This window comes from Aegilops tauschii, chromosome 2 (assembly GCF_002575655.3).
Source record: "Aegilops tauschii subsp. strangulata cultivar AL8/78 chromosome 2, Aet v6.0, whole genome shotgun sequence".
NCBI classification, from domain to species: Eukaryota; Viridiplantae; Streptophyta; class Magnoliopsida; order Poales; family Poaceae; genus Aegilops; species Aegilops tauschii.
This window is the reverse complement of record NC_053036.3, coordinates 500,578,414-500,649,972: the sequence shown is the minus strand read 5'-3', so window position 1 is coordinate 500,649,972 and position 71,559 is coordinate 500,578,414. Positions and strand designations below refer to the sequence as shown.

Genomic DNA, 71,559 nt, shown 5'->3' with positions numbered 1-71,559 from the left:
CCGCCTCTTTGTTTGCCTCGCGCTCCAACAACTCGATGGCGAGTCGGGGCGCCTTGGCATTCTTGCGGCAGAGGCGTCGCGCATCTGTCTCCGCCGTCGTGAGAGAGCGATGGAGGACCAACGCGATGAGTGCGTCCTCGGAATCGACCGGCACGCTCGCGCGTGACCTGCGCGCGGTCAGCACTTCCCCCGCCGTGGCCCTCTCTCGCTCGCTGTCACTCGTGTCGGGCTGCTCTTGCCTCGGACTCGGGCGTCCTCATGCGTGCCGGCGCCGGCACGGGCACGAGGACCCAACGGTGGCCGGGTAGGTGGTGGGCGGTGTACCTGAAGGAGCGGCTGGGGCGGCATCGCCTAGCGACGTCGTCGGCGCTGCGTCGACGGGTACTGGGCGCTGACGAAGTTGGCCCGTCGAATCTTCCTTGGCCGAGCCGCGACCGCCTTAACGCGATTCGGAGGGCAACCTCCTCCACATCGTCGGGTTCGGCTTCATGCAGCGGGCTCGCCCAGTCGTCGTCGGAGCCGCCGAATTCCCCACCACTGGCCACCAGAGCCAGCGTTGCTTCGGGCACCGGCAATCGAATGGAATCGGAGGGGATCAGAAGTTGAGTGGACGGAGTAGGGAGTGAAGTGGAGTTCAGATTGACTGCGGTCTAGGGTTTTCCGAGATGAAGATATTTATGGGGCACGGGTGGGCCAGGCTGGGCCAAACCAATTTGACGGACGCGTCCGGACCGCTCCATATAAAATCCTGTGCACCGATTCTTAGTTGTTGTTTTTTTTAGAATTGCCAACACTTTATTGATGAATGTGGATGTCCATGGGAATACAAGAAGGATCATGCGAAGAAATTAGCCACAAGTGGTGACCCTGATCAAGCAAAGAAGTGTGTTTGGCAAGTGAACAAGCCTCATAGTTCGAAACTTTATTTTCAAAGGTAACAAAGCAACTATCTAACTTACTAGCCCTAGTATCGAATTCCCTAACAATAGCCTCATACCTGCCTCTTTTTCCCTCCAAGATGTCATTCACCATTATCTTGGAGTCACATGCAATAACAATCTTAGGCCTTGTACAATGGAAAGTGCTTAGAGAGATGCTTAGAAAAATAAACCGGGTTTTCTGAAGCACCGGTGCTTATTTCTACATGAGAGATGTTTAGTTAAGCGTCTATCTTGTACAAATAAGCATTGGTGTTTAAGAAAAGCCTGGTTTATTTCTCTAAACACCTTCCCTAAACACCCTCCCATTGTACAAGGCCTTAGAGATAGTAAAGAGATCTTCAGATAACGATAAAGCTTCGCGGCATGCTAGGATTTGCAGTGTTGTCGTGTCAATGGTGCCATGCATAACAATAGAAGAAGATCCCGAGTATCTGCCATCTCTACTCCTGCATATTGCAGCCGACGCACCGGCCTTGCCATCCGCGGAAAGGTCTCCCGCTACATGAATTTTACAGAACCCTTCTTCCGATTGCGGTTCGTGCAGCAGTACAAGGAGAGCACCCCGTCGCTGCTCTAGTCGTGATAGTACTGATGGAGTCAAGCTCACCGGTGAATCGTTGAACAAATAAATGAGTAGACATCGGACTTTGGAATATTTGTTCATAAATAGCCTTTCTTCGAGCGGTCCAAATCACCCACAAAAGTCACAACCGACTTGACAAACTGGGCACGCGGTAGTGAATCCCGGAGCTCAAACAACCATCTCTTCGCGCTCGGATTGTCAGTTGTTGCTCCGCTGCCTCAGACTACCGGATCATCATCGAGGAGAGCTGCTTCGCATAGCCTGGGACTGATCCTACCGGTGAACGCAACGCAACTGATGAGGAGCGACGCCAGATTCTCGTCCCCAACACCAACTGATTCCCTAAATGATGCATTGATGCTGTAGGTAGTGTCGGGCGATGTCTTTCTGTCGTTGCTCCCTTAGGTTGGGTTTGCTGGGATGAACTAGCAATAAGCTTTGTGGCTGAACCATGTTTGAATTCGTCTGGTCAGTCACTTAGACTGCTCCCGAGATCCTTCTTGACCATGCTTACTGTGGTTTCATTCAATAAAATGGGTGGAACCGGGGAAACCACTTTCTTTCTTTCTTTTAAAAAAGCTACTGTAGATGAACCTTTCCTTAACACGTGTAATCATAAATGTTACTACAAGCGCTTCTTACCGTCTACGGTCGATAATACACATGAGAAGCTCATCTAGTCGAAAGGGAAACATCAACAAGCAACTTTAAAAAGACAAATGTATCTCCTCGGTGCAGCGGAATGGCAAGTTAAGAGTAGCTTGAAGAGGATGTGGTCTGCGTTGATCATTTTGTGTTCCCGTATTATTTCATTTCATTTCACAATGTTACACCAGCATAACGGAAATGATCCTACAGTTGGACTTAACTGAGGCCGGTGCAGATGAGGTAGAGTGGTGTGTGTGAATCAATAGACCTTCTCTCTGGACCCATATATTCACTACATCATCGAGAGAGCCATGACATTGAAGTTGAGTGACTCAGAATACTCCACAATCCTCGCTTTTATGACTCTTGCAGCATCCTGCAATTGCATACAGCCAAGGAATAATAGGGTTCAGAAAATCACAAGTGTTCAGCATTTACATTTGTCACTGAACCTTCCTTCATGAGAGGTGATATAGCGGACCGGATTTTTCCAATCGAGTGCGCGTATTTAGTAAAAAAAAATAGGCCCGGCTTTATTTTTTGCCGATTTTGTGTTGGGCTGAACTGCTTCCATTTTTTTTCTTTTGCAAAATGGTTGTGCGGTCGTGAGACCACCCTGACTGCTTAATGGGCCTGCACACGAAAGCAGCAAAGCAGCTACTAATATCTTACTATGAAAATAAGAATTGACTAAGCATTACGACATAATTTAGTATAATGAAGAGATACTAAGCAATACAGTCACAACCAAAACCCTTATGTTGAAGTTATAAACAGGCAACACTATCTTCCATACAATACGCTGTTCACAGAATGAGAGATGCGGACAGCTGAACAATTTACCTGCAACAAGCTATCAGGAGAGGAAGGGCCGTGATGTATCGGCTGCGGATTTCCTCCATCAAGCTCGTAAAGTTCACCTGGATGGAAAAGGGAAGGAAAAACAGAGTGAACAACAGATAAAGAGACGGTGACTTGTGACAGAAAAAAAAAATCAATTATGGCCCTCCGGTAACGGATGGATACTTGTGCAATACATACCATCAACACATGAAAAACAAACGTAATGTTCAATTACCCCATCCTTGGCCTGCACAATAAAATATAGATATCTCAGAATGCAATCGTAGATTAAATCACATTCAAACTAAGGATATATTATATAAACACATATCTTCCATGAGAGCATTCAAATTATTGTGGTTGACAGTTCTATAATAACATGCTCCTTGTGGAAGTTCTAAACTAATGAACAATGCCCAATACCCATTCACAAATGACACATGAGCAACAACGTTCACCCCAGATCGCAAGCTATTCAAACTGACAAACAAGAACCAACATAAGGCAGAGAAGCAGGTAAACTGGCTAACAGTCAGGTCTCAAAATTCCGACAGGATCCAATCGCCTTGACCAGTTCCCAGTAACAGATCAGAAGTTGGTCTTAGAAAGGTCGCGATCGCGACTCTCAGGAATGACAGACCACAATTATAAACATTCCATTCACAAAACATTAACGTAATATTATCTGGTCATCGGGTGCAAATATCGTATGCTAGGCATAATTGAAGAAATTTACTGCAGTGCTGACCTCCGTATCACCACCAGCAGCAGCAACAGAATGAGCATCCTCCATTTCTTGGTCCTCCTCAAGAAAAGCAGCACGCTGATACCATCAAGTACTTTATAATTAGGACAACATAGAAGTCAATCCATAATAATAGTCTTTAACAAGAAAAGAAGTATGCGTACATGGACTGCTAACCTGGATAGGATCCATATCAGCAGTTTGTATATAAAATCTATGAAAATAGGATCCATCAACTGCAAACAAAAAAAATACTAATCAAATCTCGTAACAAGTCAAAAATAGCGGGCATTAAAAGGTAAGATACTCAACATAACATTTTGTTGAAGTAGTCTTGGAAGTTGGAACTAGGTAAATTAAACTCACAAGTCTAAATAATTCATATTTATGTCATTATGTATGACCAAAAGCATGCATTAGTATTGCAAATACTACCTCCATCCTGGTTTATTGGTCCCTATTGTATTTTGTGCCAAAGTTTGACCATAAATTTAACTAACAAAATGTTCATGCATGTCATAAAAAATTATATCATTGAAAACTAGGTTCAAATATGAATCCAAAAATATGAATCCAACGATATAATTTTTGTTGACATGCATTAATATTTTATTAGTTAAATCGTTGGTCAAAATTTGACACAAATTATAAAGGGGACTAATAAACCAGGACGGAGGTAGTATATAACAGAAAAGAAGAGTATGCATATCCAAGTTCTTGGGAAGTAGATATAATTGTGAAGTCGGGATTCCGGAAATCAGGGATGAAGCTAGAAAAAAAAATTGATGGGGTCATGTATATGGCAGTGGGTTCATCGTTCTATAATGTTAATGATTAGTACTAAATTAATGAAGGATTTTCAAATTCCATTGGGGTCAACTGACTCCAATGTCTATAAGGCAGCTCCGTCCCTGCCGGAAATACATTATTCATATGATAGCAAGTCAAGAAATGACTATCCATTACCACCTATTCTCTTAAGAAACAGATGGCAAGGGATGAAGGAGTTCTTAAGGATCATGGAAATGACCTTAGTGAATTATTGGGTGGTCACACCCTCACACTGATAGAATTGCATGAAACAATGACTATGCTTAGACTGCAAGACCAAATAAAAGCTCACATAATAGAGTGTTGTCTTGATGCGTGTAGGCAATAATATTCTGTACATCAATAGGAAGTTAAAACTCAAAACTGCTTTAAATACCTAGCTTGATTTTGGACACAGCATTCCCTATTGCATGAATAATACCAATTGTTCCGCAAGCATTGCCAACAGTCTGTTTTGTAAAATATACTTTCTTGTTGGGTTCCTGCATCATGATTTTTTTGTATTATCAAGAAATAACCATATAGAAACTTTGCATAGGTTCCTTAACAATCTTTAATAAATTACAGTACTGTCCCTCTAGCTGTTTGGGAACCAGGAACCCAATATGTATACAACCTATAACATTACGCATATGGAAGAAATAATAGAAGCCTAATAAGCTGCTAACCATTGTGGACACAATTCCTTATACTGAGTTGATACACAAGTTGGAATTTAGGGAAACAAGTACGATATGTCGAGTGTGCAGTGCAAAAATAAGTCAGCAGTAGAAATCAACTTAATGCATTAAACTTCTTGGTTAGCAAGCATGATAGCATTCAAACAATTTAACCATTGAAGTGCAGTTTGTTTACTTGTTTAAAGGAGTATCCAAGGAAATACACAATAACTAGGGGCACCATGAAAATGGGCAAATGGCTAAAGACCTACCGTTGAAGTAACATGTAGAGTTTGAAGAATCGGCTAAAACCTTAACCACTGGCTGCTACCCTTCCTGCTAAACTATTATGGCAATGCCCTGATGTCATTGGGTGAGCAATTAAGCAGATACATCATGATAATGCCCTGATGTCCTATGATTAATTATGCTGAAGTATTATGGCAATATTTCGCCAAAGTTCAGTACTAGGAACACAATGTTTTGTTTTTTTTTTGCGGGTGCTAGGAACACAATGTTTCACACAAAATTCCTAGAAGCAGGTGAACGAACCAAATTATTTACCAGGTTTTAATGTGAAATCGAGTGAGTTTGGTCAGGAATTGTGCTGAGCATACTTACAACCAAACTAACCATACAGTTCAGTCTCACCTTGGTCTCCACTGTCGAAGTGGTCGAAGCATCGGATTCCTTCTTCCGATCCTGCTTACCAAAACGCAGGTGGAAAACAAATCAGCTCCTCTCACACCATCCACCGGCACAAGCAACCCAAACAAAATCCCACAACCAGTTAGGCGCCAGGACTCAGGAATCACCTGCGGGTAGAGCAGGAGGACGGCGAGGACCGGCTGGGGCACCATGGCGAGCATCTCGTCGTCGAGCCCGTACACGTCGCAGAACCCCACGTCCTCCGGGACCCCCAGCCCCCACATGAACTGCAGCCGGCCGTGGCGCGAGGGCCCGTGAGCGAGGAAGAGGGGAGGCCGAGGCGAAGCCCTGCCGGAGGTGCAGAGGAGGCGTGGGGTACCTGGTTCATGACGTCGGGGTTAGCCTCCAGGGGGAGCCACCGCTTCACCATGGCGGCCGACGTTGCCGGGGGAGGAGGGGATGGTGAGTAGTGGCGGCGGGAGGCGGCTCAGCGAGGTCGCGTTTTCTCTTGTTCGGCCAATCGAGCACGCCGGCGGGGTTGGTGTTCAGGGTTTGCTTCCCTGCTTCCCGGCGGCGGGTGTTTAGATTCAACAGTTAGTATAAACTCCCTCAATATGGACGGCTAAGATCAGTTAGTTTCAGGCAACTTTTTTTTTCTTAGGCGAGTTTCAGTCAACTTTATACCAGTAGTACGTAATAAACTGCGCCTTTTTTACCAAACATCAAACGGGGAATCTGCAGTTCTTCGGATAATCCACTCAAACAGGTTCTCGAGCTTAACCAATTTCATCAACACCTGAATATAACCAGCTAGAGCAAATAAACACATAATCAGCTATTCCAAAGTCTATAGATCACTCGCTGCATCTCTTTTTCCTTTGTCAAAGGGAAAACTCACTAAAATAAACATACTAAAGGAGCGACCAATCAACACTAAAATACATTTACCAGCTACAATTATATTCTTTAAATCCAGTCAGAATGCCCGATTCGCCGAGTGATGGCGCAAAACCCCGAAGACGCCACTCTTCAGAGTGTTTCTGCAATGCAAAATCTGTAGCACGCAAAACATGTTCAGAAACAGAGACAGGCTATTCCCATCAGGTGATGCAGATCAAACACACCTAGCTAATTTCGGCCAGTTCAGATGCAAGAAATTTGTAACAGCGGTGACTGACATAAACAGCACCGTGAAAATCACAACACCACACTGACCCAACAACACCAACAGTATGCAAACAACAAGCTCCGCCGCTAAGGCGCAAACTCTAAAAGAACTCAAAGTCAAGGTACTTCCCGCTGGACTTGGCGTCCGCGCCGACCACCCTCTTGTTGGTGCTCGCGACCGCCTCCGACACCCCGTACTTCACGGGCAGCTCAGCCTCGACGGGCCTCGGGACCTCGGGGGGCGTGCTGCACCGGATGAGGGCCCAGTTCACGCCCTCGAAGAACGGGTGCTGCTTGATCTCCGTCGCGCCCCTCTTCACGCCGAGGCGCTGCTGCGGCTCCTTGGCCAGGAGCCCCCTGATGAGATCCCTGCCGGCGTAGCTCGTCGACGGCGACTCGGGGAACTTCAGCTGCTGACCGACCACGTTGAACAGCGTGGCACGGTTGCCTGACCCCTTGAATGGTGTCTTGCCGTATAGAAGCTCGTGCAAGAAGATACCAAAGGTCCACCAGTCGACCGCACTTCCATGGCCTTCGCCTTTGATGATTTCTGGGGCCAAGTACTCGTGAGTCCCAACAAATGACATGGATCGAGCTGACGTTGGTTCTGCGAGGAGCTCGGGCAGGTTGATGGCACTCTGTCCTAGCTCAGACCTTGTCTTTCTGGTCTTTTTCTTGCTCTTCTGACCGAACAATTTGGGTATGAAACAAGCTGGCTGAATACAGGCCGAAGTAGGCTCCATGCAAGTAGGTTGCACACAGAATGAACCACCCGCCCTTCTGGGGTCAGAATCAAAGGCCGATGTCCTGATTAATGTAGGTGACACTGCACATCTCAGGGAGAGGTCGAAATCTGAAAGCATTATGTGGCCATCATCACGCACCAGAACATTTTCTGGCTTCAGGTCCCTGTAAACAACTCCCAGCATGTGCAGATATTCAATAGCTAGAAGAACTTCTGCAGCATAAAACCTGCTCAAATTCAGAGAGCGCAAAGTCAGCGCTTTTAGTTGCAACTAGCCAACTAGGTAAAAGATAAGCTACTGAATACGAAAGATCTAATATTGAAGGGTAAGATGCTAAAGCAAAAGCTAATTGGAGCACGGTTTATAATATCTCAAAATCATTTCAACATGCTGCCTACATTTCAGTCTATAAATTTATGCACCATTTACGAGCACACCTGCAGAGTACATTCGAACAAATCACATTTCTCTGCACACCATCTCACAACAGTCATAAGACCGCATTCAGAAATTTTGCCTGAGTAACCGGGCAGCACTACACTGGCTGCTTCCTGAAGCCCCAAAAGATAACGTCCTATCAAACTTTATAGGTATACAGAATTTTTTTTCCCTTGCGGAAACCATCTTTGCACAGTTCGGAAATTATGCTTCAGGCTCAACTGCTTCTCTAATATTATAAAGCAGAAATAGTAATAACTCTAACCTACATTAAATTGGTAGCAAATGGAATCAATACTAAACTTGATAAAAACAAAATACTGAATGTGAATACAATATGAAAATTCAAGTTGTATTTTTCGAAGGAACTGGCTCATGATTAATATACCTTGCTGCATACTCGGAGAAATATTTTCCTGGCTGTTTCTGTCGCAGAGTGTGCAAGTCGCCACCCGGACAAAATTCCATGACCAGACAAGAGAACCTATCAGTCTCAAAATGTGTATACAGAGTTGGTAGGAATGGATGATCCAGAAGCTGTAGGATCTCCCTCTCAGTTTGAGCCCTATTCAACTTCTTCCTGCTGGCCAAGGATGCCTTGTCCATCACTTTCATTGCAAAGTAGCACCTAGTCCCACTTAACTCCGAGAGGTATACACTGCCAATGTCACCACAGCCTAGACGCTTGAGCAGTCTAAAGTGGCTCATCCCAAGCACGCCATCTCGAATCCGCACAGCATGAATCGCCTTTCCTCTAGGGTCGTTCCCCTTGTGAGGCTTGCTGGTACCTCCAGTGATATGGCTCCAGCTGCTATCATCGCTAACACCACTGCTGTCACTTGCTCGGCTCATGCTTGTTTTTGCACTTTCTAAAGAGTCACCTCGAACACTACTCTTTACACTTCCAAAGTTCCTCTCGACAGTAAGCATGGTTCCGCTAGCTATGGCTTCACTTTTATATGTGTTACTGCGGTTGCTCGCGATGCTCATGGCAGTGACCACTCCCATGCTATCAATACTACTGTGAGGGCTGACATTGCCGCTGGGAGGGAGCGATGCATCCCACACGCAGTCCTTCTCCTCCGAATCCGGAGGCAAGGACACAGTTTCAGTAGCCTGTGACGAGCGTGCCGTGGCCAGCGACGCCACTGCAGCACCAGACACCTTCCTCTCTTCAGCCAAGCCTTCACCACTGCTTGCACAGACCACTGCATTTGCCTTCAGGCCTGTGACACGGAGCGAGAGGTCATCCATGAACGGCCCTTTGGCTGATAGCCCTCGCACCAGACACACCGGCCGCTCAGGCTTCTCCTCATCAATGGCGACATAGACCGTCTTCATAAGGTCCATATCAATTGGCTCCAGGGGGTGACTGGCCCCGGAGAAAGAACTCCGGCCACCCTCATCTGAGGAATCCACGCTCTGGAAGCTCTCCTCCCCATCATCTGGCAGATCCTTCTCATCCTGCTGCTGGGAGGTCTTCCCTTTCCATGAGGCCTTTATCGGAATCGGCAGTGGCGGCTCCAGGCTCTGCACCTTCCGAGCGGTGACCACCAGAGGGTCTTCAGGCTCCGCAATCTTATCTACTAGCTCCATTCAGACCTTAGCATAACAAGTGCAAAACCACCAAGCAAGAGCCGAACAAGACAAGGCAAATCCCAAGCGATTCTCTCCTCAACAAGGCACCAACGACGGCAGGACTTCTGCACCGGGATGGCAAATTTCAGCACAGACAGCACTTCACCTGCAACAGTCACGCACAGATTGATTAAGGAGACGAGGAGAACAAAGTTTCTCTCCAGCCCAACACGGGTTCGAAGAATCAAACCTGCTCCTGGGCAAATTATCGGAAAACCCAGCGAAAGCAGACCCCCGGGAGTAGGAACAGGTCCAATCCTCCACCCTGCAGAACAGAATCACAAACCAACCCACCGGATTAGACGCGTGCTTCCGCGAGAATGAGAAAACAACAACCCACCAAATCACGCCAGGTTTTCCTCAAACCCCGAGGCACCCGCCAAAACCGCAGCAGAATCCCCGCGGCCTATAGACACAGAATGCACCCACCCCGCGCCGCATTCAGATCTTCCCCGCCGGCGAACACGGCGACGAGCGACCAGGACCAGCCGCCGGTTCCCCAACCGAAGCAAACAAGGACACAAATCGAAGGAAAATAATCAATCACCTCGAACGGGGGAAAGCGGAGATCCCCAGAGTCCAGAGATGACGGGCGCCTCGGCCTCGGTGACGACGCGCCGCACTCTTGGCCGGCTCCTCCTCGCCACCACCGCTCACCAGTGCCGCCGCCGCTGCTGCTAGCGCCAGTCCCAGCCAGAGTGACTCCGCACCCAGACGCTCTCTCTCTCTCTCTCTGCGCTTGTGAGGAGGACTGATGAGGGAGGCGGAGCGCGCCGGGGGGGGGGGGGGGGGGGGAGCGAAAGGCGTGGGAGTGGTGGGGCTGTGGATTTGTTCCCGTTCTGTTTCGGGAAGAAAACAAATGAAAAATAAAGCGGAAAGCGGCGAAAAGGTTGCGCGTGGGCTGCTGCTAAGCACCGTTTTCCCGCGGCTAATCACTCTCGCGCTTTATCCGCTTTCCCTAACCACACAGCTTTACTCGCTCGCTCGCTCGCTCTAGCCCGTCCCTTTCATCCTCGTTACCCATCCAACCCTACACTACACTGATGTTTTCTCTCGTCCTCGTTACCCTTCCCTTCTTTTTTTTGTTATAAAAAAAGAGAGAAGCAAAGGGAATTTATTGTTGTACTGGGATATCTTCTTCTTGATAGCGGAATTAATGCTTTCTTCTTCTTCTGAGCCGAAGTAATTGCCGCGTTGATACGGGTCGGAGCTTTGGGGCATGCCTGGGCCGACGTGTGGGGCCATGGTGTAGCTTCTTTGCGCTACAGCGGGACCACCAGTCACCATCACTTGGGGAGTGCGGCCGGAATGAGGACGGACGCATACGTGACTCGTTCAATGATGCCGTTTTGGAGGACCTGTTCACCCGCTCATCACGCTCGTCGGTGTCGAGTAATTTGAGCAAGCCGGCTACTGTAGTAGTAGGTTTTTTACCGTCTCTCCTGAGCTTTACATGGGACGAAAAGTTTACGTGCACAGTTACGAGATATTGTCAACCTTAGAGCATCTCCTGCCGTGCCCCAACACGCCCTCCCCAAGCGATTTCTTAGCGTCGGCGGATGAAAATTGGCCCAGCCGCGTCCCTAGGAGTCCGTTTTTTCGTCGGGTTGGGCCGAAAGAACAGCCGGCGCACCCGAGCCGAACCCGGCGCGCTGGGGGCACCTGGGGCGCCAGCACAGGCGACAAGGGGCGTGGGGCCGCTCCGTCGGCGAGAGGAGGGCCTTTTCCCGCCGATTCTTCCCGCTTCCCCCCTCCCCCGGCTTCCCTCCCATTCTCTCCATTCCTCCCGCCAATCTCCTCCTCCTCCCCTCCCAGTCGGCCGCCATGCCGCCGAAGAAGTACATGGTCCCCTGCGCCGCCGCCACGGGTGCCACCGCCGTCGTCGCCCAGCCGAAGCAGAGGAAACCGAGGGCGCCACCGTCCAAGCCCCCGGGCATGTCCAACGCCGACTTGAGGGCGGAAGTCCAGCGCCGGGAGGCTGTCACCGCCGACCAGCAGAACAGGGCGAACGCCAAGAAGGCCCGGGACAGCGCGGCGATCGCGGCTGCGGCGGCGGCGAAGCGCTCGGCCGAACAAGCCGAGGCGGCTCGCGTGGGGATGATGAATCCACCCGGCGGCTACGCCCCGTACGCGCCCTGGAACCAGCAAAGCGTCGGTTCTCCGGCCGGCTTCTCGTCGTCGCCGCAACCCTGGGGCTGCACGCCGTCGCCGGGCTACGCCGACGGTGACGCGCACGGCGGGTTCAACCCCAACATCACCTTCCCCCACGGTCACCCGGCCCAGCGCACGCCCTCGCCCGCCTTCGCCGGCGTGCAGTACCCTCCGTACAACTCCTCGCCGCCGGCCTACGCATCCTCCCAGACGCCCCCTCTCCGCCGTGGCGCGCTGCCATTCTCACAAGCCTCCACATCGCATCTCGGCGACGCCGACGCGACCGAAGCCGACATGGAGGACATCATCGCGGCCGGCTTGGCCGCCGCCGCCGCGTCTCCTGGGTTCACTACCCAGGACGATACAATGGACCTCAACGGCGACATGGACGGCGAGCTCGACTACGGCGAGGAGCCAGAGAAGGAGGAGGAGGAAGGAGGCGGCGCCTGCTCCGGCGAGGAAACGCAAGAAGAAGAAGGGGCGGCCCGGACCGGCGAGCCGCGCATCAAGTGGGCATCCAAGGAGCAGGAGTGTCTCGCCTGTTGGGGAACGTAGCAGAAATTCAAAATTTTCTACGCATCACCAAGATCAATCTATGGAGTTTACTAGCAACGAGAGGGAAGGAGTGCATCTACATACCCTTGTAGATCGCGAGCGGAAGCGTTCAAGAGAACGGGGTTGATGGAGTCGTACTCGTCGTGATCCAAATCACCGATGATCCTAGCGCCGAACGGACGGCACCTCCGCGTTCAACACACGTACGGAGCAGCGACGTCTCCTCCTTCTTGATCCAGCAAGGGGGGAGGAGAGGTTGATGGAGATCCAGCAGCACGACGGCGTGGTGGTGGAAGTAGCGGGATTCCAACAGGGCTTCGCCAAGCGCTGCAGGAGGAGGGAGATGTGTCACGGGAGGGAGAGGGAGGCGCCAGGGCTTTTGCATTGCTGCCCTCCCTCCCCCCCACCATATATAGGGCCAAGGGAGAGGGGGGGCGCAGCCTTGGCCCTTCCTCCAAGGAAGGGTGCGGCCAGGGAGGAGTCCATCCTCCCCAAGGCACCTCGGAGGTGCCTTCCCCCTTTAGGACTCTCCCTTTATCTTATCTCTTGGCGCATGGGCCTCTTGGGGCTGGTTCCCTTGGCCCATATAGGCCAAGGCGCACACCCCACAGCGCATGTGCCCCCCCGAGGCATGTGGACCCCTTGGTGGACCCCCGGACCCCTTTCGGCACTCCCGGTACAATACCGATAATGCGCGAAACCTTTCCGGCGACCAAACCAAGACTTCCCATATATAAATCTTTACCTCCGGACCATTCCGGAACTCCTCGTGACGTCCGGGATCTCATCCGGGACTCCGAACAACTTTCGGGTTACCACATACTAATATCTCTACAACCCTAGCGTCACCGAACCTTAAGTGTGTAGACCCTACGGGTTCGGGAGACACGCAGACATGACCGAGACGAATCTCCGGTCAATAACCAACAGCGGGATCTGGATACCCATGTTGGCTCCCACATGCTCCTCGATGATCTCATCGGATGAACCACGATGTCGAGGATTCAATCAACAATTCCCTTTGTCTATCGGTATGTTACTTGCCCGAGATTCGATCGTCGGTATCCCGATACCTTGTTCAATCTCGTTACCGGCAAGTCTCTTTACTCGTTCCGTAACACATCATCCCGTGATCAACTCCTTGGTCACATTGTGCACATTATGATGATGTCCTACCGAGTGGGCCCAGAGATACCTCTCCGTTTACACGGAGTGACAAATCCCGGTCTCGATTCGTGCCAACCCAACAGACACTTTCGGAGATACCTGTAGTGCACCTTTATAGCCACCCAGTTACGTTGTGACGTTTGGTACACCCAAAGCATTCCTACGGTATCCGGGAGTTGCACAATCTCATGGTCTAAGGAAATGATACTTGACATTAGAAAAGCTCTTAGCAAACGAACTACACGATCTTGTGCTAGGCTTAGGATTGGGTCTTGTCCATCACATCATTCTCCTAATGATGTGATCCCGTTATCAACGACATCCAATGTCCATGGTCAGGAAACCGTAACCATCTATTGATCAACGAGCTAGTCAACTAGAGAGGCTTACTAGGGACATGGTGTTGTCTATGTATCCACACATGTATCTGAGTTTCCTATCAATACAATTCTAGCATGGATAATAAACGGTTATCATGAATAAGGAAATATAATAATAACCAATTTATTATTGCCTCTAGGGCATATTTCCAACATCGCTGAAGCGTGGAAAGTCGTCTGCCTCGACCCCATCATCGGCACGAACCAGAGCTTCGAGACGTATTGGGAGCGCATCAAGGCCGAGTTCGACGAGCGCAAGTTAGTCGACCCCTACTTCAAAGGCGTCTACATGCAGCGCGGGTCGAAGGCAATGGTGAACCATTGGGGGCTCATCCAAACGGCGTGCAACAAATGGCATGGGATCGTCGAGGAGATCGCGGATCGCCCGGAGAGCGGCGCCAGCATTGAGGACCAGGTATGGCACGCCGGTCTCCCACTTCTTTTCGCCGTGCGCGCCCGCCAACTGTTTGTTCGTCAGCGCAGCTGTTGCGGATGTTCGCCATGTATCGCCAGGACAGGAGCGACCAAGATTTCAAGTACCTCCACGTCTTCAAGCGGATCGAGAAGTGCGAGAAGTGGGCGGATGTCCGATGCACCCTCGCCAAGGCCAAGGAGACCTACAAGTCGGACGCGCCGACGCCTGGCGCGGGCGATGGGCGCCCCGATGGCAACAAAGGGGCCAAGAAGGGGAAACACATCGACTCGGCTACGCGCGAGTGCAGGAGTCCATTGAACATTGCCTCACCGACGCATAGGCCCGGGCCGCCCTGCGTGAAGAGAAGACCGAGGCGTGGTGGTCGGCGTTGAACAACGCCGTCAAGCTCGACTTGCTCCGGACCAATGTCGCCCCGAAGAAGAGGAACACCGACCTGGCTTTCCTGATGGGCGGGGCGGACATGCTCCAGAGCAACGACGAGCAGCTCAAGGTGTGGTACCTGGCGGAGCGGCCTCATCCTGGACCAGCTGTCGTCGACGGCGTCGCCAACACCCACGCCGACGACGCCGCCAACACCCACGCCCACGCCGACGACACCGCTAAGCCCGAGCGATGATGCCTCCACGATGCCCAGCAGCACAGAAGCCGCTCCCACGCCGCCCAGCACAGAAGTAGCTCCGACACCGCCAAGCCCGCGCACGCCAACTCCGCCGACGCCGGAGGCCGACCCCGCCGTTTGATGCGTTGCCCGCGCGTCCTTTCTTCTTTTTGTACGCCGAACTCTTCCGATCACTGAACTGTGGTGATCGCCGAACTGGGCCGCTGATCGTCGGGCTTGTGGCGTTTATTTGTGAGCGAGAATGACCAAGTTTGAATTTGTCGCGACTTGGGGGCGGCGCCTGGGGCGTGGCTGGGAGCTAGATCGCCCCAGGGCCTAAAAAGCGCCGGGCGGGCGCCCGAAATAGTGTCGGCCTATGCGCTGGGGGCCGAACGAGTGGACATGCTCTTAGGCCAACTCCACCCGCGAGTGTTCGTCTGGGTCAAAACAAGCCGAAAACGTGACCCAACGTCGTTGGTGCAAACGGACGGGCGTCAGCGCGGACACATGCAATGCTCTCTCTTGTCCTCTCCGGCCCATCTATCGGTGGCAAATCGGCCATTCACCCTCCCTCCACACCCGACCTCATCCGACCATGTTGCCCTCGCCATCGCTGCCCACTTCTGCCCAAGACGCCGCCCGCATCCACCCACTCCCCCACCTCCACGCCACATCTGAGGCCCACTCTTGTCGACATTGGTGGCCTCTTCTCGCCGACGCCATTGTAGCACGAGAAGGCATGGTCTAGCAGCGCTTCCACAGCCGTTGGCCTCGCGCTCCACTTCGATAGGCCTGCTACCTGTACGGGAAGGGCACAAGGCTCTTCAGTGGCCGCTACTCCACCACACTCAAAAAGGTGTTTTGACGTTTTGCCCGCAAGGTACCATGGATAGTGAGGATGAGTTCCTTTTCAATAACTTCATGTGTTCATCTAACAATTCCTCGTTGGACGATGAGGATTGTGTGGTTGTGACTATAGTCGTCAATGAACACATTGCTAGGCAACGGACGAGCTTTAGGGGATCAATCTTGGGCCGCAACTGAATTACAACAGAGCGGCGGCCATTGCCTACTCTTGGTCGGTTTACAATAAAGCAAACCGAAGTGATGTGAAGCTCCCCCATAAAACTGACTCTAGAAGTTACATTGCAACTTATCACAGTTTGGTAAGCACCCTAGCTTCGTACATGCAAATTATCATATTTTTATAAGTAAATGGCCCGTGGCAATAACGTTCATCATATCCAGTTTGATGTACTAGTGTGTAATGAGCAAAACGAAAAACCTACACCTATTGAATTTTTTGAACCTACCCACATCAGAAAGAAGGATGGGGTGATGAGTGAGATTGCGGCAAAGCAATCGTAAGCATTCTGGAATTTGTTGATTTCACATGTAATGTGCCACCCAAAATATTATGTTTGTAAGACCGTACCAACAACGCTGCAACCATATTGCAGAAGGAAATGAAGGACAAGCAACGCGCAATTCCAGCAGTAGGTGAAGAGCCAAAAACAGATGTGCAGATTGTTGCAGAGGTTCTCAAGGGCGTTTCCAAGCATAGCACGTTCCTCGCAAGCATGGGAGAGTCATCTGCCTCCAGGCAGAAGTTAACCTCTCATGAACGCATTAGAGAGCTTGAAGAGAGGCTTGTAACTCATGAGGTAGCTGCGAGATCAGCATTTGATAGGTATCAAGAAGAGCTGAATGCAAGAATGGTAACGCAGGAACAGGAAATCGAAGAGATGAAAGCAAAGCAGCTAGATGAAATTGCACCTCTCAAGAAGGCACATGAGGAGAAAACTCCTTCTATGGAACTGAAGCAATCACAACTGGAAGGAACTTTAGGTTTTCTCTTAAGGATGCAGGACGGCTCTGACAAAAGCATGTCGCAGCCTATTTTGGGGGGCTTTGACTGTTGGAAATATGCCCTAGAGGCAATAATAAAGTGGTTATTATTATATTTCCTTATTCATGATAAAGGTTTATTATTCATGCTAGAATTGTATTGACCGAAAACTTAAATACATGTGTGGATACATTAACAAATACTGTGTCCCTAGTGAACCTCTACTAGACTAGCTTTTTGATCAAAAGATGGTTAAGGTTTCCTAACCATAGACATGTGTTGTCACTTGATAACGGGATCACATCATTAGGAGAATGATGTGATGGACAAGACCCATCCGTTAGCTTAGCATATGATTGTTCGGTTTATTGCTACAGCTTTCTTAATGTCAAATACATATTCCTTTGACCATGAGATCATGCAACTTCCGGATACCGGAGGAATGCCTTGTGTGCTATCAAACGTCACAACGTAACTAGGTGATCATAAAGATGCTCTATAGGTATCTCTGAAGGTGTCTGTTGAGTTGGCATAGATCGAGATTGGGATTTGTCACTCCGTGTATCGGAGAGGTATCTCTGGGCCCTCTCGGTAATACAGCATCACAAGAAGTTTGCAAGCAAAGTGACTAAGGAGTTAGTTACAAGATGATGTATTACGGAACGAGTAAAGAGACTTGCCGGTAACGAGATTGAACTAGGTATGGAGATACCGACGATCGAATCTCGGGCAAGTAACATACCGATAGACAAAGGGAATTACGTATGTTGTCGCGGATCGCAACAGTTTTCGAGGGTAGAGTATTCAACCCAAATTTATTGATTCGACACAAGGGGAGCCAGAGAATATTCTCAAGTATTAGCAGCTGAGTTGTCAATTCAACCACACCTGAAAGACTTAATATCTACAACAAAGTATTTAGTAGCAAAGTAGTATGAAAGTAATGGTAACGGTGGTAGAAGTAACAGTATCAGTTATGTAGCGATTGTAACAGTGGCAACGGCAAAGTAACGTAGCAAAGATAAATATGTGAAAAGCTCGTAGGCAACGGATCAATGATGGATAATTATGTCGGATGGCATTCATCATGCAACAGTTATAACCTAGGGTGACACAGAACTAGCTCCAATTCATCAATATAATGTAGGCATGTATTCCGAATATAGTCATACGTGCTTATGGAAAAGAACTTGCATGACATCTTTTGTCCTACCCTCCCGTGGCAGCGGGGTCCTAATGAAACTAAGGGATATTAAGGCCTCCTTTTAATAGAGAACCAGACCAAAGCATTAGCACTTAGTGAATACATGAACTCCTCAAACTACAGTAATCACCGGAAAGAATCCCAATTATTGACACCTTGGGGTATGCGGATCATAACTCGTAATAGATGTCTACAACTTGCAAGATAGGATCAAGAACCCAAATATATGCATGAAAACATAATAGGTTCAGATCTGAAATCATGGCACTCGGGCCCTAGTGGCAAGCATCAAGCATAGCAAAGTCATAGCAACATCAATCTCACAACATAGTGGATACTAGGGATCAAACCCTAACAAAACTAACTCAATTACATGATAAATCTCATCCAACCCATCACTGTAAAGCCTACGATGGAATTACTCACGCACGACGGTGAGCATCATGAAATTGGTGATGGAGGATGGTTGGTGATGACGATGGCGTCGATTTCCCCTCTCCAGAGCCCCGAACAGACTCCAGATCTGCCCTCACGATGAAGAACAGGAGGTGGCAGCGGCTCCGTATCGTGAAACGCGATGAATCCTTCTCTCTGTTTTTTTCCCGAACATGAATATATGGAGTTGGAGTTGAGGTCGGTGGAGGTCCAGGGGACCCACATGGCAGGGGGCACGCCCTAGGGGGTGGCTGCGCCCTCTACCCTTTTGGACAGCAGGTGGGTCCCCTCCTGTTGATTCTTTCGCCAATATTTTTTATATATTCCAAAAATATTCTCCGTGGATTTTCAGGTCATTCCGAGAACTTTTATTTCTGGGCAAAAATAACACCAAGGCAATTCTGCTGAAAACAACGTCAGCCCGGGTTAGTTCCATTCAAATCATGCAAACTAGAGTTCAAAACAAGGGCAAAAGAGTTTGGAAAAGTAGATATGATGGAGATGTATCACGTGTGTGTCGGGGGGATGGACCCCGGGTAGCCTCATCCGCACCCAATAACGTTTCAAGACATCGGGCTGGCCAAAGCCCCTCATGCCGACTGGCCACGCAGCCGACTCCTTGGGCCGGCCAGGACCACGCGGCCGGCTTCCAGAAGACGGCGCACCCCTAGAAGACGGCTTTGGGGACGGGCCGGCTTCCAGCAGCCGGCCCCTCCTTCTCCTCGGAGTCTGCACTCACCCACTACGACGGAGCGTAGTCCCCTCGAATCCGGAGGGGCGTGGCTACAGTGCATGCTGACTAAGCGGCCGCCTACCCGCCTAACGCAGGACTGTAGCCATACGACTCATGACGTGACCCTCGTCAGCAAGGTCAGAGCTACAACAAAAGGCAATCAGCGTGGCCTGTAGACGGCGGGCCCTACCTGTCGGCCGGATTCTCGACAGCCGGCGGCCGGGGCCCTCCAGAGGCGGGCCCCAGCAGCCGGCGGAGAACCCGGCGACCTTAGACACTGATGTCCAGGTCCTACACCCGGTCGTATTACCATTGTACGCCTGGGGGTCGGTCTATAAGACCCCCTGGGCTCACCCATGCAAAGGGTTCAGCCCTCATTCCGCACACACACACAATAGCTAGGAGAAGAGGAAGAGCTCTACCCTTCTTCCTCCTCTAGCCATACAGCTCCACGAGCAACCTTGTATACTATCGATCATAGTCATCTCAGCAGGATTAGGGGTGTTATCTCTCCGGAGAGCCCTGAACCTGGGTACGTCTTGTGTGCTCCTGAGCTCGTGCTCACTCTCGCTTCCGGAACCCGACGACGTCCTCATGGCTCCACCCACGATAAGCCACCCCCTGGCATCTGACCTGAGATTACCACGAAAGTTGGCGCCCACCGTGGGGCCATCCGCGGCGTCGGCCGGAGTTGTGTTCCGGACGGGAACCACCCTTCCCTCCGACGAGCGCGTCGCGTCTGGCCTGATCAACCAGCCCGATGCATTCGCTTGTGCTTGCACCGGCGCATTGCCTGACGCGGGAGGCATCTGCCCCGCGAGCTGCCTCGTCAACCTCTTCCGAAAGCTCAGCCTTTCCGATGTGGTCGCCACCGACAGGTTCCTCGGCGACATGGTGGTCATCGACGATCCGCTCCCTCCTATCGCTAGCAACACCTCTGCTGGCGCGCTCGACGTTGGCGTCAGGTGATTGTCACTGGCAATAGCCAGGACACTGGCGGGGCCGCCCAGGACCCATTGCGAGCAGCAATGCAGGACCTGGCTACTCCCGTCGGTGCCAACGCCGGCCCGGCGGAGCTAGAAGAAATCCGTGTCAAGCTCCTTGACAGCGCCACCAAGATGGCGGCCATGAAGCGCCGCACTGAGGCCAACCAGCGCGAGATCGACCGCATAGAGGGCGGCACGCCGGCTGCAGGTGAGCCCAGCCGAGCCGGCGCCATCCGGCAATGTAGCGCGGCCATCGCCAGCATGCTGGGAGTCGGACGTCCGATCTACGACACCCCAGTGCAGAACATGCGCGCCGCGCAGGTGGCGGCAGAAGAACTCGAGAACCTGGAAGGCGAGGAACGGCACAGCCAGCTGGACAGCCTCCAGGAGCTCCTCAGCGCGGCGAACACGCAGCAAGACGCGTGCAACCGCATGGTGGGAGCTGGCCAACAGGTCGAAAACCCTCCACCCTGCCGCGAGAATGGAGCGACCTCCCGGTCCCCTAGTGGCGGCGGTCGCGGCCAGCACTCTCGTGAGATGGTTGAGAACAGCCGGCAAATCACACCGAGGGCGGAGGGCCGACGCCAGCAGGATGAATGTCCGCCTCCCCCCTGAGGGAGTCCTGGATTAGGGGGTCCTCGGACTGCCGGACTATATACTTTGACTGGACTGTTGGACTATGAAGATACGAGATTGAAGACTTCGTCCCGTGTCCGGGTGGGACTCTCCTTTGCGTGGAAGGCAAGCTTGGCAATTCGGATATGCAAATCTCCTCCCTTGTAACCGACTCTGTGTAACCCTAGCCCCCTCCGGTGTCTATATAAACCGGAGGGTTTAGTCCGTAGGACAAGAACAATCATAATCATAGGCTAGCTTCTAGGGTTTAGCCTCTACGATCTCGTGGTAGATCAACTCTTGTAATATTCATATCATCAAGATCAATCAAGCAGGAAGTAGGGTATTACCTCCATCGAGAGGGCCCGAACCTGGGTAAACATTGTGTCCCCTGCCTCCTATTACCATCCGCCTTAGACGCACAATTTGGGACCCCCTACCCGAGATCCGCCGGTTTTGACACCGACATTGGTGCTTTCATTAAGAGTTCCACTGTGCCGTCACCATAAGGCTTGATGGCTCCTTCGATCATCGACAACGATGCGATCCAGGGTGAGGTTTTTCTCCCCGGACAGATCTTCGTATTCGGTGGCTTCGTACTGCGGGCCAACTCGCTTGGCCATCTGAAGCAGATCGAGAGCTACGCCCCTGGCCGTCAGGTCAGGTTTGGAAACTTAAACTATACTGCCGACATCCACGGAGACTTGATCTTCGACGGATTCGAGCCCATGTCAGATGCGCCGCACAGTCACGACGAGCATGACTTAGCTCTGTCGTCGGACGGTGTTCGGGAGATCACACCTGTGGCTACTCCGGCCCTCAATCCGGAGTAGATCGCGCCGTTCGAGGACGGGTGGATGGACCCCGCCACGAAGGCCGCACACTCAGCGGCGATAGAGCCGAATACTGACTTCACCTCCTACGAGACCTGTGTTGCCGGATCCTTGGATTCGTCCCCGGCCACGGGCTCCGAACCGCCTGCATCCGTGCCCATCGAATCCGATTGGGCGTCGATCATGGAGTTTTCCTCCGCGGATATCTTTCAGCACTCGCCCTTGGGCGATGTGCTAAATTCATTAAGGTCTCTCTCCTTGTCAGGAGGCCCTTGGCCGAACTGCGTCCGGCTTGAGTGGGAAGGGAACGACGAAGAAATTCGTTCCCCACCCACCACCCACTTAATATCCACTGTCGACGACTTAACCAACATGCTCGATTTCGGCTCCGAAGACATCGACGGTATGGACGACGATGCAGGAGAAGAACAAAAACCACCACCCACAGGGCGCTGGACTGCCACCTCATCATATGATATATGCATGGTGGACACCCCCAAAGAAAACAATGATGAGGAACGGAAGGATGCAACGAAGGATAACCCCCTCGAGAAGCAACCAAAGCGACGACGTAGGCGCCGCTCCAAATCACGCCTCGGCAAAAACAGCGATAACAGCGCAAGAAAGAATAATACCCCGGTCGACTCCATAGGAAATGACGACCACATGGACCCAGCGACAGAGCAGGATGAGCCAGCGGACGGCGAACATAGTACGGAGCCGCTGTCCGATCACGGCGACGCCGAGCGTAAAGCTAATCAACCTGTCTCCGGAGAGGAGAATAGTCCGGACGACGATGCACATCATCCCGGAAAGGCACTTGGAGCAAGAGAACCTCCATAGAAGGCTTATTGCCACCGCGAGGAGTCTAAAGAAGCAGAAGCAAAGGCTCAAGGCCGCGCAAAACACACTCAAAAGTAGATGGAACAAAGTGCTCGACGCAGTTGCCACACAAAAAGCTATCCAAAGCGCAAGCTGCTGCCTGAATTCGATGACGAGGCTTTAGAGCCTATACAGCCGAAAAATAAAACGGCCGATCAGCCGGATCGACCACCCCGTGGCCGCGATAGGGCGGCTAACGCTGTCACACATAAGTCAGCACACGATCTACGTGAGGACTTGCACCAAAAATCCGGTATGACCAGGTCCATCTACGGATCTAGGAAGCGAGCTCCGGCACAGAAGCAAAACCGAACACTACAACCGTCAGAATGCCATGACACATCCAAATACAGGGGTGCCGCGCACCCCCTATGCTTCACCGATGAGGTGCTGGATCACGAATTTCCAGAGGGATTCAAACCCGTGAACATAGAGGCATACGACGGAACGACAGACCCTGGGGTCTGGATTGAGGACTTTATCCTTCATATCCATATGGCTCGCGGAGATGATCTCCACGCCATCAAATACTTGCCCCTCAAGTTGAAAGGACCAGCTCGACACTGGCTGAAGAGCCTCCCCGAAAACTCAATTGGAAGTTGGGAAGAGCTTGAGGATGCTTTCAGGGCTAATTTCAAGGGACCTATGTCCGACCTCCGGATGCAGACGATTTAAGTCATATAATTCAACAGCCCGGAGAGTCAGCCCGAAAGATTTGGAACAGATTCCTCACTAAGAAGAATCAAATTGTCGACTGCCCGGACACCGAAGCCTTAGCGGCTTTCAAACATAGTATCTGGGACGAATGGCTCGCCAGACACCTCGGCCAGGAAAAACCGAGGACAATGGCAGCCCTAACAAGCCTTATGACCCGCTTTTGCGCGGGCGAAGATAGTTGGTTGGCCCGTAGCGACACCAGCGACCCAGGCACATCCGAAGTCAGGGATGGCAATGGAAAACCACGACGCAATAAAAGTAAGCGTCGAAACAATGAAGACAACCCAGACAACACGGCGGTAAATGCCGGATTCAGGGGCTCTCAACCCGGTCAACGGAAAAAGCCATTCAAAGGCAGCAAAGATGGACCGTCCATCCTAAACAAGATTCTAGACAGATTATGTCAGATTCATGGCACCTCCGACAAACCTGCAAATCACACCAACAGAGAATGCTGGGTCTTCAAGCAGGCCAGCAAGCTAAACGCCGAACACAAGGGGAGGGAGACACCAAGTGAAGACGAGGATGAGCCTCGCCAGCAAAACACTGGGGGACAGAAAAAATTCCCACCAGAGGTCAAAACAGTGAACACGATTCACGTAACGAAGAGGAGGAGCAAACGCGCACTCCGGTACGTATGCGCCGTGGAGCGCGTCACCCCCAAGTTCAACCCTTGGTCGGCCTGTCCGATCACTTTTGATCGCAGGGATCATCCGACTAGTATCCGGCACGGAGGATCGGCTGCCTTGGTACTAGACCCAATAATCAACGGATACCATCTCACCCGAGTCCTTATGGACGGCGGCAGTAGTCTTAATCTGATATATCAGGACACAGTCCGCAAAATGGGGATAGACCCGACAAGAATTAGCCAAAGCAATACTACCTTTAAAGGAGTAATACCAGGCACAGAGGCCCGCTGTACGGGCTCTCTAGTACTAGAGGTTGTATTCGGTTCTCCCGACAACTTCCGAAGTGAAAAGTTAACCTTCGACATTGCTCCATTCCGAAGCGGCTATCAAGCACTACTCGGAAGAACAACCTTTGCTCGTTTTAATGCAATACCGCATTATGCTTATCTCAAGCTTAAGATGCCCGGTCCACGTGGCATCATCATAGTTAGCGGAAACACAGAGCGTTCCTTACGTGCGGAAGAAGGTGTGGCGGCTTTAGCAGCCGAACGCTGAACGGCCTCTCCAACCAGAATAAATGATCGGTCGTCAAGACCGCGGACATGGCTAAACGAGTCCGGCGCACCACTGGCTGTAACAGCTCAGATAAACCTAAGATTGGGTCGATGGATATACCCCCATAGGTGGTGCTAGGACTTCCCGCATGTAAAAAGAACTACAGTTCGGCTGGACCTTACTTAGATTGAATTTTAATGGTTTATTAAGAATAACCAATTTTTCGCACGAAGACTTTCACCTGAGTTTTTCTCTTTTACAGATGATAATCATGCTACACCCTTCCAGGATACGGCACAATGGAGACACAGGCACAGACGTGCAGCAGGGCCCCGCTCAAAGCTTTCTTTTTAGATTAAGACCCTGTGTAAACCTTTCTTACTGTCTCTTGTTGCTTCACACCCTCCGGATGCCGAGAGGGATGATGGCGTTATTGGCATTTCGCCACGTCGGACTAATGCACGTACCTGGAAATTCAGGGTTCATTATCAAGGGCGTTACTCAGCCCGGTATATGTTGTAAAGACCGAATTCCTTAGGGAGTGTTCGGCGTCGCGAGTTTGGCCTTATATGCATCAGCTCCGAATCATGTCTTTGGTCAATAGTTGGGTTTTCCAGGCTCCCGTCTTTTGCTACCTTACGTTCCGCTCTATCGGCTAAGGTGGCACCGGGAGAACTACTGCGATTGTGCCCTGGTTCATCTGGACGAGCACCTCAGTAGAGAAAGCCGAAAACTGACTGTCATGATAAAGCGTGAGACTGGTCAACCACTCGATGACTCAGCGGAATCTTCGCGATTCCTCCGCATTAACGAAGGACCAGTTTCCCGGTCATGTATGTACGCGCACCGTATTCGGATAGGCGCGGAAGTACCAGGGGCTATATAGTAGCCCCACCGTCAAACTCCTATGTCTAAGTGAAAGTGTTAAAGCAATATAGTCCGATTGCCTTGTTCGCCGCGCTACCACCTCCTTAATGGACCAAGACGTTGGATCAAGTGTGAATACGCGCTTTTCCGAACACCCCCGCATTATATGCGTGGGGGCTAAAGCCGACGACTGCAAACTTTCAGGTTATATACATACATAAACGGCCGCACAGGAGGCATCATAATACTTTTAGGCAAAAGTATAAACACTGCCTTTATAATCCAAATAGCATTGTTTTTACAATTGGGATACATGTCACTAGAACATGATACTCTTCGAGCACTGAGCCTCTATTAAATGAGCGCCTTCTAGGACTTCTTCAAAATAGTGGTCGGCCGAGACCTGGCCTACGGTCGGACCCCGGGTTGCAATAGCGGTGGCCTCCATCTCTGCCCAATATGTCTTAACACGGGCAAGAGCCATCCGTGCACCCTCTATGCACGCCGACCTCTTATAACGTCGATATGCGACACAACACCAAGGAATCGTTGCACTAAACCAAAATAACTATTCGGCCTTGGTCCTCCTGGCCAAAGATGATCCACGACAGACCTCATGGCAAGCCCGGACAACCTGTGGAGCTCAGCCCACTCGGTCATTTGCTCATTTAACAGCAGCGGACGCGTTGGAGCACTGAACTGCGACCAGAACAACTTTTCCACTTCGTGATCTTTTTGATCTTTGAAAAAACTCTGTCGCATCAGCAGCACTCGTTGCCAAGTCCAAGTATGCGTCTGTAGCACTCCATAATTGATCCAGAGGGGCATACTTCGGATCTCCGAAACTTCGTCCGCAACAAAAAGGGCTTCCCAGCCGTGATATCTCCGGCTTGACGAAGCTCCTCCTTCGCCGCTCTGATTTTAGAGCGGGTTTCCTTGGCTGCTACCATGGCTTTCTCCAGGTCCGCCGCTTTCGCTTGGCTTTCCTTTTCAAGAAGCTCATACCGGTCGGCAACATCCTTCAGCTCAACAACCATCTTGGCTATTTTATCTTCGCTCTGGCGATGAGCAGCCTGTTTGGCTCTTAACTCTTCGACCGCCTTTAGGGCGGCCGCATCACTTTTCCCGGCTTGTTCCTTGGCTCGGGAAAGCTCCGCCCGAAGGGTCTCCACGGCGGCAGCTCCATCTGCAGTCACATCATATTATAGATACTAGCATCATGCTCCTCTTAATATCTGTTAACCATCGGAGAATACATACCCTGCGCCTCGTCAAGCCGCTTGTTTACAAGCACGATGTCGGCATCTGCCGCATCAAGTTGCCGCTTCATTTCGGCAAACTCACCAGTCCGGCCAGCCACCGAACCATCAGCCGCCTGCACATGAAAGCAGCATGATCATTACCTGGGACTATGATCCTCTGTTTGCCGCGTTTGGACAGCAACCAGAGTCTTAGGGGCTACTATCTGTATAGGCCACACCTAGCGTGTGCAGTACCGTCAAAATATATATATTACTTTGCGTACCTCAAAGCCTTTTAGCAGGCTCATAAAAGCTTCATGCAACCCACTTTTGGCGGATGAAATCCTCTCAACCACCGTACCCATTAAAATACGATGCGCCTCTGAGATAACCGCTTGCTCTAGAAGACTCATCAGTGCGTCCGGTCGTGCACCGGACAGTCCCGGACTCTTTCTATTGCTCTCCTTAGGAGACGAATACTCCGGAGTTCGGGTGGCCGAAGGGTTACCTTCCGGCCTTGGTGGATCAGGAGAAATCCTCCGTGACGACACCTCAGGGTCGTCTGCCTCATGAGGCGGGGAGACAGGGGGAGGCGTTTCGCTCTCCATCATCTCCGGAAGAAGATCCCCCGAAGACGAACTCTGTCGAGAAGGGCTACGATCTGAACTGCAAAACATACGTCTCGGTTATTGCCCTCGGAGATGAAGCAGGATATATTTACCAAAAGTACTCTTGTTCACTTACAGCTCGGTGGAGGGCTGATCCCCTTGCCGGCACTGTGCGGTAAGGATGCCCTCCGGGGCAGGGCCCCCTGGCGAAGGTTTCTTCCCTCGTTTGGAAACTCTTGTTTCCAAGTCTTCAGAGGCGGTCCTTTTCCTTCCTTGGGGAGAGGGAATTTCAGATTCTTTTCCCCGGTTATCCTCCTTCGCGGAGACACTAATTCCCCCGGTTTTGATGAGTAATGAGTGAGGCCCGCTTCGGCTTCTTTATTCCTTCCTTTATCTTCCCCTGATGGCGCTTGATAAGGTGTGAGCTCAAGCATCCTGGCTAGTACAGGGTCCGGTGAGCCTTCGGGAAGGGGGGCCGAACACCTGGTCATCTTCGCCTTTTTTATCCAGTCCTGGTCAAAGAGCGACTTTTCAGAATGATGTTGTGATAAATAAAAAGACAGCGTGTTCGGCCGCAGAATTACTTGCATGGGTATCTGGACGATTGCAGTTTAGACCCGCATCCTCGGTGGTGTCCGGACACTTTATTCGTGATTCGAAGAACAATCCATACATCTCTTCGAGCGTCACGCCGAAGAATTGCTGAATAGTTCGCGGTCCTTCCGGGTTGAACTCCCACATACGGAGAGGTCGACGTTGGCATGGCAGGACCCGACGAACTAGCATGACTTGCATTACCTTGACAAGGCTGACATCTCTCTTGAGGAGATCTCGGATGCGACTCTGCAATGTCGGCACGTCATTAACCGCCCCCCAGTCCAACCCCTTGTTGACCCATGACGCCAGTTGTGGTGGGGGGCCCGAACGGAAGGCGGGGGCAGCTGCCCACTTAGTACTTCGGGGAGCCGTGATGTAAAAGCACTCCCGCTGCCATAAGTTGGACATCTCCGGGAAGGAACCCTTTGGCCATGGAGCATCGGCGCTTTGCTTATTATGGCACCTCCGCATTCTGCGTGTCGCCCATCGATCATCCTCGGCTTCACATTGAAGGTCTTGAGCCATAAGCCGAAGTGTGGGGTGATGCGGAGGAAGGCATCGCACACGACGATGAACGACGAGATGTGAAGGACGGAATCCGGAGCCAGATCATGGAAATCGAGCCCGTAATAGAACATAAGCCCTCTAACAAAGGGATCAAGACTAAAACCTAGCCCTCGGAGGAAGTGGGAAACAAATACGACACTCTCGTTGGGTTCGGGAGTAGGGATGACCTGCCCTTGAGCAGGCAGCCTGTGCGAGATTTCGGCGGTCAGATACCTGGCTTCTCTTAGCTTCTTGATGTTCTCCTCTGTGACGGAGGAGGCCATCCACTGGCCTTGAAGGTTGGATCCGGACATGATTGAAGGTCCGAAGCGCTTAGCCTGCGCCTTGGGTGTTGGAATTCGAGGTGGGGGAAGGAAAGGATCGAGCGCGAGAAGAAAAGGACAGGCCTTGGCACCTTTATAAAGAGGGTGAATATCAAGCGTCCTCCGCGTGGCCATTTGGAACTTGCCTAAAATCGAAGAGTCATACCAGCAGGCACGATTGGGTTACCCACACCCGTATTGATGAGAATCCCATGATAAGGGGAACACGATCTCTGCTTCGACAAGACGTGCCAATAAAACCGCCTCGCAACACGTGCAGTGGCAGGCTGGGAAAAGCGGTTCGTAATGACCGGACCACGGCAGGACGTCATGCTACGAGAAGTTGTCAGCAGATTAGATTTGTGGAAATATTATACTCTCTACGGTGGTATGTGGAATTTGTTTTGCAGAGCCGGACACGATCCTTGTGTTCAAAATCTTCTATGGAGTATTCGGAGGAAGAACCCGCCTTGCAATGCCGAAGACAATCTGCGCGCCGGACTCATCGTCATTGAAGCCTGGTTCAAGGGCTACTGAGGGAGTCCTGGATTAGGGGGTCCTCGAACTGCCGAACTATATACTTTGGCCGGACTGTTGGACTATGAAGATACGAGATTGAAGACTTCGTCCCGTGTCCGGGTGGGACTCTCCTTTGCGTGGAAGGCAAGCTTGGCAATTCGGATATGCAGATCTCCTCCCTTGTAACCGACTTTGTGTAACCCTAGCCCCCTCCGGTGTCTATATAAACCGGAGGGTTTAGTCCGTAGGACAAGAACAATCATAATCATAGGCTAGCTTCTAGGGTTTAGCCCCTACGATCTCGTGGTAGATCAACTCTTGTAATACTCATATCATCAAGATCAATCAAGCAGGAAGCAGGGTATTACCTCCATCGAGAGGGCCCGAACCTGGGTAAACATTGTGTCCCCCGCCTCCTGTTACCATCCGCCTTAGACGCACAGTTCGGGACCCCCTACCCGAGATCCGCCGGTTTTGACACCGACACCCCCCCCCCCGCGCAGGGAGAGGCTGGCTTCTCCGGCGTCGGTCGACCACCCGACTCTGGGGGCCGGCTAGGCCCCCATGAAGCAGTCGGCGAGAATGACGCTCGTCACCGGATCGAGCGGCTGGCTCGGTCCCTGGCAGTGGAGGAGGAGGATATAGTCGGCCTGGTCTGCTTCGGCCCCCGCATCCGCGACGAGCCCTTCCCCAAAGGGTTCTCGCTCCCTCGCGACACTCCCAAGTGCAACGGCGCCGTGAAGCCGGAAGATTGGCTAACCGACTACGCTACGACAGTCAGTGTAGCGAACGGCAACAAGCGTGTTGCCGTGAAGTATGTTCCGCTCATGTTGCAGGGCACGGCCCGGACATGGCTGAACAGCCTCAAGGCCAACAGCATCAATAGCTGGCTGGACTTCAGCGACATCTTCGTACGCAACTTCAACATCACCTACAAGCGCCCCCCCAAGCCTCGCCAGCTCTCCATGTGCGTTCAGCGCCCGACCGAGTCCACTCGCAACTACCTCACGCGCTGGGCCGAGTTGCGCAACTCCTGCGAAGGGGTGCATGAGGTACATGCCATCGAGTACTCCACCGCCAGGTGCATACAGGATACCCTGCTCAAGCACAAGCTTCTGTGCGACGAGCCGGCTACCTTGGATGAGCTCCTGGTTGTGGCGGACAAGTACGCCACGGCCGACTCCTCCATGAAGTCTGAGATCCGAATTGACGCGTTCGGGAAGGTGATCCCGCCGGCTTCTCAAGCGTCGGCTGGTGACTCCAGCCGATGCCAGCAGCTGAACGACAACAAGCGCAAGGCCCAGCAGCCGGCTTCTAACAGCCAGCAGGTGGCCACCGTTGTGGACCAGTAGCCGGCAGGTCAACCCGGCCCCAAGCGTCAGCGGGGCGGCAAGGGTGCCTGGCTGCCGGCCTTCTCCTTCGAGCAAGCCCTTGACGCGCCATGCAAGTTCCACAACGGCGTGAAGCCGTCCAACCATACAACCCAGCAGTGCAGCTGGCTCACCCGAATCACTAAGGGTGAGGGCTTGCCGCCTCCTCCAGCCGGCCCGGCGGCTCTGGCTCCTCAGCAGCCGGCCCGCCCTGTCGGCATGCTCCAAGATGAATTCCCCAACGAGAACGCCACTTACGTCGTCTTCACTAGTGAAGTCGGCGACAAGCATAGTCGGCGTCAGCAGCACCGCAAGGTGAATGCTGTTGTTCCAGAGGTCCCCCAATTCATGCACTGATCTGAGAGGCCCATCACCTGGAACCGTGATGACCATCCGACTGTGATGCCTTCGCCGGGTGCTTATGCCATGGTGCTGGACTCCACCTTCTCAACCGAGAGGCGGGCATGCCGCTTCTCCCGGATCCTGATAGATGGCGGTAGCAGCATCAACATCCTCTATGGCGACATGATATGTCTCCATCATATCTACTTTTCCAAACACTTTTGCCCTTGTTTTGGACTCTAACTTGCATGATTTGAATGGAACTAACCTGGACTGACGCTGTTTTCAGCAGAATTGCCATGGTGTTATTTATGTGCAGAAACAAAAGTTCTCGGAATGACCTGAAACTCCACGGAATTTATTTTTGGAAAATATTAAAAATATTGGCGAAAGAATCAAGGCCAGGGGCCCACCACCTGTCCACGAGGGTGGGGGGCGCGCCTGCCCCCCTGGGCGCGCCCCCTACCTCGTGGGCCCCCTAGTGCTCCACCGACCTCAACTCCATATATTCGTGTTCGGGGAGAACAAAATCAGAGAGAAAGATTCATCGCGTTTTACGATACGGAGCCGCCGCCAAACCCTAAACTCTCTCGGGAGGGCTGATCTGGAGTCCGTTCGAGGCTCCGGAGAGGCGAATCCGTCGCCATCGTCATCATCAACCATCCTCCATCACCAATTTCATGATGCTCACCGCCGTGCGTGAGTAATTCCATCGTAGGCTTGCTGGACGGTGATGGGTTGGATGAGATTTATCATGTAATCGAGTTAGTTTTGTTAGGGTTTGATCCCTAGTATCCACTATGTTCTGAGATTGATGTTGCTATGACTTTGCTATGCTTAATGCTTGTCACTAGGGCCCGAGTGCCATGATTTCAGATCTTAACCTATTATGTTTTCATGAATATATGTGAGTTCTTGATCCTATCTTGCAAGTCTATGGTCACCTACTATGTGTTATGATCCGGCAACCCCGAAGTGACAATAATCGGGACCACTCCCGGTGATGACCATAGTTTGAGGAGTTCATGTATTCACTATGTGTTAATGCTTTGGTCCGGTACTCTATTAAAAGGAGGCCTTAATATCCCTTAGTTTCCTCTAGGACCCCGCTACCACGGGAGGGTAGGACAAAAGATGTCATGCAAGTTCTTTTCCATAAGCACGTATGACTATATTCGGAATACATGCCTACATTAGATTGATGAATTGGAGCTAGTTCTGTGTCACCCTATGTTATGATTGTTACATGATGAACCGCATCTGGCATAATTCTCGATCACCGATCCAATGCCTACAAGCTTTTCACATATTGTTCTTCGCTTATTTACTTTTCCGTTGCCACTGTTACAATCACTACAAAACCCAAAAATATTACTTTTGTTACCGTTACCGTTACTTCCATATTACTTTGCTGCAGATACTAAGTTATCCAGGTGTGGTTGAGTTGACAACTCAACTGCTAATACTTGAGAATATTCTTTGGCTCCCCTTGTGTCGAATCAATAAATTTGGGCTGAATACTCTACCCTCGAAAACTGTTGCGATCCCCTATACTTGTGGGTTATCAAGACTATTTTCTGGCGCCGTTGCCGGGGAGCATAGCTCTCTTCTTTGAGTCACTAGGGATTTATATCTGCTGGTCACTATGAAGAACTTGAAAGACGAGAAAAAAAATTATCCCTCAACTACGAGGGGAGGTAAGGAACTGGCATCTAGCTCTGCACTTGATTCACCTTCTGTTTTGAGTAAGCTTGCGACACCTAAACCTGCTTCTGCTATTAATTCTGATATGTCGCATGTTATTGATGATGCCACTTCTGCTATGCATGATACTTATGATGAAACCACTTCTATGCTTGATACTACTGTGCCACTTGGTGAATTTCTTGATGAACAACTTTCTAGGGCTAGAGAGAATGAAATTATTGAAATTGATAATATTGATGATAGTGATGATGAAGGCTCTCCCAATAAATATGAATTACCTGTTGTGCCTGAGGGCTATGTTATGGATGAAGAAACTAAAAGAGACTTTCTTGCTTGCAATGATAGAAGTAATCTTAAAAAATTATTAGCTAAGCTTAAACAAAAAACTCTGAATGCTAGAATGAAGTATGATCCTGCTTATGCTACTTCACCTATCTTTATTACTGATAAGGATTATGAATTCTCTGTTGATCCTGATATAATTACTTTGGTTGAATCCGATCCTTTCTATGGCTATGAATCTGAAACTGTTGTGGCACATCTTACTAAATTAAATGATATAGCCACCCTGTTCACTAATGATGAGAGAAATCGCTACTTTTATATCCTTAAAATATTCCTGTTCTCATTAAAGGGTGATGCTAAGATATGGTATAATTCTCTTGATCCTGGTTGTGTGCGTAGTCCCCAGGATATGATTTATTACTTCTCTGCTAAATATTTCCCTGCTCATAAGAAACAAGCTGCTTTAAGGGATATATATAATTTTGTGCAAATTGAAGAAGAGAGTCTCCCACAAGCTTGGGGGAGGCTTCTCCAATTACTTAATGCTTTGCCTGATCATCCTCTTAAGAAAAATGAAATACTTGATATCTTTTATAATGGACTAACCGATGCTTCCAGAGATTTCCTGGATAGTTGTGCTGGTTCTGTTTTCAGGGAAAGAACACCGGATGAAGCTGAAATTCTATTGAATAATATGTTGACAAATGAAAATAATTGGACACTTCCTGAGCCAGCTCCTGAACCTATTCCTAAACCAACTCCGAAGAAGAGGGGTGTTCTATTTCTCAGTCCTGAAGATATGCAAGAGGCAAAGAAATCTATGAAAGAAAAAGGTATTAAAGCTGAAGATGTTAAGAATTTACCTCCTATTGAAGAAATACATGGTCTTAATTTAGCGCCTGTTGAGGAAATATATGGTCTTAATTCATCACCTATTGAAGAAACTCATGGTCTTGATAACCCGACACAGGTAGTAAAGGTAAATTCTCTCTATAGATTTGATGAAGGTGATATCCCTCGTTATAAGTCTGCTAAACAATGCTTAGATGAGTTTGATAACTTTATGGTTAAGCAAGAAGATTTTAATACTTATTTTGGTAGACAATTAAAAAAAATGCTTATATGATTGAACACTTGGGTGATTATATGTCTAGAGTTAAAGGTGAACTTAAGCTCATTAGTAAACATGCTTCTATGGTTACCACTCAAGTAGAACAAGTACTTAAAGCTCAGAATGATTTGCTCCATGAATTGAATAGTAAAAATAATGACTATGCTGTTAGAGTGGCTACTATAACTGGTAAAATGACTCAGGAACCTTTGTATCCTGAAGGCTATCCTAAGAGAATTGAGCAAGATTCTCAGAGAAATAATATTGATGCACCTAGTCCTTCTAAAAGGAAGAAAAAGAAAAATGATAGGACTTTGCATGCTTCTAGTGAACCTATTGCTGAACCACCTGAGAATCCTAATGATATCTCTATTTCTGATGCTGAAACACAATCTGGTAATGAACATGAAACTAGTGATAATGTTAATGATGATGTTCATGTTGATGCTCAACCTAGCAATGACAATGATGTAGAAGTTGAACCTGTTGTTGATCTTGATAACCCACAATCAAAGAATCAACGTTATGATAAGAGAGACTTTGTTGCTAGGAAACACGGTAAAGAAAGAGAACCATGGGTTCAAAAACCCATGCCTTTTCCTCCCAAACCATCCAAGAAAAAGGATGATGAGGATTTTGAGCGCTTTGCTGAAATGATTAGACTTATCTTCTTGCGTATGCGATTAACTGATATGCTCAAAATGAATCCTTATGCTAAGTATATGAAAGAAATTGTTACGAATAAAAGAAAGATACCGGAAGCTGAAATTTCCACCATGCTTGCTAATTATAGTTTTAAGGGTGGAATACCTAAGAAACTAGGAGATCCAGGAGTACCAACTATACCATGCTCCATTAAAAGAAACTATGTTAAAACTGCTTTATGCGATCTTGGAGCCGGTGTTAGTGTTATGCCTCTCTCTTTATATCGTAGACTTGATTTGAATAAGTTGACACCTACTAAAATATCTTTGCAAATGGCTGATAAATCAACTGCTATACCTGTCGGTATTTGTGAGGATGTGCCTGTTGTGGTTGCAAACGTTACTATTTTAACGGACTTTGTTATTCTTGATATTCCCGAGGACGATAGTATGTCTATTATTCTTGGAAGACCTTTTTTGAATACTGCAAGGGCTGTTATTGATTGCAACAAAGGCAATGTCACTTTTCATGTTAATGGTAATGAGCATACGGTACACTTTCTGAGGAAACAACCTCAGGTCCACGGTATCAATTCTATTGGAAAAATTCCATCGATTATTTTTGGAGGTTTTGAATTTCCTCTTCCTACTGTCAAGAAGAAATATGATATTCTTATTATTGGGGATGTGCATATCCCCGTTGAGGTAACATAGTGTTATTCGAAATTTCTCCGGTTTCATGCGATTCAGAATGAGTTTGTTAACAAGACCTGATCAACCTTGTTAGTGGATTCCTTTTGATGAGCATGAGATGGATGAAGTTAGAAAGCACAACCTTCTGTACCCTCCTTTTACTTTCTGTTATTTAGTTGAAATAAAGTAACAATAGTATTTTCTGTCAGTTTTCTGAATTATCCGTGCAATATAAAAATACCCCAAAAATAAAAGTTCTCCAAATGCCCCGAAATTGAAATATGATTTTTTCCGGAATATTTGAGAATATCTGGCACTGAGAACACAGCAGGGGAGCAAGCACCTGGCCACGAGGGTCCAGGGCGCGCCCACCCCCTGGGCGCGCCCCCTGCCTCGTGGGCCCACGGTGGCTCCCCTCCACTTATTCCTGCACCCACACACTTCTTCTTCCTCCCAAAAAAATCACCATCCAGCTCATTTTGCTGTGATTTTCGATCTCCTTGCTCAAAGCACCTCTCACAAAACTGCTTTGGGGGATTGTTCCTTGGTATGTGACTCCTCCATTGGTCCAATTAGTTTTTTCTCTAGTGCTTTATTCATTGCAAATTTATCCTGCCTAGGTGACCATGTTCTTGAGCTTGCATGACAAATTTATATGGTTCCAAGTAGTTCTAATGCATGATATGAGCTCTAGGCACTTGTGGGAGTAGTTGCTATCAATTTTGTTGAGTTTGGTTCACTTTTATTTGAAGTTACTAAAATTTTCAAAAAAAATTCAGAGGAAGAAATATGTTTAGGAAAATGTACCAAGGTGGTTCTTCAAGGAAGCAAGGACCCAGGCTTGCAATGCGTGATGCTGACGATGAACCACCAAGGGACGCTCCAGTGCGGCCTTGTGAATGGCCTTTAGAAGACTTCATGGATCGAGCAGGAATTAAGGAAGAATTTAACGCATATTTGCGTAACGCCGATCTTGTGAGCTTCGAGGCAGAAAAATGCCATCAGTACCACTATCTCACTAGTTCCTTTGTGAGAAGGTTTGAATTTTCATCTTCACGCAATTCTCAAACTGTCCCGTTTGATCTCTATGAAAATTCTTATACCATGGACTTAGAGGATTTTACTACTGCTTGCAAACTTCCACAATGGGGTAGTACTAGTGAACCTCGCAAATCTGAATTTAGAGATTTTCTTGCTAGTATAACTGTGGGGGAATATAGAGATATAGCACAAGCTACCATAGGGAGCATTCATTTTCCTGCTATACATTATTTTGCTCTCTTCATAGGTAGGTGCATAAATGGTAAGGATGAAGCATGTCACATGTGTGTCCCTGACCTCAGTATTCTTAGGAGTGCTGTGTGAGGAGATAAATCTTATAATTTGGGAGCCATTGTTGCACGTAGGTTGCATCATAATAGATTTAATGGAGATTTCTTTGGCGGAATTTACGCAACCCGCTTAGCTGATTTTCTTGGTGTAACCATACGTGATGATGATATTGAATTGCCTCCTACTTATCTAGACTTTAATGCTATGGTTCACCATCAGGTTGTTGAGAGGAATGAACCACCTCTCCAGTACCGACTAATCTTTGACAGGCGTCACGCCATCAATATTGTTCTTCCTGCCCCTACTCTCTTTGACTTTCAGGCAAAGGGGAGGCATTTTATAACCAGGGAGGAGGCAAATGAGTACGAAAGGAGTACGAGGGCAGCTCGCCTCCAAGCTACAGCCCATGATGCAATAGCCACTGCATCTCAGTACGACCCCGGTTACAACTTTGGATATCCGCCAGGCCATCCGTGGCAATAGACCAACTTAGGCCAAAAGCCTAAGCTTGGGGGAGTACGTATTTCTCACCGACATTACATTCATGTCCACACACTCATGCTAGTTGTCGGTGCTCATACTCTTTCACTGTAATATCCATGCTAGTTTATTTTTCTTTTTATGCTTTCTTCTTGTGTGTTTGATAAACCTTAAGAAAAACAAAAAAAAATAGTTGTAGCTTTTAGTTAGTTTACTTTCCTTGCTGTAGTAGTAATAATTAAAAGAAAATCCAAAAAGATTCCCCGTTCTTCTTTTGCTTGTTGGGAGCTTTCCCATGTAAATAGCTTTATTTCTTTTCTTTTCTTTGGGGGTTGATAGAAGAAGACCATAATGAAATTGTTGAAGTGGCTCTTATATGCATTATTGTTGATTTAACCAAGAGCCCATATTGCCTTGTCTTCTCCTGTTTATTGAATGCTCGCAGATTCCAGCTTAGTCCAATGCACGTGCACTATTATTATTCACATCGTTCGGTTGTGCAAGTGAAAGGCAATAATGACGATATATGATGGACTGATTGAGATGGGAGAAGCTGGTATGAACTCGGCCTCTCTTGTTTTTGTAAATATGATTAGTTCATCGTTCCTGATTCAGCCTATTATGAATAAACATGTTTGCAATGACAATTAGAGATTATAGTTGCTTGTGCCATGCTTAATTAGCTATGAGTTATAATGATTTACCTTGCGTGCCAACATGCTATTAAAATGGTTGTGATGTGGTGTGATAGGGTGGTATCCTCCTTTGAATGATTCAAGTGACTTGACTTGGCACATGTTCACACATGTAGTTGAAACAAATCAACATAGCCTTCACGATATTTATGTTCATGGTGGATTATATCCTACTCATGCTTGCACTCAATGTTCATTAATTTTAATGCATGTTCATGACTGTTGTCGCTCTCTAGTTGGTCGCTCCCCAGTCTTTTTCTAGCCTTCACTTGTACTAAGCGGGAATACTGCTTGTGCATCCACTTCCATAAACCCCAAAGTTATTCCACATGAGTCCACTATACCTTCCTATATGTGGTATCTACCTGCCGTTCCAAGTAAATTTTTATGTGCCAAACTCTAAACCTTCAAATGAAATTCTGTTTTGTATGCTCGAATAGCTCATGTATCAACTAGGGCTGTCCTTATCTTCCATGTTAGGCGGGTTATTCTCAAGAGGAGTGGACTCCGCTCCTCACTCACGAGAAAATGGCTGGTCACCGGGATGCCCAGTCCCATGCTTTATGCAAATCAAATCAAAATAATTGCAAACAAAACTCCCCCTGGGACTGTTGCTAGTTGGAGGCACTCGTTGTTTCGAGCAAGCCATGGATTGATGCTTGTTGGTGGAGGGGGAGTATAAACTTTACCATTCTGTTTGGGAACCGCCTATAATGTGTGTAGCATGGAAGATATCGCCATCTCTTGGTTGTTATGTTGACAATGAAAGTATGCCGCTCAAAATATTATTTATCTCTATTTCAAAATCGAGCTCTGGCACCTCTACAAATCCCAGCTTCCCTCTGCGAAGGGCCTATCTATTAACTTTTATGTTGAGTCATCACCCTCTTATTAAAAAGCAACAGCTGGAGAGCACTGCTGTCATTTGCATTCATTATTGTTAATTTATATTTGGGTATGACTATGATTGGATCTCTTTTACCATGAATTACAATGTTTAGTCAGTCCTTGATCTTTAAAGGTGCTCTGCATTTATGTTTTGCGGTCTCAGAAAGGGCTAGCGAGATACCATCTTGTTATATCATATCATGATTGTTTTGAGAAAGTGTTGTCATCTGAGATTTATCATTATTGCTCGCTAGTTGATTATGCCATTGATATGAGTAAACATGAGACCTAACTGTTATTGTGAATATGGTTAGTTATAATCTTTGCTGAAAACTTGAATGCTGGCTTTACATATTTACAACAACAAGAGCAAGCAGAGTTTGTAAAAGTTTTTCTTTATCACTTTTAGTTTATCAACTGAATTGCTTGAGGACAAGCAAAGGTTTAAGCTTGGGGAGTTGATACGTCTCCGTCGTATCTACTTTTCCAAACACTTTTGCCCTTGTTTTGGACTCTAACTTGCATGATTTGAATGGAACTAACCCGGACTGACGCTGTTTTCAGCAGAATTGCCATGGTGTTATTTATGTGCAGAAACAAAAGTTCTCGGAATGACCTGAAACTCCACGGAACTTATTTTGGAAAATATTAAAAATATTGGCGAAAGAATCAAGGCCAGGGGGGCCACCACCTGTCCACGAGGGTGGGGGGCGCGCCTGCCCCCCTGGGCGCGCCCCCTACCTCGTGGGCCCCCTAGTGCTCCACCGACCTCAACTCCATATATTCGTGTTCGGGGAGAACAAAATCAGAGAGAAAGATTCATCGCGTTTTACGATACGGAGCCGCCGCCAAGCCCTAAACTCTCTCGGGAGGGCTGATCTGGAGTCCGTTCGAGGCTCCGGAGAGGCGAATCCGTCGCCATCGTCATCATCAACCATCCTCCATCACCAATTTCATGATGCTCACCGCCGTGCGTGAGTAATTCCATCGTAGGCTTGCTGGACGGTGATGGGTTGGATGAGATTTATCATGTAATCGAGTTAGTTTTGTTAGGGTTTGATCCCTAGTATCCACTATGTTCTGAGATTGATGTTGCTATGACTTTGCTATGCTTAATGCTTGTCACTAGGGCCCGAGTGCCATGATTTCAGATCTTAACCTATTATGTTTTCATGAATATATGTGAGTTCTTGATCCTATCTTGCAAGTCTATGGTCACCTACTATGTGTTATGATCCGGCAACCCCGAAGTGACAATAATCGGGACCACTCCCGGTGATGACCATAGTTTGAGGAGTTCATGTATTCACTATGTGTTAATGCTTTGGTCCGGTACTCTATTAAAAGGAGGCCTTAATATCCCTTAGTTTCCTCTAGGACCCCGCTGCCACGGGAGGGTAGGACAAAAGATGTCATGCAAGTTCTTTTCCATAAGCACGTATGACTATATTCGGAATACATGCCTACATTAGATTGATGAATTGGAGCTAGTTCTGTGTCACCCTATGTTATGATTGTTACATGATGAACCGCATCCGGCATAATTCTCGATCACCGATCCAATGCCTACAAGCTTTTCACATATTGTTCTTCGCTTATTTACTTTTCCGTTGCCACTGTTACAATCACTACAAAACCTAAAAATATTACTTTTGTTACCGTTACCGTTACTTCCATATTACTTTGCTACTAAATACTTTGCTGCAGATACTAAGTTATCCCGGTGTGGTTGAATTGACAACTCAACTGCTAATACTTGAGAATATTCTTTGGCTCCCCTTGTGTCGAATCAATAAATTTGGGTTGAATACTCTACCCTCGAAAACTGTTGCGATCCCCTATACTTGTGGGTTATCATGACACCATGGAAAAGCTGGGCATCAAGGAGAAGCAACTCTAGCCCAGCCGGACCGTGTTCCATGGCATTGTCCCTGGGCTTTCCTGCTCTCCGATCGGCAAGATCAAGATCGACGTCTTATTCGGCGACATGACCCACTTCCGCCGAGAGCCTATCTGGTTCGAGGTGGTCGACTTGGACAGTCCCTACCACGCGCTCTTGGGCCGTCCAGCATTAGCCAAGTTCATGATGGTTCCGCACTATGCGTACCTGAAGGCGAAGATGCTGGGTCCCAAGGGCATCATCACCATTGCCGACGACTACAAGAAGTTGGTTGAGTGCGCCGCAGCCAGCTCCTGCCTGGCCGAGTCCCTCGTCATCGTCGAAGAGAAGCACCTCCTTGACTGGGCTGTGGCCATGGCCAGCAAGCAGCCGTCCATGCCATCTAACCCCAAGGATGTTGAGGCCAAGGGCTCCTTCCAGCCAGCCAAGGAAACCAAGAAGATCATCTTGGACCTGGCGCACTTGGAGCAGTACGCTGTCATGGGTTCCAACCTCGACATCAAATAGGAAAGCGAGCTCGTCGACTTCCTCCGTGAGAATTGGGATATTTTTTCATGGTCCCCCAAGGACATGCCGGGTGTTCCGAGGGAGTACGCCGAGCACAAGCTGCATGTGCGATCGGATGCTAAACCGGTCAAGCAACCCCGCCGCCGTCTATCACAAGAGAAGAGAAGGTTCATTGGTGACGAAATCGCCCGACTTCTGGCAGCCGGCTTCATCATGGAAGTGTTCTACCCAGACTGGCTTGCCAACCCAGTCCTCGTTTTGAAGAAAAACAACAAGTGGCACATGTGTATCGACTACACGAGCCTGAACAAGGCCTGCCCCAACAATCCATTTTCCTTGCCCCAGATTGATCAAGTGATGGACTCCACGACTGGTTGCGAGCTGTTGTCCTTTTTGGACGCCTACTCTGGCTACCACCAGATCAAGCTGGACCCGGCCGATCGACTGAAGACCGCCTTCATCACCCCTTTCGGTGTGTTCTGTTACATCACCATGACGTTCGACTTGAGGAACGCTGGCGCCACCTTTCAACGCTACATGCAGAAGTGCCTCCTGAAGCAACTCGGCAGGAACGCCCATGTCTACGTGGACGACATAGTGGTGAAGACGGAGAAGCATGGCACCCTTTTGGAGGATCTCAAGGAGACCTTCACCAACCCGCGCCGTTTTCAAATCAAGCTCAACCCGGAGAAGTGTGTCTTCAGAGTGCCAGCCGGTCATCTCCTTGGCTTCCTTGTTTCTGAGCGTGGGATAGACTGCAACCCCGTAAAGATCAAGGCCATTGAGCGGATGAAGAGACCGACCAAGCTGTGGGACGTCCAGAAGTTCACCTGGTGCCAAGCATCTCTCAGCCGGTTCGTCAGCCAGCTGGGCGAGAAGGCCCTCCCCCTGTACCAGTTGATGAAGAAGACCACGTGCTTCGAGTGGACTGACCAGGTGGGCGAGGCATTCCTCCAGCTCAAGCAGATGCTGTCCACACCGCCTATTCTAGCCACTCCGGCTCCCAAGGAACCAATGCTCCTCTACATCGCCGCCACCAACCGGGCCGTTAGCATGATGATTGTCGTCGAACACCCAGAAGCCGGCAAGGCGCAGGCGGTCCAGAGGCCAGTCTATTACTTGAGCGAGGTGTTGTACGCCTCCAAGCAGAACTACCCCCACTACCAGAAGATGTGCTACGACGTGTACTTTGCCGCTAAGAAGCTGAAGCAGTACTTCCAGGAGCACTCCATCACGGTCGTCTGCACCGCCCCCTTGCCGAGATCATGGACAACCGAGATGCCTCGGGCCGGGTGGCCAAGTGGGCCATCGAGTTGGCTCCCCACACCATCCTCTACCAGCCCCGCACCGCCATCAAGTCCCAAGCGCTGGCCGACTTCTTTGTCGACTGGGCCGAGATCCAGTACCTGCCGCCAGTGCCGGATTCCATGCATTAACGGATGCACTTCGACGGCTCGAAGATGCGCACCGGTTTGGGAGCCGGCATCGTCCTCACCTCTCCCAAAGGCGACAAGCTGAAGTACACACTGCAGATCCACTTTGCCGCCTCCAACAACGTGGCCGAGTACAAAGCACTCATCCACGGGATCTAGCTGGCCAAGGAGACAGGCAACCGCCGCATCCTGTGCTATGGCGACTCGGACCTTGTGGTCTAGCAGTCCTCTGGTGACTGGGATGCCAAGGACGCCAACATGGCCAGCTACCACTTCCTTGTCCAGGAGATCAGCGGACATTTCGATGGGTGGGAGTTCATCCATGTGCCACGGGCCGACAATGAAGCAGCCAACGCCCTGGAACGCATTGGCTCCACCCGGCAGGCCATTCCAGCCGGCGTCTCCCTTGATTGCCTGCGCAAGCTGTCTATCAAACCCTCGCCGGAATCATAATCTATCTTCGTGCCGACTGACCCTAGAGCAGCCGGATCCGGCTCGGGGACTTCTGTAGGTGGCCTGGGGGCTGCAGCACCCGAACCCGGCCTAGGGACTCCAGCACCCGGCCCGGGGACTGCTGCAGCCGGCCCGGGGACTCCCATGACGCAACAAGGAGCGGCCGACTCCAACCCGCCGCCTCCCAACCCGGCCACCCTAACGCCGGTTGCTGTCATGACAGTGGTGGAAGCCCCGTCTTGGGTGCAGCCCATCCTCAACTTTCTGGTGAGCCGCGTGCTCCCAGCCGACGAGGTGTCGGCCCAGCAGGTGTAACACCGGGCAGTTGCTTACACGATCATCAATAGAGAGCTCATCAGGCGCAGTGCGACTTGCGTCTTCCAGCGCTGCGTCGAGCCGGAGAAGGGCATTGCTATCCTCAGAGACATCCACCAAGGTGAATGTGGTCACCAGGCCGCCTCCAGAGCCCTCGTTGCCAAAGCTTTTTGCCATGGCTTCTTCTGGCCGACTGCTGTGGACAACGCCAAGGAGTTGGTCCGGAAGTGCAAGGGGTGCCAGCGTTTCAGCACCAAGCAGCACTAGCCGGCCTCAGCCCTCAAGACCATCCCCATCACCTGGTCGTTTGCCATATGGGGATTGGACATGGTGGGCGCATTCAAGACAGCATGCGGCGGCATGACCCATCTGCTGGTTGCCGTGGACAAGTTCACGAAGTGGATCGAGGCGAGGCTGAAAGTGCAACTAATCCCTGGGTGGTTTTGGTAATTCATAACAACATATAGCTCATTGAACTAATATTCTTTCAAGTTGATTATTTCAGAAAGTTCAATGATTGGCATGGCATGTACTAGAGATGTGGACCCCTCAAAATGCTAAGGACAAATATTGGCAAAAGCTCAAGACTCTTCATTTCTATTTTAGTGATCCAAGATCACATTGAGTCCATAGGAAAGCCAATACTATTAAAAGAGGATGAGGTGTTGCTTAATGTTCTACTTGCTCAAAGTGCTTAGTGATATGCTCCAAAACCCTCAACCACTTTCTCATATCCAAATATGTCCTAAACCTAAAGTCAAACTCGGCCCCACCGATTTGATCTACCCGGCGCCACCGAGTTCACTTGACATAGCCATAGCCAGAAACCCTAATCAGTTCGGTCTCACCGAGATGGGATTGCAAACTCTTTGTTTCCCTTCATAACATTTCGGTAAGCGATCGGTCCCACCGAGTTTGCAATGCAAACTCTCGGTTTCCTTTCGTAACGTTTCGGTCTTACCGAAAGGAGCGATCGGTGCCACCGAGTTTGCCTGGCCAACTCTCTATTAACCTATTACTGAAATCGGTCTCACCGAGTTGAAGTGATCGGTCAAACCAAGATCAAGTTTTGCCCTAACCCTAGCTCATCTGTCCCACCGAGTTGATCATGGCAGTCCCACCAAAAATCCTAACGTTCACATTTTGGATTGAATCGGTCTCACCGAGTTCATACATTCGGTCTGACCAAGTTGGCTCTTTTGTGTGTAACTGTTAGATTTTGTGTGGATGCTATATATACCCCTCCACCCTCCTCTCCATCAGTGAGAGAGCCATCAGAATGTGCCTACACTTCCACCATTCATTTTCTGAGAGAGAACCACCTACTCATGTGTTGAGACCAAGATATTCCAATCCAACCACAAGAATCTTGATCTCTAGCCTTCCCCAAGTTGCTTTCCACTCAAATCATCTTTCCACCGTAGCCAAATCTATGAGAGAGAGTTGAGTGTTGGGGAGACTATCATTTCATCATCAACACACAATCTATTACCTTTTGGAGAGTGGTGTCTCCTAGATTGATTAGGTGTCACTTGGGAGCCTCCGTCAAGATTGTGGAGTTGAACCAAGGAGTTTGTAAGGGCAAGGAGATCGCCTACTTCGTGAAGATATACCCAAGTGAGGCAAGTCCTTCGTGGGCGATGGCCATGTTGGGATAGACAAGGTTGCTTCTTCGTGGTCCCTTCGTGGGTGGAGCCCTCAGTGGACTCGCGCAATCGTTACCCTTCGTGGGTTGAAGTCTCCATCAACGTGGATGTATGATAGCACCACCTATCGGAACCCCGCTAAAAATCTCCGTGTCTACATAGTGTTTGCTCCTTCCAAACCCCTCCCTTTACCTTCATATGCAATGATTTACATTCCGCTACTATACTCTTAGAATTGCATGTGTGGGTTGATTGCTTGACTTGTGCTAAGTTGTTAAAATCTGCCAAGACTTAAAATTGGGAAAAGGCTAGATTTTTATTTGGTCAAGTAGTCTAATCACCCCCTCTAGACCTACTTTCGATCCTACAAGTGGTATCAGAGCTTTGGTCTCCATTTGCCTTGATTTCCATAGCTTTGGTGATCATAGCCTTGATTTCACAACCTAGGAGAGTATGTCGTCTAGTGAGGGAAATTACCACCGTACTTATTTTGATGGTACTAATTTTGCTAGTTGGAAGCATACGATGAAAATGCATATTCTTGGACATAACCCCGCCATTTGCGCTATTGTGTGTATTGGCTTGCAAGGTGAATTCTTCGATGGAAGGGAACCGAATCATGAAGCTACCGCGGAAGAATTGAAGATGTTGCAATACAATGCTCAAGCTTGCGATATCTTCTTCAACGCATTATGCCCCGAAGAATTCAACAAAATCAGCCGTCTTGAGAATGCAAAGGAAATTTGGGGTACTTTGATTGATATGCACGAAGGTACCGACTCCGTCAAGGAATCCAAATTGGATGTGCTTCAAAGTCAACTTGACAAGTTCAAAATGAAGGATGGTGAAGGTGTCGCTGAAATGTACTCTAGGCTTGCTCTCATCACAAATGAGATTGCCGGCTTGGGAAGTGAAGAGATGACCGACAGATTCATCATCAAGAAGATCCTAAGAACCTTGGATGAAAAATATGATATCGTGTGCACATTGATCCAAATGATGCCCAATTACAAAGATCTCAAGCCAACGGAAGTCATTGGTAGAATTGTTGCTCATGAGATGTCGCTCAAGGGTAAAGAAGAGCTTCACAACAAGTCTAGTGGTGCTTACAAAGCTTCACGTGATGCTCCTACATCATCAAGTGAGAAACAAGTCTTCAATGAGGAATTGAGCCTAATGGTGAAGAACTTCAACAAGTTCTGCAAGAGTAGAAGCAAAGAAAGAAGTTCCAAGTCAAGGTCCTACAATGACAAAAGATCTTCTAGTCGTGATCGCAATTGCTACAATTGTGGGAGACCCAGACATTACTCAAGTGAGTATACGGGTCCCTACAAAAGAAGAGAAGACTCACCTAAAAGGAGAAGCAGGAGAGTAGAATCACCACCAAGAGAAAGAAGGAGTAGAGATGATCGTTATGAACGAAGATCCTCTCGCAGAAGCAAGGATTTAGAAAGGAAGGACAAGTCATCAAAGAGCTACACAAGGTGAAGACATCAAGCTCATGTTGGTGAATGGGTATCCGGTTCTGACTCCGACAACCACTCCGAGAGAAGCTATCACTCTGACTCTGAATATACTCAAGATGAAGGTGTTGCCGGTCTAGCACTTGTGTCATCCAACTCCTACGACATATTTGATTCACCAAATGAAGGGATTGGAAGATGCTTCATGGATAAAGGCCCAAAGGTATCACACCCCGAGTATGTTGATTTCAATAGTGATGAATATGATTTGCTAGGTGATGATGATTTACTTGTTGACAACTCTAGTAATGAAAACTATGATGAACTTGCTATTAATCATGATAATCAAGATAAAACGAATGACAATGATAAGAAGGAGATTGAGCGTCTAACTAAAGAACTAAAGACTCTTAAGTTAGCTCATGAAACTACCTTATAAGATCATCGAGAGCTTTTAAAGACTCATGAGAAGCTACGCTTTGGAAAGCTCAATCTAGAGCAAGAGCATGGGTTCTTAAAAGAAATCAATGATGATCTTCGTAAGAAAATTTCTTCTTACATTGCCAAGCGTTTACTCTTGTCTACTTACATGGCACAAGTTAAATCTAGCAACAAGAGTAAGAAAGATTCTTCTTCTAGTAGTAACAATAATCATGTTAAATCCAATGTAGTTGCTTCTAGTAGTTCTCTTGATTCCACTAATGATTCTCTTATCCAAGTTACACTTGAGCAAGAAAATAGCTTATTGAAGGGAATTATAGAGAAAGGTGTTTACAAGAGCCTTGCCGGGAGTAAGCAATTTGAGGAAATTGTACGCGAGAAAGGAAGGCACCGGAAGAATCAAGGTGTTGGTTTTGAACAAAAGTTCAATGCCAATGGGTGGAGTGGGAAGAAGATCAATACCCCAAGATGAAGTTTGTTCCTCAACAAGAGAAGTATAATCCCACTTCTTTCAAAGGAACACAAGCTCAAGATGATCTTCCACCACAAGACCACAACCTAAAAGGCAAGGATAAGCTTCAAGAGGAGATTGATGAATTTGAAGAAGCTCCTAAGGCCTTGGTCAAGTGGGTTCCCAAGACTACATCAAGTTCTACTTCATCAAGTACGACTACAACTCCAAGGATTCCAATCAAGATGATGTGGACCCCGAAGAAGAAGAACTAGAGAGTTCTTGAGGGTGACTCCGCCAACATACTTCACTCATATTCATTTGGCAAGGACAAATGCAATCAACTTCCACATCATGCACAAGTTCAAGGAGTCACAAACCCTCTTGTTAAGACAAGGGACAAGGTAACCTGATGCTTTCATGGACAACATCATGTGTGAAATTCACTCTATGTCTATGGATATCCTTGTATGTTCCTTCTGGGACTAACCCATGTAGGTATTGAAAGTGCAACTCACTCCAATGGATTGCTCCAAATGATCTACATCAACATTGAGCATCTACATCTTCAACACCTACATGAAGTAATCATCGACAAAACCCAAGGTTAGTTCATCCCTCTTAGGGGGGATTATCACATCTAGGGGGAGCTTTACTCTAAGAATTGAGCTAAAGCAACTCTAATTGTGTGACACAACAATGCTTTATGTAAAAGTGGTAACCCCACTTGTGCTTAAACGATGAGTATGACCTACGATCAAATGTTCTCATTTGACTCCTCAGTCAATATACTCATATATAGATGACCTAGTCATCGCAAATTGCTTGATAGATGCTAGAGTGTTTGTGCATGCTTTACCACATATTTTATTTGCAATCTTATTGTGTGAGCATGTTGAGTGCATATTTTTTCATTCGAGGACATCCATTTGTTGCTATGCTTGTTTGGTCTTTTTCTTTGGCCAAATGGATGGACAAGAATGCCTAAGAACTCCCTCTAGCTATCTATGCTTTTCTCGTCTCAAACTCTATTCATGCTATATCAAAAAGTTTGAACAAGTTGAATTCGGACCCTCCGAGTGAGGAGCACTCGAAGTCACCGATCCGTTAAGGGCTTAACTTCCAAAACCTCTTAGTGTATTTCGGTCTAACCGATCCATTCCATTCGGTCATACCAAGTTCATTAAGTTGATCTAGGTTTTTGATCTCGGTGCAACCGATTAGAACCCTTCGGTCTCACCAAGTTGCAGCAACCGCTTGCGATTCTGCATCTTGGTGCCACTGAGTTGTTCCACTCGGTCACACCGGCAGTGTCTGGAAATATATACCCGGGTTGAAATTTTGGAAAAATCTCCAAACCTCTTCGCCCGCACCTGTCCAGCTCTGCCGAATTGTGGTCTCCGGATCGTCGCCTCGTCGCCCGCGACCTCCTGCCGCTGGTGTTCGCCGCCGTCAACGGGAATCTTCACTGTCGTTGTCACTGTAGCGAGTTCATCACCAAGCTAGGGTATGAACCCTTTGTGCATTCCCACTCCGATTCTTAGCACAAAGATCAATGCCAATATTCTTGCCACGATTGAAACGACTCTATCCACTGCAAAACTCCGTTAGATTAGATTTGATGCAAAAAATAGGTTTAGGTTTCCCCCGAACTCATCTCGGACCGACCGATATTAGGATTTCGGTTTCACCGATTTGGCCCAGGCCATTGCACATGTAGTACTCGGTCTGACCAAAGTGTACGAATCAGTGTGACCGAATTTACTTTCTCTGTTAAACCCTAGCATCTCGGAGTCACCGAAATGTGTCTCGGTCTGACCGATTTCACCAGTTTAGACTCTAAAGCTGCTTCGATGTCACCGAGTTTGTAATATCGGTAGCTCCAAAATGCTTTCTGTAGAAAACTAAACTAAGTTTTTGACTCATTTGTTTTGCAAAATGGCTGTGCTTTGTGATACTCATCTACTCCATCTCAACCTATCTATTCACAGGGTCAGCTTTCAATGTCAAAGATGTCAGACCAGAGTGACAGCCAGAACAAGTCTGAGGAGCACTAAAATCTCAGTGAGGGCACTAGTCCCTCAAGCAACTATGATGAGGGTAGTAGAAGCACCCCAAGCAACTTGCCAAAATCTGCAACAAGGACAAGGAGGAAGAGAAACTCACATTCTGAAGATGAAGATTTTGTAGTTGATGAAGAGGTCACTTCCAAGAAGAAGCTGATCAAGAAAGTGCAAGCTACTGCAGTTGCTGCTGGCATCAAGCTAGGCATGAAAGTGAAGGCTCCTGCAAGAAGAGTGCCTATGTCTAAAGCCAGAGCTTCAACTCAGGAAACAATGGAATTCTCTCTTGAACCAAGAGAAGAAGAAACTGTTGGAGGCAAGAAGAGGAAGGAAAGGTTTAGAAATACCATTGTCAGGGTCATTGGCAGATCCTCAATGATGAGAGACCCTTCTAAAGAAGAAGAAGATGCTGCACCGGCTCCTAAAGCTCAGAAGTTGATGGGAGATGCAATCAAGTCATGGGTTGCACCATCCAAGCCCAAAACTGCTCCCAAGTCCTCTGCATAAGCTCCAAAACAGTCTGCACCTAAGAGATCTACCAGAAACATCCCTGGTGCTGAGAAGAACAAGGCCCAGTGCCTGAAATTGAAGAAGATGAAGAAGCCCAAGTGCTTAGAAAGCTCAAGCCCAAGATTCCTGACCATGATGACACTCATCCTGTGGCTGAGAACATGAAGATAAGGAAATATGCTGCTCTCGGATTATGGAGGCAGACAGACCCCTATGCTACAAGAAGAAGAACTGCTGTAGACTAGAGGTTCCACACCAAGGAACAACATGATTTTTATGAGACTATTCTTCTGGACAAGAAGCCCATTGTCAGTGACATGAGATGGGTTGATTGGTCATACATTGATGAGAATGAAGATCACTTTCTTGGAGTTCATGAGAGCTTTAGAATGAAGGAGTTGATGCTTTTGTGGGTCAGAAACTAACAAAGTGGAATGATGAGATGGTGATGCAATTCTACTCCGCAGCTCACTTTTACCCAGATGGTAAGATAGTCTGGATGACCGAAGGCACAAGATATCAATCTTCAATTGCTGAGTGGACAAAGCTGATAAATGCTCCAGAAGAGGCAGATGATGATACTGATGTGTATGCCAAGCCCAGAAAAGATCACAACTCCATGGCACACATGTACGAAGAAATTCCAGATGATGCATTGGAAACTCATAAGTTTGGTTCTGTTTATTACCTTCTGTCAGGGCTGCCAACAATCAACACTATCCTCAGGCACACTTTGTTGCCCAAGTCTGGAGCTGACAGGATGATCAGAGGGCACTCCATCAACTTGCTACATATGTTTGATGTGCCAGAGAAGTTCAAGGTGATGTCCTTGATAGTAGAGACAGTGAAAAGGACTGCAGCTGACCAGAAGAGATCATGTGGCTATGCTCCACATATTCAGATGCTCATAAATTCTAAGATGGGAACATGCACATATTTGTTGGACAAAGAGCACCTTCCCTTGAGGCCTGATTTTGAGGATAACACTGTTGTGATGGATGCTTCACATCCAACTTCTGTTGAGGCTCAAGAAAAGAGAGAGAAGGCACATGCTGAAAAAGCTTCAAAGATTCCAGATCCCTCAGCTGTCAATCTCAAGACCAAGCAGGACCAGCTCAACTATCTGCTTGAGGCTACTATGAGAATAGAGAAAGGACTAGCTACCCTGACTTGAAATCAAGAGAGCCTTGAAAAGATTTTTGAGACAAAGCTACATGACTTGGATGTCAAAGTCACTGAGATACAGACTTCAGTTGAGAAGATACAAGAAGACCTTGAGGACAGGAGTGACAGGACAATCACAGATGCTTATCAGAGGGTGCCTAGAGCACAGAGGTCTGCAGCAGGGCCAGTGATTGACTCTAGAGCCACTACTTCAGCTCCTGCAGCCAGAACTTCAGTTGCCCCCCAGTGGTAACCCCTCCAATTCCTCAGACGTCAGCCGAAGTCTTTGCAGATGCTGTTATCTCCACGCCATCTTTGCACTCCGGAGCTCCCAGAGATCATGCTTAGAGTGTCGTATAGCACTATGCATTTTCAAGATTTTTGGTAACTTGTTGCCAAAGGGGGAGAAAGTGTACAGATCATAGGCTTCGAGAGAGAGTGTTTTGCTTTTTATTGGTCTGTCTTGCTACTTATTTGCTTATGTTTGCTACTATTTGTGCTTGTGTGTGAGATACATCTATGATCATGTGGTTGATCATACCATACTTTATTTTGCTATGCTTGAATGATGCTATCTTAAATCTCTTATGTATGATCTATCATATTTGTCTTTGTGATGAGTGCATGTTATGTATGTTCTATCATTTTGAGAACTCCACCAAGATGTATGTGATATGGAAGAGTAACCCATGAGCCTAATCGATTGTGCATTTGCATTCAAAAGCAAATCATAAATAATGCACAAATTTAGGGGGAGCTCTTGCTTATCACATACTTCTCAAAGCGACGATGTATTTCATTCTTATTATCATTTGTCGAAGCTTTGATCTATATGTTGTCATCAATTACCAAAAAGGGGGAGACTGAAAGTGCAACTAATCCCTGGGTGGTTTTGGTAATTCATAACAACATATAGCTCATTGAACTAATATTCTTTCAAGTTGATTATTTCAGAAAGTTCAATGATTGGCATGGCATGGACTAGAGATGTGGACCCCTCAAAATGCTAAGGACAAATATTGGCAAAAGCTCAAGACTCTTCATTTCTATTTTAGTGATTCAAGATCACATTCAGTCCATAGGAAAGCCAATACTATTAAAAGGGGATGACGTGTTGCTTAATGGTCTACTTGCTCAAAGTGCTTAGTGATATGCTCCAAAACCCTCAACCACTTTCTCATATCCAAATATCTCCTAAACCTAAAGTCAAACTCGGCCCGCCCGATTTGATCTATCCGGCGCCACCGAGTTCACTTGACATAGCCATAGCCAAAAACCCTAATCAGTTCGGTCTCACCGATAGGGATCTCGGTCTCACCGAGATGGGATTGCAAACTCTTTGTTTCCCTTCGTAATGTTTTGGTCTTACCAAAATGAGCGATCGGTCCCACCGAGTTCGCAATACAAACTCTCTATTTCCCTTTCGTAACATTTCGGTCTTACCGAAAGGAGCGATCGGTCCCACCGAGTTTGCCTGACCAACTCTCTGTTAACCTATTACCGAAATCAGCCTCACCGAGTTGAAGTGATCGGTCAAACCGAGATCAAGTTTTGCCCTAACCCTAGCTCATCGGTCCCACCGAGTTGATCATGTCGGTCCCACCAAAAATCCTAATGTTCACATTTTGGACTGAATCGGTCTCACCGAGTTCATACATTCGGTCTGACCGAGTTGGCTCTTTTGCGTGTAACGGTTAGATTTTGTGTGGAGGCTATATGTACCCCTGATACGTCTCCAACGTATCTATAATTTTTGATTGTTCCATGCTATTATATTATCTGTTTTGGATGTTTATGGGCTTTATTAAACACTTTTATATTATTTTTGGGACTAACCTATTAACCCAGAGCCCAGTGCCAGTTTCTTTTTTTCCTTGTTTCAGTGTTTCGCAGAAAAGGAATATCAAACGGAGTCCAAACGGAATGAAACCTTCGGAAGAGTTATTTTTGGAACAGAAGCAATCCAGAAGACTTGGAGTGTACGTAAGGGAAGCAACGAGGAAGGCACGAGGCAGGGGGGGCGCCCACCCCCCTGGGCGCGCCCTCCACCCTCGTGGGCCCCTCGTGGCTCCCCTGACGTATTTCTTCCTTCTATATATACCAATATACCCTAAAACCATCGGGGAGCAGAATAGATCGGGAGTTCCACTGCCGCAAGCCTCTGTAGCCACCAAAAACCAATCGGGACCCTGTTTCGGCACCCTGCCGGAAGGGGGATCCCTCACCGGTGGCCATCTTCATCATCCCGTCGCTCTCCATGACGGGGAGGGAGTAGTTCACCCTCGGGGCAGAGGGTATGTACCAGTAGCTATGTGTTTGATCTCTCTCTCTCTCTCTCGTGTTCTTGAGGTGGTACGATCTTGATGTATCGCGAGCTTTGCTATTATAGTTGGATCTTATGATGTTTCTTCCCCTCTACTCTCTTGTAATGGATTGAGTTTTCCCTTTGAAGTTATCTTATCGGATTGAGTCTTTAAGGATTTGAGAACACTTGATGTATGTCTTGCCGTGCTTATCTGTGGTGACAATGGGATATCACGTGATCCACTTGATGTACGTTTTGGTGATCAACTTGCGGGTTCTGCCCATGAACCTATGCATAGGGGTTGGCACACGTTTTTGTCTTGACTCTCCGGTAGAAACTTTGGGGCACTCTTTGAAGTTATTTGTGTTGGTTGAATAGATGAATCTGAGATTGTGTGATGCATATCGTATAATCATACCCACGGATACTTGAGGTGACATTGGAGTATCTAGGTGACATTAGGGTTTTGGTTGATTTGTGTCTTAAGGTGTTATTCTAGTACGAACTCTTGAATAGATCGATCCGAAAGAATAACTTTGAGGTGGTTTCGTACCCTACCATAATCTCTTCGTTTGTTCTCCGCTATTAGTTACTTTGGAGTGACTCTTTGTTGCATGTTGAGGGATAGTTATATGATCCAATTATGTTATTATTGTTGAGAGAACTTGCTAGTGAAAGTATGAACCCTAGGCCTTGTTTCCTAGCATTGCAATACCGTTTACGCTCACTTTTATCATTAGTTACCTTGCTGTTTTTATATTTTCAGATTACAAAAACCTATATCTACCATCCATATTGCACTTGTATCACCATCTCTTCGCCGAACTAGTGCACCTATACAATTTACCATTGTATTGGGTGTGTCGGGGACACAAGAGAATCTTTGTTATTTGGTTGCAGGGTTGTTTGAGAGAGACCATCAACGGATTGATAAATCTTAGATCATCCACTTGAGGGAAATTTGCTATTGTACTACAAACCTCTGCACTTGGAGGCCCAACAACGTCTACAAGGAGAAGGTTGCGTAGTAGACATCAACCCCTCCACCCTCCTCTCCATCAGTGAGAGAGCCATCAGAACGTGCCTACACTTCCACCATTCATTTTCTAAGAGAGAACCACCTACTCATGTGTTGAGACCAAGATATTCCAATCCAACCACAAGAATCTTGATCTCTAGCCTTCCCCAAGTTGCTTTCAACTCAAATCATTTTTCCACCATAGCCAAATCTGTGTGAGAGAGTTGAGTGTTGGGGAGACTATCATTTGAAGCACAAGAGCAAGGAGTTCATTATCAACGCACCATCTATTACCTTTTGGAGAGTGGTGTCTCCTAGATTGGTTAGGTGTCACTTGGGAGCCTCCGTCAAGATTGTGGAGTTGAACCAAGGAGTTTGTAAGGGCAAGGAGATCGCCTACTTCGTGAAGATCTACCCAAGTGAGGCAAGTGCTTTGTGGGCGATGGCCATGGTGGGATAGACAAGGTTGCTTCTTCGTGGACCCTTCATGGGTGGAGCCCTCCGTGGACTCGCGCAACCATTACCCTTCGTGGGTTGAAGTCTCCATCAACGTGGATGTACGATAGCACCACCTATCGGAACCACGCCAAAAATGTCCGTGTCTACATTGCATTTGCTCCTTCCAAACCCCTCCCTTTACCTTCATATGCAATGATTTACATTCCGCTACTATACTCTTAGAATTGCATGTGTAGGTTGATTGCTTGACTTGTGCTAAGTTGTTAAAATCTGCTAAGACTTAAACTTGGGAAAAGGCTAGATTTTTATTTGGTCAAGTAGTCTAATCACCCCCCTCTAGACCTACTTTCGATCCTACAGAGGCCAATCAAGAAGCTGAACGGCCCCACAGCCGTCACATTCATCACGGATATCACCGTTCGATACGGCATCCCCCACAGCATCATCACCGACAACGGCATGAACTTCGCCAAAGGCGCCTTGGCCCGTTTCTGCGCGGCGCAGGGCATCCGACTGGACCTCGCATCGGTTTCTCACCCGCAGTCAAACGGCCAGGTGGAGCGGGCAAACGGCCTCATTCTATCCGGCATAAAGCCACGGCTAGTCGAGCCACTGGAGCGCTCTGTCGGCTGCTAGATCGAGGAGCTTCCGGCCGTCCTTTGGAGTCTTTGGACCACGCCAAACAGATCAACCGGCTTCACACCTTTCTTCCTTGTGTACGGGGCCGAGGCCATCATCCCAATGGATATCGAGTTCGGTTCGCCTCGCGTCACCCTGTACACGGAGGTGGAAGCAAAGAAGGCACGCAAAGACGGCGTCGATCTGCTCGAAGAGGCCCGGCTGCTAGCACTCAGCCAGTCTGCCATCTACCAGCAGAGTCTGCGCCGCTACCACAACAAGAAGATCAAGCCGCGTGTTTTCTGCGAGGGCGACCTTGTGCTCCGACTGATCCAGCGATCAGCTGGCCAACACAAGCTCGCTTCTCCTTGGGAGGGGCCCTTCATCGTCAGCAAGGCCTTGGGCAACGACTCCTACTACCTAATTGATGCACAGAAGCGCAGGGCACGCAAGAGAAACACAGACGGCGAAGAGTCGGAGCGCCCATGGAATGCGAACCTTGTCTGCCCATTTTAGAGTTGATGCTGTGTATGTACCACGCTATCTTTTGTACTAAGTAAAGACAACAGGTACCCCGAGGCGCACTCGGGGGCTACCTTTTTATCTCTATGATAAGCTTCTCCTATGAATGAGTATTTATTCTTTCGCCCTGCCCAGGTCTGGTCAGCCAGCCCGGGGGCTCGCTGACTTGGCCCAAGTTGGCACCATCCAAAGTCGGCTCAGTAATGTGCCGACGCCAAAGCCCTCTCTTCGCCCCAGCCATAGCTCGCAGCGCGACTGTCCAGCTAACAAGAGCTAAAGGCCAGAAACATTGTCCACATGAAAAACGACTAAGGAGGAACGTTGATTCAGGCCAAGCCGGCTTCTCGCCTCCCCCGTCCGGCTGCTCAGCGGCCAGCCGGCCGGCTTCTCACTCGACTAGCTATGCGTTAAGCGGCTGAAGTAATTTGCCTATCTAAACAGCAAAGTCTCTGACCCGGCCACAGACCGCAGCGTGACTGTCCGGCTGGCAGGGCGGCAGCCAAAGGAACACGACAAAGGAAAAAGCCAAAGAAAGCAAAGGCAAAATCAAGTCAGAACTCGGCAAAGCACACAAGCATGTGGGGAAAGTAAATTCATTTACATTGCAAAAGGCCCGCAGCCGGCATTCGTCAAAGTTCAAAATACACCCCCAGTGGGTGGACCTGCGCACAATTAACTTTGTTCTTGAAGCACAAGACAGGCAAAATTTAAACAAGATAAGGGCCACCTAGGTCGAAGGCACTGCGGGCTGCTCGGACGAGTCGGCTGTGGCTATAGCACCGGCTGGCGGGGCCTCTGGCTGGTTGGTCTCGGTCTGGTTGGCGGTGGCAGCCGATGTGGTCTCCCGTTGCTCGCCAGCTGGGGCCGGACCGGGCCAGTTTCGGCTAGTCGCTGTGTCATCTGGCGCGACGCCATCACCTTCCTCGTCCTAGCCCTCCTCCGCGGCCTCGTCACTGGAGGCGATCTCCTTTGTCGGGTCCTCCGCCTCGTCCTGGTTCAGCCCGAACCAGGACGGGGGCACCTCGGTGACGTCCTCGGCCCGCTCCGGGATGAAGACGTTGCCGTTGGTGTACTCAGCGAGGGTCGATGCGCGAATGGTGATTGCTTTGTGCTCCTCCTCCAGCTCCGGTGTCGCCTCCTGGTGAAACGTGGCCAGCTACGCCATGCTCACACCCGGGTACCGCGCCTTCATGAGCTCCAGCGCCACCTTGGCGCCGGCCCATGCCGCGGCGCCTTTCCAGGCGTCGAGCCGCTCCTAAGCCACCTCCAACCAGTCGGTAGTCCGGCTGGGAGTCCGGGGGACCCGCACACCCGGCCAGAGCCACTCCAAGACCTGTGACCTGGCGCGCTGAAACCGGCGGAGCAGCTGGCGCACCGGCATAAGGCGCAGCCGAATGGCCTGGAACTGTTCGCCCAGGTTCGGGGCCGGTCCGGCGCAATCTCCATGCCCTCCTGCCTCCGCTGCTCGCACCGCGCCTCGATCGCCTGGCTGATGGCGCCAACGTGGTCCGGGAAGAATTTTGTTTAAAAGAAAGCAAAAGAATAAGAAGTCGGGTTCCTACAATAGCCGGCAGCCAACCAACCAAGGAAGAGAGAAGCTTTACCTTAGAGCATATCCTCGGTCACCTCATAGCCTCCCGACAGGTACTTCTCATTGTCGGCCCAGCCCGAGCGCTGGGACTTGAACTTGGCCTTGAGCTGCTCCTCCCCGTCCTTCAGCTGCCGGACCTGCTCTGCATGCCGGGCTGCCTGGCTGCTGACGGTGTCCTGGACTAGGGGGTACTCACCACGTCATCTCCCAATCAGTTGGATTGGGCCGAGGACCCCATGGTCGTTTACTCATGGGCCAGTTCGGACAGCCGATGTATACACGAGGAAGATTCCACAAGACTTGGTGATCAAGACAAGGACTCCTCTCCACCGGCGTATTCGACTAGGACTCTTGTTATCCTAGGCCTCTGGTACATTATATAAACTGAGGCCAGGCTAGTCGCTAGATTTATTATGACATTAATCATCATACCCCTGGGGTTTAGACCACAACATATGATCTCGGGGTAGATCAACTCTTGTAATCTCTATATTCATCAAGATCAATCAAGCAGGAAGTAGGGTATTACCTCCATTAAGAGGGCCCGAACCTGGGTAAACATCGTGTCCCCAATCTCCTGTTACCCATCGATCCATTACACACAGCTCGGGACCCCCTACCCGAGATCTGCCAGTTTTGACACTGACAATGGTGCTTTCATTGAGAGTTCCGCTGTGTGATCGGCAAAGGATCAATGGCTCGTCTATAGATTAATTACGACGTCGGCATCTTCGTCACCGGCTCGGCTGGTCACCTTGGCTCGACCGAGGACATCACTCCACGTCGGATCGTCATGATCGGACTCATCAACATCAACTTCGATCTCTCTCAAGATCATGGAGGAATCATCCATGGAGCCCGGGGGCTCAACGTCAACATTGCCCCCGTGTGACCGTGCTGTTTTTCTGGACAACAAACTTGTATCCGCTGCCACCACCTCCTTGAGCATCGCTTTGACGATTCTTTCAGTGGAATTGTGCGGAATTAAGTCTACAACAATCATGCAAAATTTCGTCGAGTTTCGATGGAGGAATCTCCGGCAATCTATGATATACCGAAGCCCTGTCAAATCTGGACGGGAATCCGGACGAGTTTAGGGCGTGGTCTCCAGAGCTCGGCTCGGACGTCCTTTGGAAGATCCAACTGTTCATCTGCTGCGGAATTCCCATATCTACCACCCCTCCAAATTTCAGCTCGATCCGACGGTTCAAACTCCGGGAACCTTCCGATGAGTGGACCAATTTTCGGATCTGTTTTCTGCGCGAATACGAATCTGACCTGAGTTCATCTTTCTTCATGAATGGGATATTGAACAACCTTTTTTGAAGAATCTCTTTGTAGGGTATTGTGTTTGGTTTCCGAACACATGCTCATAAATTTTGCTCCTTTTCGGGGGTAATCTTCACTGTCACGCCGGTGTCAAACTAGCCCTTGCTCCATGTCTGCTGACCTGCACTAGACAGATCGTTGCTTCATCAGGCCGAGCCCAACCTTATCGGATCATCAGCTCGGCAAGCCAAACAGGAGTTTGGCATTGCGAGGACTAAATCATCACCAACACCATCGCCCCACGGATGGCACGGGTCAGGCGCGCCGACATCGCCGCTCGGTCACTTCATCAATTCGGCTTTGACCGCGTCACAAGTTATGACCAGCGTCGGCATGGCCACACTGTTGCTTCTTCAAGTTGAGGTCCATCACGCTGAGCTGCTTCAACACCTCGGTTGACGTGGCAGCTGCAACATCTCCTTACCGACCCGCTCCGTTACCTCGGCCTAGACAGGGGGCTTCGCCATATCTTCATCAAACCTACTTCGGTGACTTCGGCGTCACCAGCCGACAAGCTTCGACTAATCGGCTGACATGGAGGCTTCGACACCTCGGCTGGACTGGGTACTTTGCTATTTCTTCATCAACATACTCCGGTGACTTCGGCGTCACCAGCAGACCAGCTTCGTCACGTTAGCTGGACCGGGGGTTTTGCCTCGGCGAGCCGACCTTTGCCCGCATCACCATGTCGTTGCTTCATCGCCCATCAGGCAATGGGTGTGCGGATCGAGTCCCAATTTTGGGAGTAACCTTTCTTCAGATTGCTACAACAGATAAACCAGGTGCTATTAATCCTAGTAATTTTTTCTTGCATGGTTTTATTTTTCCTGAGGGATTATTACTCTAGTTTGTTCCATCATCTGTACACAGGTCCGTCAAATGGCGGCCGCATTAACGACAGTCGCGTGGTGGTTCGGTCACTTTCCATATACAGTTCAGCGAACGCCGCATCCGGAACTCGGACCGGCCTGTGAATTTAGGCTTTGCCACGCCTCCACCGCGTCACGCCGACGCCCTGCATCGATATTGACTTCGGTGATCGACTTTGACTACGTCACGCGGCCACTTCGGCAAGCCAACGTCATCGTCCCAATTGGCATAAATCGGCTCACACGATCACCTTGTTGATCGAATTGCCATACCGACATGTTCGGTTGCCTCGGGGACTTCGGCATCATCAAGAGGGTTCTACCTCATCGAGTGTTCGGCACACGGGCCATATTTCTTTTATTACTCACTTTGCATAAATTATTAATTATGCAACAATTTTTATTATTATTATTCCTATTATCTCCGGCTTGCACTATTTTCTGTGCACAGATAAATGATCTGGGTCGGGCAGCGCTATCACCTTGGCGTACCGACGTACCACGTCACCTTGGCTGGACCGAGGGCTTCGTCATCACTTCATTAACCCATGCTGGGGACTTCGGCGTCACACTGCCAGCCTGCATTGGTCGTGCTATGTCGCCACTTCGGAGTGCCGAGCTCTTCGCTCCGCCACCTCGGGACCGGCTTGGGGGCTGGGACCTTGTCCCGCTGTAAGCTCAGGCCGTGCATCGACACTGAGCACATTAACCAGCTAAGTCGCTTTCATGCTCAGAATTTTCAATTTTCAATTTTTGTTCGGTTCGACCAAAGCATCATACGTTTTTGGCAAAAAGTTGTATGTGAAAAACTTCCTTGTCAAAACTTTGTTTGTGACACACAAATTCAAATACCCCGTTTACTTGGGGGCTTTCTTTATTAAGCCTTTCCTCTTGCATATGATTATACTTGTATGGCTTCGTTCCCTGTTCGTATATTACGCCACAATATGCACCATGTTGACTTAACTGTTCCGCAAGCTGGGTTGCCTTGCTCCTGTGTTTACCCCTACGTTCCCGATTGTTCGGCTAGGGAGTAAAGGGAGCACCTCTGCGATTGTCACGATCGGGTCATCCGAGCTCGGACCTCAGACTGGGTGAAGCCAAAAGCTAGCGCTCTTATTGTTTTCATTCATGGTCGACACACAACGGAACTCATGAGTACAAAAAATCTATTGCACAAGTCTCATAGTAACAATGAGCAACCGAAGAAAGGTATCGGTGGAGGTACTATTTTCTTCGAAGATGCTTCTTACACTTCGTCAGTAATATAGCATAAGTTCCCTGAGCGCGCTTTGTTTGTTACAGCTTTATGGCCTGATTGCTTGGTTATCGGAAACACCGTTGATATTCTCGACAGGTGGAGTACATAACACTTTTCGGCCCTTGACCGAAGAGGGAGAAGCCGACGGTCGGTTAAGACACGTTTAAACTTCGGGTGAACACAGATATGATATAAGTACTTCAGTACATACAATCATTATACATAAAATTCTTTTACCCAAGTCACTTGGGGGCTCTTAAATTAGTATGAGCTGTTTTAGAATAAGTGTTCTTCTTAGTCGTTGCAAATTCTTTTTCTATCACTCCTTTTTTCGACACGAGTGTGTGGTCAATAGCCGGGGAGCCTAATTTCTCTCTCATAGCCGCTAGAGTTTAGTTTGCTAAACTGGCCTAACGAGAAGTACTCCGCCTTCAGGATAGGAGGTTGAAGCCGTAGGCTGATCCGCTTTAAGTCTTGAGATAGGATGTGTCATGTTAAAGCACGACAGAAGCACAATTTTTTTTCTCTAAGGCCAATTTTCGGATTGGCACCGAACACTTGATCTAGTCCAGACATCAAGCTTTTACTGAAGTTTTTTGGTCTTCCAAGCTTATGGCACTTTTAAACTATTTGTGTGTTTCCAGCATAAGTCTCGCAGTGCAACGCCGGACACCTTTAGAGATTCGGCAAAACATTCTCGTGTATTGCTTTATATGCATCAGTTTCGAATTGAGTCTTCGGTCAATAGTTGGGTTGCCCGGCTCCTGTGCTTACCCTTACGTTTCCGATTGTTCGGCTAAAGGTAAAGGGAGAACCACTGCGATTGTGCTTCTGGTTCAACTCATCAAGTGCCTCAGTGGAGAAAGCCAAAAACTGACTATCACAATATGCGTAAACTGGTCAGCGATCCGATGATTGTGTTAAACTATAAGATCGATGGAGGTCACCCCGTGTTAAATGATGGGTCGTTCATAACAATTGGACGAAGTGTTTAGGCATGACCTCGGCTGTCGCCGAACACTAACCGGGGCTAGTAACTAGCCTCCCAGCTTTAAGCTCCTATGACTAAGTGCAAGTTATAAATCCCGCATATTTGATTGCCATGTTTCTGCTAACACAACCGCCTTCGGGCACCGAGACGTCGGCTAAGGGTTGTTTTGTTATTGCGAAAACACCCTGCGTAGCATCTACAAGGGGGTGGAAGCCGACGGTGGGCCACTTTCAAATGATAAACGGTCGCAACGGAGTCAAAATAAACATATCATCGGCGTTCGTATTTAATATACGAGGGCCTCCTTCCGCAATCATTGTTATAAAGCCATAAATATGCATCAATCTGACTTCAGATTTTGGCCAAGCTGGGTTGCCTGGCTCCTGTGCTTACCCCAACGTTCCCGATTGTTCGGCTAGGTGGTAAAGGGAGCACCTCTGTGATTGTTACTACCGGTTCATCCGAGTAAGTACCTCAGACTGGGTGAAGCCGAAAGCTAGCAATCTTAAAGTATCACATTGGTCGGCAACGACGGAAGTGAAAATGTTGGTTCATTAATACCATAGAGTTCGGGAACTTTCCGCGAACTAAATCCTCAATATTTTCCTCCCACATTGATCGGAGGTGAGGTTTCATGATCATGATAAGCATGACGACCCAAAGAAAGGAACCGATAGCGGGACTATTTTCTTTGGAAGATGTTTCTTACGTTAAAACGTAATATAACATATCTCTCCGTGTACCTTTGTTTATAAAACCGTATGGACGGATTGCCTTGTTTTCCATAAATCTTTGCCCTTATAACGGCTTTATAAAGTAGGAAAACACTCCTCGGCTACTGGCCGAAGAGGTTGAAGCCGATGGTCGGTCAACAAAGTTTTGTACAATGCGGATCCGAGCATTAATGATGTAAAGTACTTGGATACATAGAGTCATGACACATAATTTGTGATTTTACTATGGATATCGATCCCTAATTCGGCCACCCGTGCCCGCATTAAGGCTCGGGGGCTACTGGGCTTCGGGCTTATTATTTACAAATATTAAAGGGGCACATCGATCCCCTGATCTGGTGTTGCCACCCGACCAGTGTCTCGGGGGCTACTGCATTGCCTTTTCAATGCAGAAAATTCAAAGTGCTTAGTGTTCGGCTTGACCGAACTATAGGCAAACGCGTCTTCGGACAACAACAGGTACCATCTAGACCTATCGGCATCAAGCTAATATATTACGTCAACTTCTCAAGACCCTCTCCCAAGGGCCCGTTCGCCGATCAATATTATCTCTAATATATTACACTGCATTTTTATTCCTACATATGCTGCCGAGCTAGGAGTTGATCCTCAGGCCAATTTCGCGCATCGACCTGAGTCTCAGGGGCTACTAGGATCAGCGGTTTCATGTTTTCCTTCAGGTGCATCTTAGGTTTTAGACCGACACACACCTTGAGGGCTACTAGTTATACATATTGACAGCAAATAAATTTACACGCTTCGGAAATAAAATCCGTAAACAATCAGCTCAAGCCCGAAGTGGTGCATCACCTTGGAAGCGGTCCGGCATAAAGCTCGGATGCAAGTGGCTGGCTCTATAGAGGGCATTTCCGGCATTAAGCTCAGCTAACCTCCTTTAAACTTCTTCAAGCCAAGGTGATCTATGACACCTCGGATACAGTCCGGCGTTGGAGCTCGGATACAGTCCGGCATTGGTGCTCAGCTGTAAAAGATACCTCGAATGCAGTCCGGCGTTGGAGCTTGGATGCAAGAGGACACCGCCGCCCGGGAACAACTTCAAACCCGAGGTGGGCGCAAAAATAACAAGGCATTGATAAAAGCCGATAACTTAAAGGGGCTCCTCGGATACCCGACATGTAAACTCTTCAGATTTACTTCGGCGATCCTCAAGATCGAAGATAAAAAGATTTGTTGAACCAGTTTTCAAGACCGATGACCGAAGATGAAGAATAGTTCGGAAGAATCGAGGAGCGTCCCCAACTTGAAGACCGGTTCAGGGGGCTACTGACGGTATCCTGGACTAGGGGGTACTCACCACGTCGTCTCCCGATCAGTTGGATTGGGCCGAGGACCCCCATGGCCATTTACTCATGGGTCAGTTCGGACAGCCGATGTATACACGAGGAAGATTCCACAAGACTTGGTGATCAAGACAAGGACTCCTCTCCACCGGCGTATTCGACTAGGATTCTTGTTATCCTAGGCCTCTGATACATTATATAAACTGAGGTTAGGCTAGTCGCTAGATTTATTATGACATTAATCATCATACCCCTAGGGTTTAGACCACAACATATGATCTCGGGGTAGATGAACTCTTGTAATCTCTATATTCATCAAGATCAATCAAGCAGGAAGTAGGGTATTACCTCCATTAAGAGGGCCCAAACCTGGGTAAACATTGTGTCCCCTATCTCCTATTACCCATCGATCCATGACACACAGCTCGGGACCCCCTACACGAGATCTGCCGGTTTTGACACCGACAGCTGCGCTCCGGCTCCTTGGCCTGAAGCTGGCCCTCGAGCTCCTGCACGCGGCCCTGCAGCTGGGAGGCAGCCTCTGCAAAGACAAAGAAGAATCATCAGCATCAGTATCAACAAAGATAAGAAGCTGCCGGGAAGATCCGGCCCGACTGCTCAGCAGTCGGCCCGAATCTCGGGGGCTACACCCAGTGGTGTGCTTGCGCGCCCCCACTGAAAGCCGGCCTACGTACCTCGGCTCTTCCCCAACTCGGCGGTCCGGTTGGCGAGCACCTGGTTCTGGGAGTTGAAGGCGGCTGCACGTAGGTTGTGGTAGTCCTGCATCAAGAGCGACATCCCAACATTCCGAAACATGCCTTAAAGTTCCAACCCGCCTGCTCAGCAGCCGGCTTGGAACTCGGGGGCTACACCCAGTGGGTGCGCTGGCCCACCCCCAAGATTGCAAAAGACAAAAAAAGCAAGTCAAGGGCGTACCCGGACGGACGTTTGCATCATCGCCATCTCGCTCCTCGCCTTCAGGAGGGTGGCACCGTGGGTGGCAAACTTATCCAAGACATCCTGCACCGCGAGGTTCAGGGCGGTCGTGGTTGCCGCTGATGTCCAGCTAGGCGCAGCGGAACTCATGGCCCCGGTGTCGGCTCCCTGCGATCTTCTGGCCCCGGTCTCCACTGGCCTCGGCTTGAAGGCCGCTCGCGCCTGGCGTAGGCGCAAGGGGGTGCACGCCGTCATGGCCTGGCTCGTCACCAACCCGGCGCTGGCCAGCGGCATCTCCGGCCCTTTGGGATGGTCGCCACCATGCTCGCCAGCACCCAGCGCGCGATGGGTCACCTCCGCCACCAGGACTACGGAGTCGGCAACCTCCCGCTCTGGCGCCTCTTGGTCGGCTCCGGCTGTTCCAGTCGGCGCCTGGGCCTCCACCATCGGCGGCTCCGGCTACCCCAGATTGGCGGCCTCCGGGATACCGCTACCAGCCGGGTCCTCCGTGGCCTTGGCGCGCCTTGGTCGCCGCCTCCGCCTGCGCTGTCACCACGGCTTGGGCCTCCGCCTGCGCTGATGCGGTGGCCTGGGCATCGGCCCGTGCCTGCGCTGCGGCCTCATCCCGCGCCTCCCGCGCATTCCTCTTCATCGCCTCCCGGAGGGCGGCGGTCGTCCACGCGCCGGGCCTCCTCGGAGCCGCCTGCTGATCCGACCGGCGAGGCGGACGGGGCCCGAGATATGGAGATGGCGGCCCTGCCCAGCAAAACAAGCAAAAATGAGAGATTCGCAAAGGGAATGAAAAATAATTAAGACAGTGCGATGAATGCACTTACCCAGACAGCATTGGGCGCTCCTTCGGGGCCCTCCGGATGGCGGCCGTTTTCGTGGCCTCTTGCCGCTCGCTCGCGATCATCTGCTTGGCCTTCTTGGGCCGCCGGTTGCCGAACAACCCCTCGGCGCTACGCTTGGGCACGCCGGGTGCATCAGCCGGCCCTCCGCCGGACGGCCGCGCCGTCGAGGATCCGGTGCCCGCCCTCTCGGCGCCTTCAGGGCGGCATTGCCCCTCGCCGTCTTCATCATCATCTGACCAGGACCGAACGTCATCGTCTCCTCCTGCGCCGCCTCCTCCAGCGCCGCCTCCCCAGGCGGTGTCATCCTCGCCTCCGTCTTCCAACGCGGCCGCCCCTAGCTCGGGGTCGCCCACGTCGTTCTCCTTGCGGTCTGGCATCCATTGCTGGCCTGGAGCCAGCGCGTTGGCTACTACCTGACCAGGAAAGCGCTGCCCTGCGTCCAGGTGTTCAGGTCATATGAGAAGCACTTCATGAGCTAAGAATGGGGACCAGATACTAACCGGCGGTGGCGGGTTGGCACGACTGTACGGCAGCTTGCCAAATCTCCATTCGGTCTCGCTAAGCTTGCTGTCGGAGAAGAAGTTGACGTGGTGGATCACCTCAACCATCGGCCGCTCCTTGGTCTACATCCGGCATGGGTCCTGGCGACCGCTCATGTCGCAGTTCCGGTGCGGCCGGGCCTGGAGGGGCAAAACCCGACGGCGGACAAAGGCGGCCAGCAGGTCCGCCGGCTTGAGGCCCTCCGTGTCTGTCATCTCCTGAAGCCGGACCAGGATGTTGGTGATGGAAGCCGGCACCGGCCTCGGTTGCTGCCCCCAGTTGTCACGCGGCTCGCCAGGAGGGCCAATTGCGAAGGCCAGCAGGTTGATGTAGTCTCGAGTCGGGTGGAGGTTGCAGACGTAGAAGTACGACTTCTGCCACAACTTTGCCGACTCCATCAAGGCGATAATCGAAAACCGGGTCCCGGAGCCGCTGCGTTGCACGGCGACGCAGGATCCGCACTGGGCCGGTTCGCCCTTGGCTCGGGTCCCCATCTTCAAGTAGAAGAACCTGCCCCACAGCTCGAGGGTGGGCAAGATGCCGAGGTAGCCATTGCAGAAGGTCACGAAGGCGGAGAGGAGCACATCGGTGTTGGGGTGAGGTGATGTGGTTGGAGACGGTAGAAGTCGAGGAAGGAGCGGAGGAAGCCGCTCGCATGCAAACTGAACCCGCTAAGGAATTGGCTTCGAAAGACCACGAACTCACAGGCCCTCAGCGCCGGCGAGATCTCCTTCGCGTCAGGGATGCGTGTCCCCACGACTGCCTCGACGGGGAGCCTCCGCTCGCGCGGAGGAACTCGATGTGGCCGTCATGGACGCTGGATCCGCCCCAGTTGCCTCGCGCATGGCTTGCGGTGGTCCGGCAGCGGCTCGGCGAGGCTGGGCGGCGGTGATGTCGCGGCGCTGCTCCGGTGGCGCGTGGCGCAGCGGCGTGGCAACAGCGAGGGGACGAACAAGCAGAGGAGAAGAAGAGAGTGGGAGGGGGCGCGTGCGTTTGGCCACCCCCTCCCCTCTATTTATACGACGACGATGGAGGGGCCGAGGCGACGCTTCGGGGGGCGTGGGATTAACCGCGCCCACGTCCCGCACTCCCCCGCAATTCCCGCGCCTTTATGGCGCACAATCAATTTGCCCCAGAAGGGCAACGGATTGCCTCGCCCGCAGCAGATCCGCCCGCGCGCCGAGGCTGTGTAGTGGTGGGCCCGGGCATGTGGCGGCGTCCCATCGTGCGCATGGGCTGGCAGGTCGGCCTGGCCTGTTGGCGACGCGTGGCATGCGTGCAATGGATGGTAGGCACGCTGCCCGGTGGCGTACCACCCGGCGCCTGCCACGATGATTCAAATTCACCAGGTGGTTGGCTTCGCCTCAGCCGGCTCCTGGCAGGTGGCTTCTTCAAGCCGGACGAAGCAAAGACACAGGATCTCTCGAAGGAGGAAACTTCTGAGGCACTCCGGCATTGAGCCATGGCGCCTCACCAGCTTCGGGGACTACTATCGGGGGGATGGACCCCGGGTATCCTCATCCGCACCCAATAACGTTTCAAGACATCGGGGCTGGCGAAAGCCCCTCATGCCGGCTGGCCACGCGGCCGGCTCCTTGGGCCGACTAGGACCACGCGACCGGCTTCCAGAAGACGGCACACCCCTAGAAGACGGCTTTGGGGACAGGCCGGCTTCCAGAAGCCGACACCTCCTTCTCCTCGGAGTCTGCACTCACCCACTACGATAAGACGGAGCATAGCTACAGTGTCGCCTGCTCCCCCGAATCCCGGAGGGGCGTGGCTACAGTGCACACTAACCAAGCGGCCACCTACCCGCCTGACGCAGGACTGTAGCCATATGACTCATTGCGCGGCCCTCGTCAGCAAGGACAGAGCTACAGCAAAAGGCAATCAGCATGGCCCGCACGCGGTGGGCTCTACCTGTCGGTCGGATTCTCGACAGCCGGCGGGGCCCACCAGAGGCGGGCCCCAGCAGCTGATGGAGAACCCGGCGACCTTAGACACTTACGTCCAGGTCCTACACCCAGCCGTATTACCATTGTACCCCTAGGGGGTCCGCCTATAAGACCCCCCGGGCTCACCCATGCAAAGGGTTCAACCCTCATTCCACACACACACACACACACACAATAGCTAGGAGAAGAGGGAGAGCTCTACCATTCTTCCTCCTCTAGCCATACAGCTCCGAGAGCAATCTTGTATACTATCGATCATAGTCATCTCAGCAGGATTAGGGGTGTTATCTCTCCAGAGAGCCCCGAACCTGGGTATGTCTCGTGTGCTCCCGAGCTCGTGCTCACTCTCGCTTCGGGAACCCGACAACGTCCTCATGGCTCCACCCACGATAAGCCACCCCTGGCGTCTGACGTGAGATTACCACGATAGTGTGCATAGAAATTTTTTGTTTTGCATGCAACGTTCCCCAACAGTGGCATCATGAGCCAGGTCTATGCGTAGATGATATGCACGAGTAGAACACAAAAGAGTTGTGGGCGATGATGTTCATACTGCTTACCACCAACGTCTTATTTTGATTCGGCGGTATTGTGGGATGAAGCGGCCCGGACCAACCTTACATGTCCACGCACATGAGACCGGTTCCACCGACTGACATGCAACTTGTTTTGCATAAAGGTGGCTGGAGGGTGCCTGTTTCTCCTACTTTAGTTGAATCGAATTTGACTACGGCCGGTCCTTGCAGAAGGTTAAAATAGCAAACTTGATCATCACCGTTGTGGTTTTGCATAGGTAAGAACGGTTCTTGCTAGTTACCCGTAGCAGCCACGTAAAACTTGCAACAACAAAGTAGAGGACATCTAACTTGTATTTGCAGGGCATGTTGTGATGTGATATGGTCAAGATATGATGTGATATATGTTGATGTATGAGATGATCATGTTTTGTAATAAGTTCACGACTTGCATGTCAATGAGTACGACAACCGGCAGGAGCCTTAGGGTTGTCTTTAACTATTGTATGACCTACGCGTCAATCACTAAGTGCCATGTAATTGCATTACTTTATCGCTATGCGTTAGCAATAGTTGTATAAGCAATAGTTGGCGAGACAACCCCGACGCTACGATGGAGATCAAGGTGTCGTGCCGGTGACGATGGAGATCATGCCGATACTGTGGAGATGGAGATCAAAAGCACAAGATGATGATGGCCATATCATGTCACATATTTTGATTGCATGTGATGTTTATCCTTTATGCATCTTATTTTGCTTAGAACGACGATAGCATTATAAGATGATACCTTCACTTAATTTCAAGATAAAAGTGTTCTCCCTAAGTATGCACTATTGCCAAAGTTCGTCGTTTCGAAACACCTCGTGATGATCGGGTGTGATAGACTCTACGTTCACATACAACGGGTGTAAGCCAGTTTTGTACATGTAGAATACTTGGGTTAAACTTGATGAGCCTAACATGTACAGACATGGTCTCGGAACACTAGAGACCGAAATGTCGAACGTGAGTCATATAGTAGATATGATCAACATAGAAGTGTTCACCATTGAAGACTACCCCATCTCAGGTTGATTTGGATCACGTATCACTTAGACAACTTGAGGGATGTTGACTTAAGTGGGAGTTCACTAGTTATTTGATTATTTGAACTAAAATTTATCATGAACTCTGTCTTAATAGTTTTTGCATATCTATGTTGTAGATCAATGGCCCGTGCTTCTGTTCCCTTGAATTTTAATGCATTCCTAGAGAAAGCTAAGTTGAAAGATGATGGTCGCAACTACAGGGACTAGGTCCGTAACTTGAGGATTATCCTCATCGCTGCACAAAAGAATTATGTCCTTGATGCACCCCTAGGTGACAGACCTGCCGCAGGAGCTACTGCAGATGTTACGAATGTCTGGCAGGCTCGATCTGATGACTACTCAACAGTTCAGTGTGCCATGCTTTACGACTTAGAACCGGGACTTCAAAGACGTTTTGAACGCCACGAAGCATATGAGATGTTCCAAGAGCTAGACTTAATATTTCAAGCAAATGCCTGTGTTGAGAGATATGAAGTCTCCAACAAGTTCTATAGCTGTAAGATGGAGGAGAACAGTTCTGTCAATGAACACATACTCAAAATGTTTGGGTATCATAACCACTTGACTCAGCTGGGAATTGATCTTCCAATTGAGAGTGTTATTGATAGAGTTCTTCAGTCACTGCTACCAAGCTACAAAGGCTTCGTGATGAACTATAATATGCAAGTGATGACGAAAACGATTCCCAAGCTCTTCACGATGCTAAAATCGGTGAAGGTAGAAATCAAGAAGGAGCATCAAGTGTTGATGGTTAACAAGACCTCTAGTTTCAAGAAAAAAAGGCAAGGAAAAGAAAGGGGACTTCAAGAAGAATGGCAAGCAAGTTGCCACTCCCGTGAAGAAGCCCAAAGCTGGACCCAAGCCTAAAACTGAGTGCTTCTACTTCAAAGGAAATGGTCACTGGAAGCAAAACTGCGCCAAATAATTGGTGGATAAGAAGGATGGCAAAGTGAACAGAGGTATACTTGATATACATGTTATTGATCTGTATGTTACTAACGCTCGTAGTAGCGCCTGGGTATTTGATACTGGTTCGGTTGCTAATATTTATAACTCGAAACAGGAGCTGCAGAATAAACGAAGATTGGCTAAGGACGAGGTGACGATGCGCGCCGGCAATGGTTCCAAGGTCGATGTGATCGCTGTCGGCACGCTACCTCTATATTGTAACACCCCGGATGTAACTTTCCATATTTTAACTCTGACTCTTGCCATTTTCGGCTATGTGTTATGATATTCCCTCCGTGGCCGGGTTTTGTCTTTCGTTTTGCATTTTGTTCATGTCATGCATTTCATATCATGTCATCATGGGCATCTCTTTTGCATACGTGTTCGTCTCATGCATCCGAGCATTTTCTCCGTTGTCCGTTTTGCAATCCGACACTCCCACGTCCTCCGGCGCACCCCTCTTGTCTCTTTTCGTGAGCGGGTGTTAAACATTCTCAGAATGGACCGAGTCTT

General features: G+C 49.4%; 3 protein-coding genes and 1 pseudogene across 4 annotated transcripts; 2 read left to right on the top strand and 2 right to left on the bottom strand.

The window, feature by feature from the left end:
• Positions 1–2,201: 2,201 nt before the first annotated feature.
• On the bottom strand, positions 2,202–6,530 carry LOC109740294 (ubiquitin carboxyl-terminal hydrolase 3). Of its 2 annotated transcripts, none has more exons than XM_020299354.4 (9): positions 6,278–6,530; positions 6,066–6,185; positions 5,902–5,952; positions 4,968–5,073; positions 3,938–3,996; positions 3,764–3,838; positions 3,214–3,262; positions 3,016–3,092; positions 2,202–2,805 (listed from the first exon to the last, which is right to left on the bottom strand). In XM_020299354.4, the coding sequence occupies exons 1-9, from the start codon at positions 6,326–6,328 to the stop codon at positions 2,797–2,799; spliced, it is 597 nt and encodes a 198-aa protein (XP_020154943.1). In that variant the 5' UTR covers positions 6,329–6,530; the 3' UTR covers positions 2,202–2,796. The 2 variants fall into 2 exon arrangements, with proteins under 2 accessions (XP_020154943.1, XP_020154927.1); XM_020299338.4 differs by having other exon boundaries at positions 2,202–2,548.
• A 405-nt stretch (positions 6,531–6,935) lies between these two features.
• Positions 6,936–10,744, bottom strand: LOC109740320 (serine/threonine-protein kinase D6PKL1). The gene is made up of 4 exons (XM_020299366.4): positions 10,435–10,744; positions 10,078–10,152; positions 8,638–9,993; positions 6,936–8,037 (listed from the first exon to the last, which is right to left on the bottom strand). The coding sequence occupies exons 3-4, from the start codon at positions 9,843–9,845 to the stop codon at positions 7,167–7,169; spliced, it is 2,079 nt and encodes a 692-aa protein (XP_020154955.1). The 5' UTR covers positions 9,846–9,993; positions 10,078–10,152; positions 10,435–10,744; the 3' UTR covers positions 6,936–7,166.
• A 30,106-nt stretch (positions 10,745–40,850) lies between these two features.
• Positions 40,851–41,270, top strand: LOC141041175 (uncharacterized). The gene has a single exon (XM_073507290.1). The coding sequence runs from the start codon at positions 40,851–40,853 to the stop codon at positions 41,268–41,270; it is 420 nt and encodes a 139-aa protein (XP_073363391.1).
• Positions 41,271–41,762: 492 nt separating this feature from the next.
• On the top strand, positions 41,763–50,042 carry LOC141041174 (uncharacterized; annotated as a pseudogene).
• Positions 50,043–71,559: the final 21,517 nt, after the last annotated feature.

Excerpts from the sequence above, each read along its gene's own strand:
- LOC109740294 (XM_020299338.4), bottom strand. The coding sequence starts at position 6,328 with ATGGTGAAGCGGTGGCTCCCCCTGGAGGCTAACCCCGACGTCATGAAC. Across the intron at positions 5,953-6,065 it reads TCCTCCTGCTCTACCCGCAG|GATCGGAAGAAGGAATCCGA; the intron begins GTGATTCCTGAG and ends TTTGGTAAGCAG. Across the intron at positions 3,997-4,967 it reads TGTGTCCAAAATCAAGCTAG|TTGATGGATCCTATTTTCAT; the intron begins GTATTTAAAGCA and ends TTTTGTTTGCAG.
- LOC109740320 (XM_020299366.4), bottom strand. The coding sequence starts at position 9,845 with ATGGAGCTAGTAGATAAGATTGCGGAGCCTGAAGACCCTCTGGTGGTC. Across the intron at positions 8,038-8,637 it reads TTCTCCGAGTATGCAGCAAG|GTTTTATGCTGCAGAAGTTC; the intron begins GTATATTAATCA and ends GAATTTGAGCAG.
- LOC141041175 (XM_073507290.1), top strand. The coding sequence starts at position 40,851 with ATGACCCACTTCCGCCGAGAGCCTATCTGGTTCGAGGTGGTCGACTTG.